The 72,089-nt window shown below is 42.4% G+C and overlaps 1 long non-coding RNA gene across 1 annotated transcript; it reads left to right on the forward strand.

The window, feature by feature from the left end:
• Positions 1-29,147: 29,147 nt before the first annotated feature.
• Positions 29,148-37,542, forward strand: LOC311584566. Its single transcript, XR_014774943.1, has 5 exons — positions 29,148-29,284; positions 31,777-31,837; positions 36,244-36,408; positions 36,771-36,936; positions 37,477-37,542. It is a non-coding gene; the product is annotated as an uncharacterized lncRNA (long non-coding RNA).
• The last annotated feature ends 34,547 nt before the right edge of the window (positions 37,543-72,089 follow it).

Consider the following 72,089-nt stretch of genomic DNA (forward strand, 5'->3'; position numbering starts at 1 on the left):
GGCAGTAAGTTGTTTTGGAATCACCGCAAACTCCCTTTGGTTAGAACTTAATCATGCTTTTGTCTGAATTACTCAAAGGGCTGGTTTTGTATTGCCAGATATACTTAATAGTGAAAACACACTGCAAACTATCCTCTGACAACAGGAAACTCCTGTGCCACTGAACTGAAGGCTAACAGTCCAACAATAGGTCCTGCAGAAGGAAGGAATTTCAGACCTTTAAAGGAAAGCGCCCTGGCAGGGACTGGAGCTACTTGCTGAAGTTCCCTGCTCTCTCCTAGCAACCATAATTTGCTTTGTATGTTCATAAAAGCAGCTCTCGGTGATCAGAGAATGTGCACCAATCCCAAGACTGAAACCCGACTCTTAGAGTGACAGGTCTGAAGTCACAGAGGGCACTGCTTTGAGAAAGACAACTTTGGTACCAACCCACAGATATCTTTGCTTCTCCCCCAAAGTGTTATTTCGATTTTCTATGGAAGTTGCGTGATGGTGTGGCTCACACCTATTAATCCCTGTGTTAAGGAAGCTGGGGCAAGAAGATTGACACTAGTTCAAGGCCCGCCTGGGCTAAACAAGGAGATCCAGGAGAGCCTGTCACAAACAAACAAACAGAAAGGGCATAAAGCAGAACTTCAAAATGATGTGAGACATACACAGGCCATCACTTGGCTCTGGGCTTTGTCACAGCTTTCACAGGCACTGTCTTTACAGGATGCCTCATGGCTAGAAACAACTTGCCCTTAGACATGTTTAATGACATCTCAGATACACAAATGTGAAAGAAAAAAAAAACAAAACACAGTTTTCCAAGAAACTGAAATCACTCCCACTAAACAATATTGTATTTGTGAAGTGTGTTTGAAATTACAATAAAATGCTTATTACAAATAAATTAGAATAAACAATTCGATGCTTTATTTATACATTTTTCCAGGTCTAGCTCTCATATATTTTCAAGAGAAAATATGAAGCTGGGTAATGGTAAAACTAGCTGGCATGTTCTGCACTTGGAGATTAAAGAGGTATATTAATTAATTAGGCCAGAGCTAGAAATAAACATTAAAGTTTCTGTGGGTTACATAATAGGTGTTCATTTCAGACTTAGGTGAGTTTTATGTGATGGGCCATGTGACATTCCTGGCACTAACAGTCACCATCAGTACAAGAAAGGACAGCATCTCTACAGCTTTAACCACAATATATCACTTGCACACAAAACCCATTAGTGACTCTCACATACATGCCTAGATATTCCTGCAAGGATTAGCTATAAACGCTTGATTCTAGAAGGGGAAGCAAGATTGCCCCCCAAGAGTAAGACAAGTAAATTGGCATTTACCTACAGTGTCAACCCCAGCTTTTAAATCTCTCTAAATAATAAGCTATTTTTTTTTCTAGCACGTCATTAATTCCTAGCAGAGTTAATCGAAATTAGATTTTAGCACAAATAGCTTAAAGCCACGAGACCATTTTAGTTAGGACTCATTTAGAGAGACACTCATTCAAACCACTCAATCAAAAGCATCACTGAACAGAGTCCTAGTACAGTATGGCAATGGGCAGAAACACGAGGGAGGGAGGGAAGCCATAGCAGAGAGGAGGGAGGGAAGCCATTGCAGTGAGCTGAGGGCCCTTCCTTTTCCAGGCACCTCATTTCTTTCTCTAGCTGAACTACTGTCTCCATGAAGTGATTGCTGCTTTTGTAACTTGCTTGGTCACAATTCTCCCATCCCATAACACAGGCTCCCTGTAGATTCAGCCTCCATAGGCTCCATGGTGTTAGGGCTCGTGTTATCATTTCAGATTCCTGAGAGAAAAGTAAAGATGCCAGCTCATCTAAATCCCAACCGTGGAAGGCACAGAGATAGCCAGCCTATCGATTTGTTTGGTCGTGGATCACTGTCTGCTTCAGGTCTAATCAACTGTAAACAGGTATTGATCGTGTATAATTTCCAGACAAGGAATTACAGTAATGATGAGTGGGCTCATTGGTTAAGGTATTTATCAGAGGATTTGAAAATAACATAAAGATAGATTTTAAAAAATAAACAAAACCTCAAAGACTTAACATTTGAAGCCACTTGGGGTTGCACAGGCTCCTAATCCCAGCCCTTAGGAGAGAGCAGAAAGTCAAGGCCTGCCTCGGTGACACAGTGAGTTCAAGAGCGGGCTGTGCCACAAGAGTTCTTGTCACTGGCTAGTGGAGTGGTAGCAGATTGTCATCCAAGGGCCCCAGTCTCAAAAAAAAAAAAAAACTGGAAAAAGAGGACAGATGTCCAATTGTATATTATTGCTCAGAACTGAGGCATCCCTCCCCAATGGACTTAAATTTTTCTACTTTAGTTGTCAAGGTCATAAGGGTAGTGAAACAAAAATCCCCAAACTTTCTCTTTAAGGGACTCAGACAAGGATTCCAAAGAAGCTCACACCGTTCTCCACCAAAATGTGGGGTTCCATATATTTATATATAAACATTATAAATGCCCTCTTGTTGGGTCAGATAGAGTCAAGTTTTATGGCTCATATTTTTTTTTAAGTCATTGGAAAATGTGGTGGGACTGTCCATCTTAATGTTTACACTCACCTTTTTTTTTTACATATACATTTATTTTATTTTTTATTAATTTATTCTTGTTACATTTCAATGGTTATCCCATCCCTTGTATCCTCCCATTCTTTCCTCCCTCCCATTTTCCCCTTACTCCCCCTCCCCTATGACTGTTCCTGAGGGGGATTACCTCCCCCTGTATATGTTCATAGGGTATCAAGTCTCTTCTTGGTAACCTGCTGTCCTTCCTCTGAGTGCCACCAGGTCTCCCCCTCCAGGGGACATGGTCAAATGTGAGGCACCAGAGTACGTGAGAAAGTCATATCCCACTCTCCACTCAACTGTGGAGACTCTCACCTGATTTAACTGGAATTCACTAAACAGTCACTTGTGTGCATGCGTGTTTGTGTTTGTGCAGATGAAAATGCACATATATGTATCCGAATATAGAGACCAGAAAGAAATGAACTTCCGATCTCATTCCTCAGTTGGCACCATCTTTCTGTTTGTTTATTTGTTGTTTGTTGAGACAAGATCTCTCACAGGTCTAGCACTTGCCACGTAGATTAGGCTGTCTGGCCAGCAAACTCCAGGGACCCATTTTTCTTTTCCTTCCCTGCACTGAAATGACAAGTGTACCCTATATCCAGCTTTTAACAGTGGGCTCTGGGGATTAAACTGAGTTCCCACACTTAGGAGACAAGCACTTTACTGCCTGCCCTACCCTTCTCATCTTCCCAGAATCATTTACTTATTACCTAAGTTCCTTGAAGGAAAATATTAATGCAACCCTAATATTACACTGCCAGGCTTTTTAGTCAACAGAAATCAGTGAGGGCTTACTTGAAACTGACAATTTTGTATATAGATTGGTACTGTGAACCCTTCTCACCTTTTTATCAGGAAGATAAGAGTGATTTTTTTTTCCTGGGCATTCATGTGATCCTGCTAGGCTTCCGTACCTGACTGGCATTGGCTAACATTGTTGAGCAATTTGAAGTCTAAGCACTAGACTTGGGCACTGCAGTTACAGCCACCACTGAGTTATCAATGGGAACTCAGGAGATGGTACTACATCGAGTCCACAATGAAGGACTGGTAATGGGTCACGTGTCATGAGCCTAAGCAGTGTAAGTTAGAGACCATGTGTTATCTTCTTTTCCTGGCATGGTTTCTGGGTCATGGCTCCCACACTAATCCAACTTTAAAACACAATTTGATGGTGAGGTGATTCTAGGAAACTAGAGTATGGCTAGGAAGATTCTGCTCCTCCTCAAATCAGAGAAATATCTGTTAAATCCCATCATCAGAGGATTCAAATCAGAGTAGTCTAAAGTATCTGATGGTATTCTCTAGAGAGGAAAGAAATCATTTGCCCAAAATATAAATGCTTTTATCTTAACAAAATAACAACTATTCCTTAGAAGTGCCCAATTTGAAAAAACAACTTTTGAACAGAATTTCAGGCACAAGAAACATCTCAGGAATATTTTACTTTAAATGCCAGTTATGAAACTTATTACTAAGCCTCAATGTTTTGAGAAATATTTGAAGCAATAACAGAAGTAACAGGGTTGACATGGATTTTCCTCTCCGTGCTGTTTTCATATTTGTCATTCTAAGATTATGATGTAATCTTCTTTTTAACTGTTTTAATATCAAACTGAGGCAATAAAAAAGTGAAGTAAATTTGAAGAGGTCAAGAAAGCTATCACGATAAGACTGTTACTGGGGGAGAATGTGTTTATGCAGCTAGCAAATAGCTACTGCTATTTTAACATTCACCACCATTGTACTTTAAGTTGTTCCTGAACTACTAGTTTGAGATACTGTACTTTGATAGCAATTCAATAAGGAAGAAACCGCAATAGAATGCAGCCAGTTTTAGCGTCTTTCTATCTTACTTTAGAATCATCAAGGTGAGTGCCGTGCAGGGTTAGAATGCTCACCAGCCTTCAGCGGAGGCTCAGCCGTGCACTTCTATGCCATGAATGCTGTCTAAGCCACCGCTTACTCATTCATCTCAATACTGTTTTTAAAATTACAAGTATTATCTGTAGGCCCGGCTAGCAATCAATCAAGACACAGACACTTGTTATATTTTGTTATATTTTAAGATAGCCTTTAATTAACCTGGGGCAGGGTAGATCTCAATCCTCTAAATTACCTCCCACAGTGGGGCAGGCATGGGATCCCTGTCTCAATCCCGTGACATCTGTTTCTAATAATTTCTATCAAGTTACCTCCCATTCATAATCCCAAATATTTGTTCATGTCCTTCATCTGGGCCAGATCCTCCTCCAGCTAATCCATGGCGGCCTTCCTCTCTTTACTTCAGATCTCCTCCTGGTGGCAGTCCTTTTTTCCCCCAGAATCCCTCTCTCCCTCTCTCTCTCCTAGCCCCACCTATCTCCTTTGCCCTGCCCAGGTGGGATGGCTGTTTATTAAGCAAAAGGTTGGTCACAAAGACTGTAAGCACTAATTAGCATCAAAATACATCAGGCCATCCCCCAACATCTCAAGGCCACATCAAAGCCCTAATCTGGGAGCCTTTTGGTCAGCGACATGTCCTGATCACCAGGAAACAGAGATATCACTCTGTCACCTACTCTTAATGAACAGAAACTAAAACAGTAACTTGCACTCATGAAAAACTATGACCTTATAGAAGTTCGCAAGTAATTTATGCATACATATATGTAAACCTCTGCATATAATGCAATAACAACTCATGACATACATCTCATGAGCTGCCCTGAGCTACATGCTGTCCTTCCTAGTTCTGTTGTCCAGCCAACACTCCACTGGCCTTCACCAAGCCTAGGATTGCCAAAAACTTACAGCTAGATCTCTTTCCCCAGCCCCATCCCTCTGCCAACCAAGCAACTTAGGACACACCCAGCTTCCCTGAGCGGCATGTTGTCCCCCAAGCTCCATTGTCATGCCAGCACTCTACCAGCCCTCACCAGGCCTGGTAAGCCAGGAGCATCCAGGTTAGATATTCCCCTAAGCAATCTCCCACTCCCCATGTCCCCTAGAGCAGGCCCAGCTTCCCTGAGCTATACAGTGTCCTCCCAGGCGCCATTGTTTGGCCACCACTCTGCCACCCTTTGCATGGCCCACAGCACCTGAAACATGCAGGTTGTACCTACTATCCTGATACCTGAAGCACAAGGAACATCCAGTGACAACCAGCTGGCTAAAGGCCAGCTTAAGAACACAATCAATAAGAGCCAAGGCAATATGACACCTCAGAGAACAGCTATCCTACTGTAGGAAGCCCTGGATATCCTAACACAACCGAAGCACAGGAAAATAACCTTAAGTCCAATCTCATACCGATGATAGACTTTAAAGAGGAAATGAACAAATTCCTTAAAGAAATATAGGAAACGACACTTAAACAGGTGAGGGAAATGAATAAAACTGTTCAAGACCGAAAATGAAAGTAGAAGCAATGGAGAAAATGCAAACTGAGAGAATCCTGGAAATGGAAATCCTAGGGAAGAGAACAGGAACAACAGACACAAGCATCGACAACAGAAACAAGGAGATGGAAGACAGAATCTCAGACATAGAAGATACAACTGAAGAAATTGACATATCAGTCAAAGAAAATATTAAACAATCTAAAAAATTCCTGACACAAAACATCTAGGAAATCAGGCACACAAGAAGAAGGCAAAGAGTCCCAGCTCCAAAGACCAGAAAATATTTTCAACAAATTCATAGAAGAAAACTTCCCCACTCCAAAGAGATGCCTCTAAACATATAAGAAGCTTACTAAGCACCAATTAGATTGGCCCATAAGAGAAAATCCTCCCACCACATAATAACTAAAACACTAAATCTACAAAACAAAGAAAGAATATTAAAAGCTGCAATGGAAAAAGGCCAAGTAGCTTACAAGGGCAGACCTATCAGAAGTACACCCAATTTCTCAACAGAGACTCTAAAAGCCAGAGGGCCTGGATAGATGTCATGCAGACACTTAAGAGACCACAGATGCCAACTCAGATTACTATTCCCAGCAAAACACACAATCGCCATAGATGGGAAACCAAGATATTCTAAGACAAAACCAAACTTAAACAGTATCGACAAATCCAGCCTTACAAAAAAAATACTAGAAAGAAAACTCCAACCTGATGAGGTTAACTACATTCAAGAAAACACAGGAAATAATGCCACTCCAGAAAAACTAAAATGAGGGTTTGGCGCGTGTGCGCGCGCACACACACACACACACCACCACCACCACCACCACCACCACCACCACCACCACCCCCCTCAACATAACAAGAATTAAAAATCACTATTCATTAATAGCCCTCAATATTAATGGACTCAATTCCCAAATAAAAAGACACAGGCTGACAGAATGGATGCATATATAGGATTCATCATTCTGCTACATACAAAAACCACACCTCAGCCTCAAGATAGACATTACCTCAGGGTAAAAGGCTGGAAAAGTTTTTCCAAGCAGACAGACATAAGAACCGAGCTGGAGTAGCCATTCTAATATCTAATAAAATAGACTTTCAAGCAAAAGTAATCAAAAGAGATGGACACTTCATAGTCGTCAAAAGAAAAATCCTCCAAGAGGACATCTCGATTCTGAACATCAGTGCCCCAAATACAAGGACACCCATATTTGTAAAAGAAACATTACTAAAGCTTAAATCACACATAGGCCCCACTCTCACCAATGGACAGGCCATCAAGACAGAAACTAAACAGAAATAATGAAACTGACATTATGAATCAAATGCACCTAACAGATATCTATAGAAAATTTCACCCAAAAACAAAAGGATCTACCTTCTTCTAAGAACCTCATGGAACCTCCAAAATTGGCCATATAGTCAGTCGTAACGCAAACTCAACCAATACAAGAAAATTGAAATAATACCTTGCATATTATCAGACCACCATAAATTAAAGCTGAATTTCAACAACAAATGTAACAAAAAGCCTACACATACATGGAAACTGAACAGTGTATTATTCACTACTTATACCACACCAAAAAGTAAATTCATCTGAAACTTGTATTCCCCCATGCCAAAATGGTGACTTTTGTATCTCTACATAACAGCCCATAATTTCACCTCTCTTTTGTATGTTTGATGTGGTGCAAATGGCATGATTTATATAGAATACTTAACTCTCCATCCCTATTTGAGCTGCTTTCATTTTCTTTTGCTTTTATATTTAAAACAATACAGGCAACATTTTAGGGGAAATATCTGGTGAAGGTGTGGGAATTTCTCCCCAGAAAGCATTGGCAGTGTGAGTACCATAATAAGATGCTCAATGCTTTAAACGTTTACATAAAAGCTGTCTATCACCCTAAGCCTCTATACGTACCCCAACAATACAGGATTACTGGTTCTCCAAATAACCCTGAATGCTTGCTACTTCAAGACCTTTAATCTGTGCTAGTCTAGTGAGTGAAAATGATGTCTCACTCGCTTAATTTTCCTTCTATGTATCAAATGCACATTACAAGTGTTCATTAACTGTATGAGCAATAGGCTCCTTTCTGACATGTTCATACTTGTATAATTTTGATTACACTCACCTCTCTGCTACCCTTTCTTTCACTAGTCCCATTTTCTTCTCCCACAGACCCTTCTCCTTCAGCCCTTAAAAAATGATTCAATGTTCCTTTTCCTAACTGCTTTTTATGAGTGTGTTTTCTTGTTCTTCTCACATTGTGATCCTGAATACTGGTTGCCAACTTGACAGAATCTGGAGTAATCTGGAGGAGACAGATGAACCTCTGAATGAGGGAATGTCTAGATTGGGTTAACTGAAGTGGAAAGCCCCACCCTAAGTGTGAGCAGCATCGCTCTGCGGGCTCTGGTCCCAAGTTGAATGGGTAAAGAAAGCAAAGCGAGCAGCAGAGCCACAGCATTCAGATTTTTGTGTCTTGGCTGGGGGTGTGATTATGTTCAGCTTGGCCACACTGCCACCACTCTGACGTCCCTACAAAGAGGTGCTGCACCCTCAGACTGTGAGCCAAGATAAGCTCTTCCTTCCTTATGTTGCTTTTGTCAGGTGTTTGTCAAAGCAATGAGAGGGAAAAAAATACATATAACTTTTAATATTTTGTATCCTTTACTCTTTAGTATTTGTTTTTTCCTGTGGTGTACATTATGATGTGTTCTACTAGCTTGCTACTTCTTCTGTAAAGCTATGACAACTTGACATGTAAATATTTTATTATTAATGAATGTATCAGTCATATTTCTGTATTTCTGTATTGTATATTTTAAAAGAATATCACTAATGTTCTAAGTTTCAGACAGTTTTGCTGTTTTCCTTATTATATGTGTGTATGCTATTTTAAAAAGATTAGATAGTTAGTTAGATGATAGATAGATAGATAGATAGATAGATAGATAGATAGATAGATAGGCAGGCTGACAGTCAGTCAGACAGACAGACAAGACAGTAAGACAGAGCTATGTCTTGTGTTAATGTGGAACACTTTTTGTGAATCTTCAATGGTGGAGACCCCATTGTTATTTTCCAAATATTTAGAAAACCATCCAATCCCTTATTTTCTAAGAAGTGAAATGTTGAAGGACCTGAAAAAAGCCTTTGGTGAATTTAGTATACAAAGCGTACCTACATTTCTGTTGTGATCCCTTAGACATACCAACTACTAACTTACTAAGCACTGCAAGTCTGTGTGGTATCTGGTAACACCTGTTGCTTTCTTCCCAGCTGCTTTTTCTACCTTCTGCACTTTCCTTTCCACACACATTTTAGAACTGGCTTTCAGGTTACACGCAAAAGTCAGACAGAAGGTCCATGACATTTGCATTGACATTAAAGATGAGTTTGTCAGTAAAAAGATTAGAATGTGGAGGTTTTACATCTGCTGGTGTATCCCTTCTCTTTTGAGTATAGCTATGACATTTCATGCTTCTGGCTGAAGGCTGTGCACTGTTGCTGGGAGACTTGTTCTTAGGACTCCTCACTTATCATGATGAACCTCTTTACCGTGAGTGGAAACACTTTCTTCTACATTGTCTAAGGGGTTGTTATCAATACAAATACAACAACAACCCTGGGCTTCAGTTTCTTCCTGAGACCTGTTGTAGCAACTAAAAATATATCAATTCCAATGGTTTATAGTGGTAACTGTAACTAAGACTTTTTTGTAAGTAAAGAAAAGCATCTTATTCTCCTAATTTTATTTACTATAAGTTTGACTAAAATTTCAGAAGAAAACTATGCTCCACATTTGCTGTATACAATAGCCTTAAACTAGGCATGGTCAGCTTTCTTTTTTTTTTTTTTTTTTTTTTTTTTTTTTTTTTTTTTTTTTGGTTTTTCGAGACAGGGTCTCTTCTCTGTGTAGCCTTGGCTGTCCTGGACTCACTTTGTAGACCAGGCTGGCCTCGAACTCACAGTGATCCACCTGCCTCTGCCTCCCGAGTGCTAGGATTAAAGGCGTGCGCCACCACACCCGGCTTATGGTCAGCTTTCAATCTCAATATTACATCGGTCTTTGAGAGCTTCCAACCAAGGGCAACTCTCACCGCCAACAGGTCTCCTTTTTGCTCAAAAAATGGAGAAATCACTTCTGCAGCTTTCAGTGACTATGTGCACTGAGCAGCAAGGTCTCTTCAAAGTGTGTGTGTGCTGCTGTATTTCGCATTGGAGGAAATTGAATCTGTTCTTGGAATGAGCAATATCTTGGCAGCGCACGTTGCTTTAATGGACGCCTCTTTCTGTTCAGTCTTTGCCATCTGCTTCGCCCTCTAATTACAAATGCGGGAAGAGCACAATTCACAGTTGTGACTATAAAGAAAAGTACAAGGGACTAAAATGCAGGTTGATATCGCTGCATCTGCTGAGGATTTTTAAGCCTGGGAGGAACAAAAGGGCACCTCTGCCTTCTCCATCCAATCAGTGGGAAAGAAGTCACAGCACTAAGGTACCAAGATTAGCTCAACTGGTGAAATACCCTATTACCCTTGACCTGTGCTTCTCTCTGTAACCCACTGAGGTTGTCTGGCTGCCAGGTTGGCTTCTAAGGTTCCAATGATGGTGCTGGTGCAGAAATTAGGAACTTTTAGAGAATAGGCAGAAAACTTAGAATTTAACTAAAACAATTCTGTGAGGTGTGGGGCCCATATGCAGGCCCTTGGTTAGATATAGGATTAAAAACAAAGATGGCCCTTTTCTTGTTTGCAATGTTCTGTTTGATAAAGCTCATGTGTTTGCACGTTATGGGAATATTAAATCTAGACCATCTGTCAAATGGCTGCAGAGGCTTCCTCAGCCAGGTGCCTTTGGTAGACTCACACGAACTAGGAAAGGGTGCTCGATAAAACTGAACCGGCTACACCTAGCCGAGACATGCCACCTTTTTGTAGATCCGTTTCATTATAGGTGTTGTAGCAATGGTGGCTATACTGTCTTTTCTTCCTAATTATGACAGCTATATTTCTTGATCTATCAATTAGTTCCTGAGATGCAGAAGCTGTTCAAAGCTGTGAAGCAGTGGGGTCATTTTAAAGATGGAATCTATTCCAAATATCCCAAGCTATGCAGAAATAATGACTTCTATTGGAGGAGGCCGAGATTGGCATCCGGTGTTTTCACAATCCGTCTTATGTTTTCAAACCTGGAGCTCACCCATTGGGTATACTGGCTTGCCAGCAAGGATCAGGAATCTCCCTGTCTTTACCTCCTCTCTTTTAACATTGGCATTGTATATGCTCACCATCTTGCCTGGATTCCACATGGGTGCTAGGGATCCACGTCTCATTCTCAGAGGCATCTCCCCAGTCCCTGTAGAAGCTACTTAAGTCACCTAAACACTACAGTCCCCCGGGCCACTTGGTTCTAGTGACAATCCAGCAAGACTATAGAACAGGCAACAGAGGAGCTATCTCTTCCTTGAAGAAATACATACTAGCCAGGGGCTCATGCCTAGAATCCTAGGACTCTAGGGGCTGAGGCTTAACTGCTTCAGGTTTGAGGGCATCTTTGGGTACACTGTGAGAGCTTGTCTGGAATGAAAGGGAAAGAAAGGAAAGCACAGAGCCTCTATAAAGTGTGGAGAGCCACAGATAGCAGCGCCCCCTGCTGCTTCCCCAGCACAATGCGCCCTTGAGTGAGCCCCTTATGCGCATGCCTGAAGGCATAGCGTGAGGTGGCATGATCCGAACAAGGCATAGCGTGAGGTGGCATGATCTGAACGCACCAACCAAGAGCGACAACGTGGCAGTCTCTAATAGGACCAGGCACACTATAAAGGTTCTGTGGGAGCTTTTCCCGGGGTCACTCCGGTAGTCCAGGTTCCTGAATAAACTGCTGCAAGAAGAGTTCCCGGTGTTGGTGTCTTTCCTGCTGGTCGGGGGCGGCATCGACAATAAAGCACTTACTAAACCACTGAGAAGGACAGCAACGGCAGTGCCATTGTCAACACTACACTGACATGAGAGCCCATGAAATCACCAAAGACTAGGGAAGCCATCAAAATTGAACAATTTATGATTATAGACATCTTCCATTCTACTCACGTCCTGACTGAAGAGAGTAGAAATAGAACACTTAAACGTCCATGTTTTATCTAAATGTTCATAATTATCATCTTGTCGATGCATACAGATTTATCTTTCAACTAAATCCCTCGTGCAGGAAGACGGAGTCACTCCATTCACGAGCCAATTGTGTGCGTTATTGTTGCATATTCTCCGGCTACCTTGTGGGCTCTAATGCTGTGAAGTGGATGTAGAAACAGCACATTGACCGTGTTAGAGTTAATAACCTAATGATTTACAACACGGGACGCCTCTGAAGTCAACTGCTCTCACTGTGTCATTGAGCAGTGCAGCCAAGGGTGGAACTATAACGTGCCCGTGCTCCGAACCTGAATCTACAGGAGCCCGGCAGCATCATGTTCACACCAAAGTCATGTGAAGATGCTTAACCGTTATAATTAAAGAAGGATAACAACCTTTCGTTTTGAAACTTGTAAAACGGGATGCAAAATCAACTACCAATTTAGTTTGTTTCACTTACGTTTAAGAGGTTAGCATTCAGTCTTTGTTATCCTCTTTTCGCCTTTATTTTTGCCAGCATCTATGGCTTCTTCCTATAAACCTAAGGACTACTTTAGCTGTAAGTGGACCTACGCACCACCTCAGTCCCCACTCTTGCTCCCTGAGCTACTGTCCCCACACACCAAGGTACCGCACAGCTGGGAAGTGTCTCTTGCTGGGGACTGTAAGACCGTAAATTCCGGCTTCATAATCTAACTATATGCAAACTTCTGTACTATTGTATGAAATTAAAACTTTCAAAGCTCAGATGAACGCTCACCTCTACTGTTTGTCCTTTTTAGCAAGTAAGTAGGTGAAAGCATTATGGGTAGTATCATTTGAGTTTCTTTTTTGCATTTTTTATTTATTCCGTATGCATCTTTTGCCTACATGTATGTAAGAACACTAGACAGCACTATACACATAGTTAAGATTTTACTTTTAATTATGTGTGATTCAGGGTGGTGGCACATGAGTGAAAGTGTCTGCTGAGGTTAGAAGAGGGCATCATCTTTCTTGGAAGTGGAAAGCAGGTAGTTTGGAGCTGCCTGCTATGGGTGCTGGGAACTGAACTCAGGCCATCTGTAACAGCAGTAAGTGCCCTTAGCCACTTGGACCACCTCTCCAGCCTAAGATGATGAATCTTAAATGATTCACCACAGCTGATCATGAGGCGTGATGCAAGGTCCCAGCGCTGGAAAAATCATCCCACAGTCTGCTAACCAGCTGGGCTAGCCACACTGACAAGCTCCAGGCTCAGGGAGAGACCCTGTTCTCCCCAAATTTAGGTGCAGGATGATGGAGAAAGAAATGTGGCATCATGCTCTGGCCACCACGCTCCCATCCACAGTGACCTTCACGCACGCACGCGTTAGACATGGCATAGAGTGAAGTGCACAGTGGTTCTGCATATTAGCACTTCCCACTTGAGGCGTTTGCAAGGATGGAAAGGCTCTCTTCATTCAGGTGGTGAGTACAGTCTCCATTTAGCACATGGCTGCGAAGCCCCTGATGCAGCTGGCAAAACTGAGTTGCGATGGGACTGTTCGCAAGGGGCTTAGAGAATAGTCTCTCACAATAACTCTGTTCTGTGGAGTATGTACGTGTAGCAAATAAAGAATCAGCCACCCAAACCACAAGGGCGGATCTGTGGTGTTTAAAAATCATTGATTACAGACAGTTGTGAGCTGCCATGTGGGTGCTGGGACTCCAAGATCTGACACCCCCACACCAATGTACACAAATTAAAATTAAATAAATATTTGTTTTAAATCATTGATTACATTTGATTCAGGGAAAAAAACACCTGCTTCTTCAGCTTTCCCTGTCTTTGCACAGACTGGGGTTTTAAAGGTAGTTAATATTTTAATAGACTGCATTTTTACATTAAAAAGTAGATTGGGCCTTAAGGGCCACTAGTCTCTTCACACAGTAACATGAGGAATGCTCAATTGTTCTACGTTAATAGGGGAAAGGTAAGTGGAATCTTACAAATAAAAGAGAACGAAGAGAAGATTGTTAGTTCTAAATATCTAGACGGAAACTGTAAAATAGTTTCCCATTCTGTACTTGTGGCTAATAGAAAGCATTAAGGAAATATATGCAGACATTATTTGTAAAAATGGAACATCTTTTTTTTCCCCCTAAACATGTCTTGAATTAGTAAAACCCATTTTTGCTAATGTGCCACCACATCTAATAGGAATACTCTTTCTTTCAAATTGAAAACTAAGTAAAATAATATAGTGGATGTACGGACAGATGGACCGGTGGATGGATGGCTGTTACAAATAAACTTTATCAACCAGAAAGCATTGCACATATTTCAGCTAACTGGTGAAGTGGGTATTGCATCTCCTAATCCAGCCCGCTAGCCCAGGACTGGAGGCTGAAGCTCCTTCTGTTGTCAGTAGTAATATAAGTCACAGAGATCCCAGGTGGGCGTTGTTTGATCTGACAGAAAATGGTTACAGGCCACAGGCCACCAAACAGCTGATAACAGGGGTGGCTTCTAGAGACAGGATGATGCCAGACCTCTGGAGAAGCCGTGAGAAAATAACAGCAATTCAAGTTTTTTTTTAAATCTCTTTTCATTTTCCATTTTTAATGTCATAGAGATTTGACAATAAGTACAAAGTGATAAAATGTAAAAAGAGATAAAACAGAGAAGAGTAAGTGCCTTTTGAAGGGTTTAAAGTACATTTGTGCATATCATCTCCTGCTGAGAAATGATATTTAATTTTCTGAAGCTTTAGAAAGTAAACTTAACAATATTTAAAGTACATGCACTTGCTCTTTTCTCCCTACCTAAAGGAAATCTGTGTTCTCCCTTTCTTGGTACTTTGTCTATCTTTAATAAAAACCTGTCTCTTGTGTCACAGTTTACCTTGTGTAGGAACAGGTTGTTTTTTTCAGGTTCTTCTTCTTCTTCTTCTTCTTCTTCTTCTTCTTCTTCTTCTTCTTCTTCTTCTTCTTCTTCTTCTTCTTCATCATCATCATCATCATCTTCAATGAGCTGGTTTTTTTCTTCCTCAATAGCAAAGATTTTAGAGTTGTTTAATTGTGCCAATTTCATTCTCAAGATGCTCTTTTTGGAAAAGGATATGGTAGGAATTGATAATTCACCTTTGTGGATAGACAGCCTACCAGGCTTTAATTCCTAACAGATTGATCCCATAAATCTGTCTCTTCATGTACTTAGTTCTTTATTATTGTTCACCAGACCTTGACAGTGAGTGCCCCAGGCTAGAGACATGTTTTATTCATCTTCACTCCACCTACAGGGCCAGCATAAGATTTACATGTTGTAGGTATTCATGCAACATTTATTTAATGATCTAGGAAAATTAATAAATTAATTAAATCAACTGTTCCTTTCCTTTGAGTTTACGATAGGTACACAAGCTAAAATCCATTTTCGTGATGTGAGGGGATTAATGGCTGGAACCACAGTAGCTAATATTCTTATTATTTCTAATAGTTTATTTAACCCCAAAGTTTTCCTGACAACAGTAAAACCCGTCTCTTAATTGTTTTTTATAGTCCAGGCTTAAAAATATCAAATGCAGAGAATAAGCATTAGCTCCATGTTTCACCACATTTCACGTGCCCTCATCCTGGAAAAGCTGGGGTGAACGGATCTATTTTATCACAAACACCCACAGCCATGTGCTGCAGGGCACACTATGTGGTCAGACACATGGTTGGTAATTCTTCCAAGCTCCCCAATTACACTGTAAACTAGAAGTTTGTATTAAAATTCTCTATAAACATAATGTTCCACATTTACAGCTTCTCCAAAATGTCCAAATAGAATACCTAAGCCCTGCTTATCCGGTGATGTCATCAGTGACGTCATCCAGTCATGTCATGCCTCCAAAAGCTACCGAACAAGCAAGAATGGCTTCTCTATTTTACTCCCCAAAACCACCTTTTGAGGAATCTTGCTTCCAGAAACCTTTTACTTTTGCCATCTTTATGGCATGACATCAGCCTCTAAGTGTAGAAAAGCAAAGTCCTAGATGCAACCCCATCAACACCACCACAAGCAGAAAAGAATCCATCTACCTGTAAGTCCACCAAATGAAGAGTTTTGTTCTTTTTAATTCATAAAAGAGTGATGCTGGTGAGGATGTGGAGAAAGAGGAACACTCCTCCACTGCTGGTGGGAGTGCAAACTTGTACAACCACTTTGGAAATCCATCTGGCACTTTCTCAGAAAATTGGGGATAGTGCTACCTCAAGACCCAGCTAGACATATACCCAAAAGATGCTCCACCATACAACAAGGACATTTGCTCAACTATGTTCATAGCAGCTTTATTTGCAATAGCCAGAATCTGGAAACAACCGAGATATACCTCAAATGAAAAATGGATAAAGAAGCTGCGGTACATTTATACAATGGGATACTACTCAGCTATTAAAAAACAAGGAAATCTTGAAATTTGCAGGCAAATGGATGGAACTAGAAAATCATTCTCATTGAGGTATCCAGACCCAGAAAGACCCACATGGTATATACTCACTTTTAAGTGGATATTAGGCCAATATAGATGTCCTCTGGGAGACTCCACCCAGTGAGAGATTGGCACAGATGCTGGGACTCACAGCCAGACTCTGGCCGAAGCACTCCAAGTTGTATGGAAGACTGGGAGAAAGGAGGGACCCAGAGGGGTCAGGAGTTTCACAGGGAGACCATCAAAGTCAGAGGATCTGGACCCAGGGGGATCTGCACAAACTGTTGCACCAACCAAGGACAGTGCATGCAGAGAACCTAGAGCCCCTGTTCAGTTTTGCCAATGGACAGCGCATTCTCCACCATTGTGGGAGGAGCGGGGACTAACTCTGATGTGAACTCTGGTGCCTGTGATTTGGTCCCTTCCCCTTGGTGGGGAGGCCCTGTAGGCACACGGAGGAAGGGGATGCAGGCTATCTAGATGAAACCTGATAGGCTGTGGTCAGGGGGGGGGGGCGGCGGCCGGAGGGAATCACCTCTCCAAGGTCTATGGGAGAGGAAGAAGGAGGAAGATCAAGGGAGGGTGGGAACAGGAAGGTACAAGTAAGGGGATAACAATCTGATGACTAAATTATAATGAATAAACGAACTAAAAAAGAGTGATGCTAATTAATTCAATATATTCTCCACTGTTGTAGTTTTAGCAGTCTCTAGTTCTAGTCTCAACTCTGCCATCTACACCTATATTTCTTCTAAAAAGCTTGTATATCATTTCCACACCACTTCTAGCCTTTCTGATTATCTGCTCACCTCTAGAGCACTGGACTTCTCCCTACTTCAGATTTATTATTAAAAAATCAAAAGCAACGGAACCTGAAGGGACTATCTGTGAAGCATGATAAAACGCAGCTGTGATGAGCTCATTTAGCTTCTGATGGCATTCAGATGATGTTGTCTCCGAGTATGTAAATAACTAGCTGTAGGCTCAATTTTCTTATCAATTATATTTTATTATGAACTTATTAAACGAGCCTGCCTCCCTAACAACCCCACTAACCCAAACAATCGGAAAAGGATATTAAAGAACACTATAATGAAACCTTAAGGATATCAGTTCCGAGGAATGGCGTAGTCAGCAGGATTTCAGCAGACCAGCCAATTCCACCAAAGTTACTGCTGGTACCAGGAGCAGCAGCTGGAACCTCAAGCCTCAGCTGGAGTCCAAAGCCTGAAGCTTTCCCTGCAACAGTTCTCTTTAGGAGCCTCTTGAAGTGCAGGGATGAACAGCCAAGAACCAAATCCCAACCAAAAAGCCTCCTCTCTCCTGTTCAAGTCTGTTTTTCACACCAAGCTCTCCCACGAAGTAGTTCGACTTCTATGTGGAAAAACATCCTGCTGTCTCACATCTAAGTGGTAAAATATCCTGCCCTCTTCTCCATCCCACACTTGGGATCAAAACAGAAACAGGCTTATCTCCCCTTCAACTAGTGTGGACTCCCCTCCAAATCTTTGGCTTCTCTTCCCAAGTCTTGAGATGTCGGCTCACCTTCATCCCTACTGTGGCCATTTTCTGTGGTAGTATCGATCTGTTAACATAAACAGCTTAAACGATGATAAAATTGTGAACATGGAAAATTCTGGACAAGTTTAATCATGTAAATTAAGGAAAAGACTATACTTTTAAAAGACAGATATGTTCTTATTGCATTAGCCAATTGTCTCAAAATGATAGATGATAGTAGATATATAGATAGATTATATATATATATGGATAGATAGACAATAGACAGATAATAGATTATAGATAGGTAGATAGATAATAGATGATTGATAGATGATGGATTGTAGGTAGATATACCCATATGTAAAGATATATCTAAATATATCTATATATATTTATAACTATAGAAAGATTTGTGTGCATATATCACCGATTGGGTATGAAAGGCTACATTGAAAAACTGGTATTAGGAAACTGTTTTGTTTTGCAACTTATTACCTGTAACTACAATGCCACAGCTGCTGGTTTTGAGCTTCTGTGTTGCTTCAGTAGCTCTGCAATGGTTGATGCAACTAAAGCCAATGCAGTTCTATGTGGCCAGAATAATAAAAATCACTTTTCTAAGTCACTCAAGTAACTGTTACAATGCGACTTTCGCTCGTGCTATAATTGGATGAATAGCAATAGAGAGAAATATTCTTGTGTCCTCTAAAGCATTTTTACTTGCAGAATGCTTACCTATTACCTATGGCTTTAAGTACATCCCAAGTCTCACACTTTTTCACGTCACTGTCACCATAAACATGAACTATAGCTTCACATAAACTGAATTTCATTAGTCTCAGCTTTAAAAAAAAATAGTCACTACCACATAATTAAGGACGACTTTGAGTTCTTCCTGGAACCTGTCATTTTTCAGTTGTGGAATCTCAATTGACTTACTTATTATATGTGAAGTTCAATTTCTTGTAAAAAAAAAAAAAAAAAAGAAGTGAGCATATGGACAACATTCAACTTTTTTACTCATATAAAAATACTGTTTATGAATTTCCTTCTACCAAATTTGTTTAATGTAGTATGTTTCTCTAAATCTTGACTAAAAGTGGGACTGTAAAATATGAAAATAATAGTACCTGCCTCATAGGATTACTTTAAAAGATATAAACATTGTCTTAATAAACTATAATTGAAAAGTTGTTGAATGTTACAGAATTTTTACAATGAAATATGATAGACTAGGATTCCTAGGAAGAAAACTAATGTGCAGAATAAAAACTGGATAGATGTGGTTTACTTCAATAGGGCTCTGATCTACAACATCACATTGATAAAAAGAGAGTCATTTTACTAAGTTAGTATCACCACTAAAGTTGACTGTCAAAGACTATAGCAAAGTGGTCCAACAGTATACCTGGAGTTCTGTGTCTCAGGCTAATTATGCCACAGATTAGTGGCTGATCCTCTGTGAAGCCAGATGACCTGGTGGAGAAGACAAACATTCTCTTTCATTCCCCTCATTTTGGAGAGAATATGAAAAAGTACTTATTATTTGGACTCAAAATTACTTCTGCAAGACAACCAACAATTTCAAGTATTTATATTTATCCTCTTTTCAAAGACATATATTTCAAAGTCAAAGGTTTTGAATGAGCTCATTTTTAAATGTGATAGTGATTAGATAGTTTGAACGCAGTAAAAACATCAACTGTGAAAATATGACTTCATTTTCTATAATTTGTAATTTTCGCAAGAATACCCCAGTGTGATTTTAAGGTGTAGCCCACTGAAAACTGAGCCTTAAATGTGGTTTGTATTTTGCAACTTGATTATAATTAGAGGCAGTAGATAGCAATTTAAAAAAAAAAAACAGTATAACCCAAATTGAGGCAAAAGCAGCCAACAAAATCCTAGGTGATTGTGGTCACACAGAATGCATGAGATTTGAACCCTGACTTTGAGAGTCAGCACTTGCACAGCGGTGTCTTTAAAGGAAGCCAGAACACAGGAACACATTTTATATGGTTTGGACAAGCTGAAGTTCTGGCAAAAGAGCTGCACTCTGGGCTCTCTTGTCAGCATCAAATCTAACAAATAGTTAATAATCTGTCCCCAGAAACTGACTGATCACTTTCCCATGCACAGTGGTATTCTATCCTATTTGTTTTCTATTCTTTAATCTATTTTGCCTTTTAAAAATGATTTCACTGTGACTTAGTAAATAATCTTCTAATCAACTGTTTAAATACCACAATAATAACTATTTTGTAAGCATCCCAATTAATTATTTAGAAAACAATTGAAGGACTTACTGTAATCTCCTATTGTTTTATTTGTAATTCAATTTGTTGATCCTGCTAAACCACCCATTAAATAACAAAAAAAAAAAAAAAAAGAATCTAAAATTGCATCCATCAGACTAATTAGCTTCTTATTTTTCTCTAACTCACTGCTTTTATTTGTAGAGCATTTTTTTCTCTCTACATAAGGAAATGGAAGATGTTGAGAACTGTTAACTTTAGGGTGTTTGGTTGGTGGGTTTTTAAAGGATTTTGTAGAAAACAGTGGTAGGAAATGTATTTGTCTTCCCATATTGTCTAAATGAACTGAAAAAAAAAATTTTTTTAACGTCTTTAAGTTTTCGAAAATAAGATCCATGGTGTTAAGAGGCAGGGTTTAAATAATTTAAGCTTTCCTGCCCCTCCCGTTACTCCACTACTACACAAGGCAGCACAGTTTTTAATGAGCACAAATCTAGGACAAGGAAAGTGAGCTAACACACAGCACAGAACACAGATGTCAGCATTTTTTTTTCACCTCATCAACAGAAAATGGATGGCTTGTTAGAAGGACAGAGAAAACATAGAGAAGTTAGACCAACGCAGTTGAGCCAGGGAGTGCTCTAGTGACCCAGGTTACTTCTTACTTCTCGAAGTTTTCTCAGAAAATAAGTGTTAGAGTATCAGTGTACTTCAATCTTAAAACCTGAGGGGACTGAGAGATGAGGTGCCCAGTACTTAGTCCACAACTCGAGTAGCTAATGCAATGTGTTAAGGCAATGACACTCAGCTACACTAATAAGGGAAGTCCAGTTATGTTGTGATCAGGCAGGAGGTAAGGGAAGTCCCTGCTCAAAATGCAACTGCTGAGATTTTGTTATTCATTTCAGTTATGCAGTGTGTGCTGATTAACGTGTTCAATGTGTTGACAGGTGAAATATGTTGACAGGATGGATAAATGCAGCATGCAAATTCGCATCGGTGAAGTTAAATTATTTCAGATATTGTTGCTTAGAAAGACTCTCTACTTGCACCAGTCAGCTTTAAGAAACACTGACTCAGTCACTGTCCTATTGACTCCATGATCAAGACAACTTATAAAGAAAGCCATGTACTTGGGAGCTTGTTTACAGTGTCAGAGGGTTAGTTCATGACTGTCATGGGCAGGAGCATAGTGGCAGGCAAGCAGTGTGAGAGCTCACATCTGAGTCACAGGTTGCAAGAAGAAAAAGAGAGAGAGAGAGAGAGAGAGAGAGAGACAGAGACAGACAGAGACAGAGAGAGAGAGAGACAGAGAGAGAGAGACAGAGAGAGAGAGACAGAGAGACTGAGACTGGGTCTGGCATGGGCTTTTGAAGCCTCAAAACCCACCCCAAGTGACACATGTCCTCCAACAGGGCCACACCTTTTCTTTTTTTTAAGATTTATTTATTATGTATACAGTATGCATCAGATCACATTATAGATGGTTGTGAGCCACCATGTGGTTGCTGGGAATTGAACTCACGACCTCTGGAAGAGCAGTCAGTGCTCTTAACCGCTGAGCCATCTCTCCAGCCCAAGGCCACACCTCTTAATCCTTTCCAAACAGTTCTACAAACTGGGGACCAAGCACTCAAACATACAGGCATATGGGGACCATTCTCATCCGAAGCACCCCACCAACTAAGCCTTTTACGCTTACGTTGAAGAATGCAATTGACTATCCTACTGTAAACCTCAGAAATTTTTTCTCCTTAAATTTCAAATACTGGTTAATGGAAGCTCATCCTGAAATCTGTGTCAATCCATATCTACTGCTCAAGAAAAGTAATAAGGAAATATTAAGAGCTAATTTCTTAGGTCATCAAAAAGAGTTAGTTTTCTTCTGTTTGTAGATGAGACAAATTTTGTTTGGGATTACTTTTTGGAATCTGTTATGAGAAATGTCTAAAATACATAATAGCATTTGTCTCAAAACTTCAATGAACTTCTATCATCTGCTGAAAAGAACCTAAGCTACATGTGTAATCAGACTGTAATAGGTCGGTTCACAGCAGTAGCTGCTAAGAGTCAACAGAAACACAAACAGGAATCCACAGGACCCAGATTCCCTTTCCCATCTCTGCCGATGAAGCAATCTGTCCCAGAATGTGGCTGCCATGTTCGCCAGGAAATGAGAGGGGAAGGAAGGAGGAAGAAAAAGAGAGAAAAAGGAAGTAAGAAAACATCTTCCATGCCTTCCTTCATCACCATTGTAAAAGAGGATGTTGTTCTTGGGAGAGCCGGGAGGTCTCAGGGATTCCATGGAATGGAGAGTGGCACGTTGTATAAGCTTTGTTTAAACAAGCAAAAGAATGCATGAAGAGATGGCCAGCATTTCTCCAGGACACAAGGCATTTAGATACCCAGAGTCCACCTTAAGGAAGCTTGAGCCTTCTACATAGTGCAAAGTTTGAGACCTTTTGGATGTATTGCTTGCCCTGAGAGGAAAGAAAGACCCCCTACACATTTATATTTCAAATTTAATAAATGGTTACTGTCTTAGTGACCACCACAGAAAGCCCAAAAGGGGTCCATAGGCCCTATAGAGTTAGAGTTAACCTTTTTTTTTTCTCCTTATTTCTTGTTCATGGAAATTGCTGTGGCTCCAACAATTGTGGAGTTGTCTCAGTGGGCAAATGATTCCCCCACATACATAAAAACATATGTTCAGATCCGCAGCACTCATGTAAAATCTGGGCATGGTGGCACATGCCTGTAATCTCAGTAATGGAGAAGGGAAAAGAGCAAGATCCCAGAGTGGACTCCAGATTCCATGAAAGACCCTGTATCTAATAATGAAGTGGAGAGCAGTTGAGGGAGAAACCTGACATCGGCCCCTTGCCTCCACACACCTTTGCACACACGTGCGTGTGACAGACACAGGTCCATACAGAGAAATGAGGAGAGCGACAGACAGAGACAGACATGTTGGTCACTGGACAATCACAGATCTACAGGTAAGTTAATAAGCATGATGCAGTAAATGATCAAAGCAACAGACACGGGTAAGAAATAATTCATAAGTGATGGGGAAAATGAAGAGCAAATTTTATAGGAAATGAGATGGAACGCTTCTTTAACAAAAGAATGTAGAATTATAAGAGTCGGAAAACTTACCACTATTTTTAAATTGTGCTATGTTTTAAATAATCAAAAATGTCAAAAAGATCATTCAGAAAGTGCAACAATGGAAAATAAATGTTTAAACATTTTGAAAAGTTGTTGGAGAGTCCCGGATCAAACAATTAGCTAATAAAAGTTCTTGGACAAAGAGCTATGGGGCACCTAAGGGATGCTGAAGTAAGAGAAATGGTCTTTCCCAAGGAAGAACGTACCAACTGTTTATCCACAATACGGTCAGTCCTGAAACATACACACGCAAATAATATTATACAGGCTGGGCAGACTGTACTTATGTATTTAGGGAAATACATGTATATACATATACGCATGTAATTAAAACGTATGAGAATATAGGCTATGAATTTGAAAGAGAGCAAGGAGGGGTGAGTAGGTTTGTAAAGAGAAAGTGGGAAATGAAGTAACTATATTACAGACTCAAAAAATAAAAGAACTACCTTTTCTAAAGTTCTTGCCAAAAAGAAAGAGGGGGGAAATAAAAGAGGGAGACACAGAGGAGTAAAGAGAAGTTATAAATAATGTATTAAAAGTAACAATAATGTGAAGTTCCTCAGAACTTGAGATCTGGGGAAAGCAACATAAAAGAAACATAAAGGAAATAATGCAAAGTACGGGGAGCTTCAAGAGTAAGCAGATAAAGAAACGCAAACCTACTTGTAGAAAGTTAAAAAGAAGTAAGTGCTCAGGGCGTAATTTATGCAATGTATGTGTCACAGTGGAAGAATGTTGGATGTTTGGTCTTTAGAGTCACGTGATGCTGTTTAGAATCATCTAGGAGCCAGGCCTCCTCCAGGTATGCTTGTGAGGCTGAAGGGGGTGGGGCTGAGGGCCTGCCTGCAAAGGAGGAAGCACATGGCACCCACCAGGCAGCCCAGGGATCAAAGGAAAAAGAAGTGAGGTTGTGCCTGCCTTACCCTTCCTCCCCTTCCAAGATCTTTGGATTTCGCAACAGCAGCAACTTCCGGGGAGGTTCTAGGCTTTCGGCATCTGCATGTACCCACTTAGACACCAGCTTCTTAGACAGAGCAGCTACAGGGTTCTCTGTCTCTCTGGGGTTCAAAGGGCAGAGGGGCATTGTGGGACTCGCATGCTCTTAGCATGGGAGACAACCTAAGAAATCACACCATACACACACACACACACACACACACACACACACACACACACACACACACACGAGTCTGTTCCCACAGAGGACCCTGTCCTTGAGTAGTTAGGAGACGGCGCATAACTGGAGCATAAGTCTGAAGTCTCAGCACCTTGGAAGGCTGGTGGTGCAGCTCAGTAGAGCTGAGCCTACCTGCTGGGATGAATCTGAAAGAACAGGCTGGAGGCTCTATGGTGTGTTGCCATTACACTGCGCCCTCTACCGGCCTATCACAGCATGGCTGTCTATTCCTTACCAAAACTAAACCGTAAATTTACCGGGCCTGTCACTGAGATGTCCGGCCCAGTTTCTCTTCTCTCCGAAGGCCTTTTGTCCTCCTGTCGCCCTACCCCCACCCCCAACCCCCCTCTCTCCCCAGGTCTGGTCTCCACCCTTACTTCTCTCTCTCTGCTCCCTCTCTTACCTTGTTCTCTCTCTTCACCCCACTACCACTCTCTGTTCTATTTCCCCTTCTGCGTGAGATAAAAGCACCCTCCCTTGGGTCCTCCTTGTTACTTAGAAACCTACGTCAGAATAGGCTTCTGGGAGGATATGAGGGGGACCCTAATTAAGACTCCTTGTAGCAGGGGCCATGGAGAATGAAGAGGACACCCTCAAGCTAGACAAGACTCTAGTGAAGTGGGGAGAGCACCAGCCCAGCCACAGAAACTTCCCGCCTGGAAGACGTGCAGGGATAAAGACAGAGCAGATAGAGCAGAGATTGAGGGAATGACCAACCAACGCCTGGCCCAACCCTACAACCCAACCCCACGGAAGAGAGCCAACCCCTGACTCTATTAACTGTACTCTGCTACGCTTTCAGACAGGAGCCTAACAGAGTTGTTCTTTGAGAGGCTCCAACCGGCAGCGGTTCCAAATAGATGCTGAGAATCCCTCACAGCCCAACACCGGGGGATGCTTAGGGAGTCTTGTGGAAAAGTCGGGGGAAGGATAAAAGGACCCGGAGGTGACAGGAGCTCCACAAAAATACCAACAGTGCCAACTAACCAGGGCCCAGAGGGGCCTGTGGAGACGGAAGCACCAACCAAGGACCGTGCATGGCCGGGACAAAGGCCCCCTACACAGATAATAGCCCATGAGCGGCTCAGTGTTCATGTGGGTCCTATAGTGAAGAGAGCGGAGAGCTGTCTCTGATGTGGACTCTGGTGCCTGCTTTTTAATCACTTCTCCCTGACAGGACTGCCTTGCTGGGCCACAGGGGAAGAGGATGCACTCAGTCCTTTGTGACTTGATAAGTTGGGGTGGGGGTGGGGCTCCCTTTTCTGAGGAACAGGGGAAGGGGATGGATGAAGAGGGATGGTGGGTGGAACTGGGAGGAGAGGAGGGAGGGGGCGCCGGCTGGGATGTAAAGTGAATAAAATAAATAAATTAATAATAATTTAAAAAGGGAAAAAACATTAAAATGAGTTTTCCTGGGCTACTTATTCCCTAAATACTTTAGAAGTTGGTCATTACATTTTAAATATAATAAATGCAGCTCTTCTGTACATATGAGTTTATATATTATATATAGGTTATATTTTAAATACAGTAACTTAAAATTACTTTTATGTATTTTTAAAGTTTAAAAACAATTACACACTAACTTCATTGGCTCGATTTCAAGGGGTTTGTTGTGGAAAAAAAAAATGGAGTAAAATGAACAGGATGGTTGTTGTTGTTGTTGTTTTCCAAGACAGGGTTTCTCTGTGTAGCCTTGGCTGTTCTGGAACTAGCTCTGTAGACCAGGCTGGCCTCAGAATGCACCTGCCTCTGCCTCCCAAGTACTGGGATTAAAGGTGTGTGCCACCACTACCTGTCTTCAAAGCTTATTTTAATATTATTTCATTTCATACATAATTTTTAATTTTTACTTTAAATAATGGATAGTTAGCATATTCAAAATCTATATATGTTAATGGTCAAAAAGGGTTCTTTTTTTTTTTTTTTAACTGTCTCTGAATCCAGTGACATTTCTTGGCAGTGTTTTTCGTTTTCAACCTTATAAGCCACAAACGGGTAGTTTGCTGTGATGCGTTTCAGTGTTTCTGCAGCCTCTTCCAGCGTTAGGAGAGTGTGAGGACAACGTTGCTTCTTTTTATTGAGATGAACTGAGTTCCTCTTCCTGAAGCATCCAGCGGTCAAGCAAATGCTGTTTCAGAATCCCAAATACTCTTAATGACGCTCATGGGATCACACAGCTTGGAGTCAGGAAGATCCACCTGGCCCTCCCGTTGGCCCTGGAGAGACTCAGTGGCCTTTCATTAGGGGGAGAATCGTAGAATGAGGACATAGGCCACAATTTCTCTCCCTGATTAGAGAAAACTAAAATGGCCTTTGATCCCTGCTTTAGCCTGGGGTGAAAAGGAAAAGATTCTAATTCACTGTGGTTAGGAGTATAAATTTATCTTAGGAGAGAGGCAGGGCCAACTATAAATTATTATATATAACTATTACATATCTATTTCACATACAATATGTGTGCGCAATATGTAAGACTACGTAGCGAACACTACACAGATCTTTCACTCCATCTGAATTACTAAGGAAGCTCATAATGAAAAGAGCCCCTTGTCCCTCCCCCTTCTGACAAAAAAGAAGCACGTAAATCCCATCACTAAAGTTCTCTTTGGTAAGAGATTCATTGTTTTGTCTTAATAATGGACCCTTGTATGTATGGGCAAGGCCCTGGACAGTTTCATAATGACTGTAGATTTAGTTCTTAAAAATCTAAATCTTACTCAGTATGGTCATAGTACCTGGTCCTGTGATGACTCTAAAGTGTTTCATTTGGTAAGCAATCAAAAGGAAAATAAGTCTTAGTTGCCCTCAGATATTTAGAATACTACAATCAGGAAGTAAGCTTTCTCGGGCTATGTTACAGCCAATAGCATTTGGTCTTTTGTTAGATGTCTATAAACTAAGGATGTTAAAAGCTGGTGAACCCTCTCCCCAGAGATAACGTTCCTATGCACAAATAAAAACCAGTTTACATCAAATTTCAAGTGTCCATAGAATCACTTCGCTGTGCATAATTTTAATTTTAATGTATTGGATAAACAGGGAATGTGAAAATAATTTACTTCTAACACAGCATGCTTTTTGAGAAGCGCTGATTTCTCCCCTCCGTGAATGGCTCTCAGTGAAGATGGCCAAGCACACTTTGGAACCAGACTGGCAGACACGTGACAAGGTGACCTCAGACTTTAATATCCTATTATTAAATCTCAATAAAGATAATGAGTTTAATTCAATAATAGGAGAAATTGAAATATGTGTTGTGGAGCAGCCCTGTGCCACTGTCTACTCTGGGTGTCCTTTCTCTTGGTTAGGACTTCTGCTTCAGGATAGTGGAGGGTCGCCCACACGGGTCCCCTTCCATCCCTAAACAGACTCACCCAGTAGTAAAAGCATTGGAAGATAAGAAGTCCACCACAGTGAAGAAAATGGCGAGAAAGCGACCGTGAAACTTGTACATTCTAGCAGAAGATAAAAGTTAGAGGGGGGGAGGGGGAGGGGGAGAGGGAGGAAGAAGAACTAGAGCTCACAATGAATAGCGGAATAAGGGAGGAAAAAAGCTCCCTGAGACAAGGTCGAAGAGAGAGTCTCCCGTGAGACTCGAGCGGCTTTGATGCAGGGGCTGGAAAATGTGCAGAGAGTTGCTCCCTGCCACCTGGGCTAAGTGAGCCTCCTACTAGGCACTTAGCCACAGATGAAAATCACAGAAGCTTCTCCTTTCAAACCTGTCATCTCTGGACAATCGGCGCAACCTGAGGACAAACGCCTGCCAAGTGGCGTTCCCCATGCCGCCATTTAGGGGCTTTCCCGTTTTAACGGCCACTTACCCTGACGTGACTCTCCTGAACTTCACCGCGCCGTTTTCTTCCTCAGTGTGATCCGGAAACCAAGAGTCAGCTTGGGCTGGCAGCAACTTGGAGAGGAAGGGGCAACAGAAATATTGTTCGTGTAACATAATAATAAAATCAAATTTCATCAGAGAGATGAAAGAAGATACGATGCCCACAAAATCAGAGTATATATACATATAATATAATATTAATAATTCAAGAGGTCATGAATTTGAGAAGGGAAATGGCGGTGTTAGAGTGGAGAGAGGAAGGGGAAATGGAATACTACAGTGTTTGTATATAAAATTCTCAAAAAAAATAAATCAAATTAAATTAAGAAAAATAATGGGGTGCTATGGAGAAGAAATGATAACTTCATACTAAGAATAACATTTGAAGATTAATTAATAGGATGATGTTAATATAGAAGACGTCATAGAATGCATGAAATAGATACATTTCAGTAAGGATTTGTCAGAAACTATAAAAGTAATGAAGTTTTTTTTTTAATGCACAGCAAGCTTAGCACGTACTTTGACACTAAAATAAGAAGGGAAGACTGTAAGATATAAAAGGAGGAGGAGGAGGAGGAGGAGGAGGAGGAGGAGGAGAAGAAGAAGAAGAAGAAGAAGAAGAAGAAGAAGAAGAAGAGAAGACTGTCAAGTCTCCTCCATGACTGAAGTCTCCCAGGCTGCTAGGTGGCTGGAATTCACAGCATGCCTGAAACCTCAGCGTGGAGAAAGGAAAGCTGTCCCCTGCCCTACCGTAAGTTCTGTATGTAATAAGCACTGTCTCACGAGGGCTCAACTAACCTCTGCCACAAACCTTCACACCCTGTACTAGTGAGTACCACCCCTGCAGGCGGCAGGAAAGGATGCAGTTTCTTTCCATTGTTTGCCTTTTTTTTTTTTTTCAAGACAGGGCATCTCTGTATACCGCTGGCTGTCCTGGACCAAACTCTATAGACCAGGCTGGCCTCGAACTCAGAGATCCACCTGCCTCTGCCTTCTCAGTACTAGGATTAAAGGCGTGCACTGCCACCACCAGCTGGCCAAAGGGTACATTCTTTAGCTCAGTTGGGAAGTTCAGGTGATTCCTGTCCAAGCTGCAATTTTCGAAGCAACAAATGTAGCCATGAAATAATAATAATAATAACAACAACAACAACAATAACAATATAAATAAAACACAAGTAAGGTATCTCCGCTGTTACAAAGAAACTGAGCCTTCCAAGTGAGACAGGAGGGAAGGAAGAAAAAAAGGGAATACACCATACTTGCATAATTGCATGGTGATTTTTTCATTGGTTTAGAAACAACTGCCCTTTTTTCCTACAGAATCTATCCATTATCCATGTCTGTGTCTAGAAGTTTGGGGTGGTAGGCTAGAGAAACCTTTAATTATAAATTCAAGGAAGGCTGAGCAGCTTTGTACTTCCAGGCCAAGAAATGACTGATTTGATTTTAAGGCAACGGATAGTCGGTTCACAGGTTCTCTGGACACTGGATACGGAAGGGAGCAAGAGCAGCCGTCTGGGATGGGAGGGACTCCAGGCTTCTGCCCAGCTATATAGCACTTGGCACCGCACCTGCACCTCCTCAGCAGCAAAATAAACCTGGCCCTTCTGATGTGGGCGGGGTGGCTCTGCCCCTTGCCAGCTGTGACACTGGGTAAGCTAGCGGGGACAGTGGTGGAGAGCTCGCCCTGGTGGTGTGGCTGCGGAAAGCTGGAGGGTTGACCAGCTCAGCTGCCACCCGGGCCCAGATCCAGGGCTTTGAGTTGGCCCAGCCCAATATCTACCTCATCTATGAACTGCTGGAAGGGGTCGTCCTCCTGATCCAAAACGACAGGATCTCCATGACACAGGGCAACGACAGGGTGGGCATCCGAGAAGAGAGCCAAGGTTCCAGTGCTGGTCGTGTAGCGGAAGCCAGAGCCCTGGTACCAGGCCAATGATCCTATTGACCTATCCATAAGTGAACATTGAGATACAATCCTAGGGAGCTGCATCTTAAATTAGAGTTTTGCTTGGAGTGTTTGTGTTTGACAAACAGTAAAGAAATAACGGCCTGATTCTTCAGTGTTTCCAGTGGGTTTTTTGCACTGACCACTAGAGGGCAAGACGATCTAGCAAATAAGAGTAAGTCCGATTTTACCCAACAGAGGGCAGAAACAGCCACTTTAGGCAAAGACGCCACTGCGTTCCACCACGTCCCAGCCATTCGCAACTGCCTTTTCCTTTGGGGCTGATAGAAAGAGAGGAGGGGAGGAGAGAACAATCCTCTCAGTCAACAATTGGCTGCTGCCTTTTCTGAAAACTATTAGGGAAGTAAGATTAGTTAAACAATTTTATTTTTGTAGATTTAAGTAGTTTAAGGCTGAAGTGGGAAAAGGGAAAGCTTCAAGTTAGAAGATAAATCTTCATAAAAGGGAAAACATGTGAAAAGTATTTCCAATCAAAGGGACCCAGTGTTCCGGCTTGCTTGCTTGCTATGTAAACACGAAGCATGGGTTTATCCTAGAAGTCTAAGTCTTGAATCTGCTACATAAATAACTTCCAGGGAGACAAAGGAAGGCTAGCAGGGAAGGAGTTAGCAGAGGAAAAGCGCAGGGTCAGGAACCTCAGACCCACCACCGTCTGTGACAAGGGGCAGCTTCCCTGAGGCTCGCCCTCAGTGAGCTCGGAGGAACCTTTACTGACCAGAGAGAGGTGGTTTTCAAGTGTGAACGTGCCTGCCTTTCTCTACACTGACTTACCCGGGCCTCTCCAGATGCAAAGCTCGGCAGTGTCCCCTCTGTTCCAAGAACAGGAAGTACTTCTTCCCATAGTGTAGAGGCGGAGAGGAGTTGTGCGCATGCGCACAAGTGCATAGGCGCAGTCCTATGCAATTCTCACTAACAAGCTTACCAGAATAAAAATGAGGCATGGTGGTGGTTTACGCCTTTAATCCCAGCACTCGGGAGGCAGAGGCAGGTGGATCTCTGTGACTTCGAGGCCAGCCTGGTCTACAAAGCGAGTCTAGGACAGCCAGGGCTACACAGATAAACCCTGTCTTGAAAAAACAAAAACAAAATAAAACAAATAAACAAAAAAAGAGCTCAGTGAGAGATGATAGTTCATTTTCACTTTAAAAGTCTGTACATTTTTGGTTACTTGCATAAATCATTACAACTGTTATCTGAATATATATTTTGACCCTTTCCTCAAAACAAACAAATGAACAAAAAGACCCTTCTGTTAAATTTTTCTTTTTAAGAAAGAAAACCAGAGCTTGACTGGCGGGAGCATGACGCGCTGCTCGGCGGCACCGTGGCACAGTGAGTAAATTAAGAATTTGAGACTAGACACTCAGAAACGTCTCTGACCCTCCCCTCGCTAGCCGCTGGGGGATGTCCAGTCAGTATCCGGAGAGGCAGGCCAGCCTTGGGAGTTCTCCCAGCCTTGTAAGCTGCTTTGGTTTTTCTTGCACGTTCGGCCTAGCAAGCATTTCCCTGATTCTTCACTCTTCATCAAGTCTGCTATCAAACCATCAGGCTTAGCTCTTCCTTGGGGGTCACCTAAAAATAATAGGAAGTAACTTTGTGTATGATCTCTGGTTGATCTGTCTTCTCACGGCAGTCCGAGCTTCCGAACCTAATATCGATAAAAGGAAAAGATAATTTTCCTCTCCTGCAAACTCAAAAGGGACCAATTTGGAGATACTTTACAGGGTTCTTTGACACTTTTTTTAAAGGCTTTTCCTCAAAATTCATTCTCTCTCTCTCTCTCTCTCTCTCTCTCTCTCTCTCTCTCTCTCTCTCTCTCTTTCTGAATTACTTAACTGATTGATTGATTGATTGATTGATTGGCTTTACATCCCGGTCATAGCCCCTTCCCTCCTCTCCTCCCGGCTCCACCCTCCCACCCTCTTCCTCTATTCTCCTTTCCCTTCTCTTCAAAAAAAGGTGAACCCCCACCCCCACCCCCACCCCAGCACATCAAGTCACATCAGGACTGAGTGAGTCCTCTTCCTGTGGCCTGGCAAGGCAGCCCAGCCAGGGCAAAGCGATCAAAACAACAGGCAACAGAGTCCATGTCAAAGACAGCCTCTGCTACCTTTTCTAGAGGACCAATATGAAGGCCAAGCTGCCCATCAGCTACATCTGTGTAGGGGGCCAGGGGCCAGTCCATTCACGGTCCCTGGTTGGTGCTTCAGTCTCCACAAGCCCTTCTGGGCCCTGGTTAGTTGGCTCTCTTGGTCTTCTTGTGGAGCTCATGGCACTTCTGGGTCCTTCTATCCATCCCCCCCCCTCCCCACTTTTCTACACCTCGGCCTATGCTTTGCCCCATGTTTGCCTGTGAGTCTCAGCATCTGTGTGGATCCACTGCTGGGTGTAGCCTCTCAGAGGACAGCTATGCTAGGCTCCTGTTGGAAAGCATAGCAGAGGATTATTAACAGTGGGGGGGTGGGGGGTTGTCTCTCTCCCATGGGGCGAGTCTCAGGTTGGGCCAGGCATTGGTTTGGACACTCCCTCAACCTCTGCTCTATCCGGCTGTATCTCTGCAACCATCCCCTCCCCCTCTCCCCATCCCCCCCACCCTCCGCTTATGTTTTCCACCTCTTGTTGTGGTTAATTTAAATGCTATGGCCTAATAAATGTTTATTATTAGGCTATAATTACTACAGCGGTATTTTCTAACCCACTATCAATCAATAAAAACACAGATACCTGTTATATTTCATTAGAACAAGCCTTTACCTGGGGCATGGCAGATATTAACCTTCTAAACTAGCTTTACCTCCCAGCCCCATCTCAGGCTACCTCCCATCCAAGATCCCAAAATACTTAATGTTCTCCATCTCTCCATCCACGCGGACCCAGCCACGTGCTCCTTTCCCGTGCTAACCTATGCTCCAGTCCGTTTTCTTCTCCACCGATCCTCTCTTGCTTCCTCTTCCTTTTCCTCTTCCCTCCTGGCCCTCTGCTTTTTCTGTTTCCCAAGATCCCCTGCTCCGCGAGCCCCTCCCCCCCCCCCCCGCCCTTTTCTGCACCTACCTTCTTCCAGCCCTGTCCTGGTTAGTGAGGCAACGTTACGCAGCAATATTTGGGATAGACCAGAGTGTGCAGCAAGCAGACCTTGGGAGCCAGTAATTAGTGTCAAAATACATCAGACCAACCTCCGAGGACTTCCCAGGAGAGCGAGGTGGCTCAGTGATGAGAGTGTTGGCTGCTCTTGCAGAGGGGCCCAAGTTCAGTTCCCAGCACCCACATGGTGGCTCACAACCATCTGTAACTCCAGTTCCAGGGGTTCTGAGCTCCCTCTTCTGACTTCCTCAGGCTACTGCATGCACGCAGTGTTCATACAGACAAGCAGGCACACAGAATCAGAAATGAAAGTAAAATTAAATTGTTAAATGACCTTTTCATTTTGGGCTGGAACTTTGACACATCTTTCTATTTCAAGATAGGTTGCAGTCATTCTCCTGTAATGGCATCAAACTATAATCACAAAAAAAATGAAGGGAAACCATCAATATTTGAACAGCCATCAGGCATTGTTTTATAGCAGCCCTCCACCAGCTGTTTGAGTTCATTCTAAATATATGCTGGTTTTCACTGGGAGAGCAAGTTGCATTTTATTATAATTCCATTCACTTTTCTGAAATCATTTTTTAAGTACATGTGTTGATCTGCAGTGACACATTTTAGAATTAGAACATACGGTGAAAAAACAAATGAAAAAGTTTCTGGGTGCTTCCAAATGCCTTGCATTGGTTACTCTTGAGACTCGGCAAAAATCAAGAAGCATGCCCAGGGAGTCTCAGACTTTTCAAAATGATGATATTTTAAATGTCCTACCGGGGATCTTAACACTCTTATTTAAATAGCCAAAATAAAGAAAATACACCAAGTCCAGCAGTTCTTACAAAGAACCACAGCGTACAGTCAATAAAAATGCAGTTAAAAATGCAAGTCTCCCAGTAAGCCGACAGCCCCTCCTGGAATCATTGCGGGTGGACACCTGGAATCATCGTGGGTGGACACCTGGAATCGCGGGTGGACACCTGGAATCATCGCGGGTGGACACCTGGAATCATCGCGGGTGGACACCTGGAATCATCGCGGGTGGACACCTGGAATCATCGTGGGTGGACACCTGGAATCGCGGGTGGGCACCTGGAATCGCGGGTGGACACCTGGAATCATCGCGGGTGGACACCTGGAATTGCGGGTGGACACTGGGAATCGCGGGTGGACACTTGGAATCATCGCGGGTGGACACCTGGAATTGCGGGTGGACACTGGGAATCGCGGGTGGACACTGCCCATTTTAGCTCTTATTTTGCATTGAAAAAAAAATGTTACACCTTGAGCGATCGTTCTGGACTTACAGAAAGTATACTGTATAAGTTCCCCAGGATGCGCTTTGTCTCCTTTAAATTTCCCTTTTTTGTTCTCCTCTCTAAATGCACTGTGCCCATCGGTTTACTTTTATAGATGTTTACATTATAAGTTAGCCTGCTTTTACAAGGGAGAACATAAAACACGGGTTTTTTTTTCTTCTTTCAGAGACTATGTGACCTCATTCACTTAATGTTATGTATGCATTCTAAGTGCTTCCATATTCCTGCTAATTTTGTGATTTTTCTCTTTAGAGCTGAATAATATTCCATATTTATATATACCATATCTTTACTATCCACTCATTCATTGATGGACAACTAAGCTGGTTTTTATGTGACAGTAGGTACCTAGGAATATAAAATATCTATAAAAAAATTTACTGATATTTGTAAATAAATTTATTTTAAAACACACATTTAATATGTATATTATTTTACCATTTATTTAAAAGGAAAGCAGATGTGCTTACTAAGATAGTGTGGTTCCTTATATATTTGTTTAAAAAATTAAAGTTTGGTCAGGTATTTAATACTGTAGGACATAGAGTATCTTCAATACTTTCAAAGTTGGTTGATATCTTGATTTCATAATAATGGATGCTGAAAATGTTGCTTTGCAAAAATATATAAATAAAGATTGGGAGAAATGTTGGAAAAGTTGAAAATCCTGCTCTAATGCCAAGACAAAATTAATGCTTTTTTGGTTGTAGTAGTCAAGCCAGTAATTGAAACGGCAATGCTTTTTTATGTTTAAATTCTAGCGCAGTATGAGCTAGGACGGAGCAATTCAAGTCTTACGTTCTGAGGAACGGCGGTAGAAAGATTTTAAAGTCTTTGTTTTCATAATTAAGCAATTATGTTTCCCTAAGAGCAGAAAAGATAGGGGGCGGGGGGTGCAGAAAGACAAGCGAAATTCATAACATGCCAGCGACTTGAGTCCGCGCCAGTGTTTCTGGAGGCTTCCTCGGTATTGTGTGACCTGACTGTGCACAGTGCACAGTGCGCATGTGCAGGGCATAGAGCAAAGGCTGGAGTGAAGCCGTGTGCCTAACATGAGTGAGCACTGCCAGCGACACCTCCGATTCATGGCATGTCTGAGTTTGAATTAATTTTCAGTCACTGGTGCACTCAGAGTCTTTCCTGCTGCTGTTTCACCACCATCAGTCCTGCTGCCCCGTACGGAGGCAGAGCTCGCGGCTTAAGAAGCTATAATCTACCTCATGATTGCACTCTGATTCACTCCTCCACGGGGCCCTATTCTGAATCTTGATTCTGAACAGGAACATCAATGCTCCATCTCCTGAAATTGACATTCTCTCTTACTTCCCATCTTTCTAGTATTTCCTCCTGTTCCTAAATACTTGATGTGAAGAAGCCCAGGAGCCCCAGGAAGACAGAGAGACCGCCAGCAAAGCCAAGGCTACCGAGGAGAAGTGGAGCAGCAGTGTGCTGCCACCTCCTCCTGAAAAACATGTTTCTGTCAGGGTGACAGGAGGCACCGAAGTACATAAAATTTCCCATCTATGCACCACACACTGTCTAGAAAAGCCATCATCAATATCCAAATGTGTGACTTATAAATGGCATCTCTTATGGTTTTTAAGATTTATTTTTATTTTTATGTGTATGGCTGTTTTGCCTGCGTGTATGTATGTGTGTACACCATGTGCATGACTTGTGCCCTGGAGGCCAAAAGAAGGTGTCAGATCCTCTGGAATTGAAGTTTCAGATGGTTGTCAGTGCTGGGTCCTCTAGTCCTGTACCCTTGACCCCCGAGCCATCTCTCTAGCCCCTATTTAGTGTTTTAAATAATAGAAATCCAAGCGCCAGGGTCCTGATATCACTTCTTTTTACCTTTTCTTCAGGACTATATAGTAGAGCAATCTTTTAGAAAAATCTGGAAATGGGGAAGCATGAAGACAAGTTCGTTCCCTGGAGAGCCCATATAAAGCAGGCGCAAGTACCTGGAGGCATGCTGCTGGGGAGGCAGCAACAGTGTCCCGAGCTCGCCAGCTAGCCGTTCCAGCCAAGGTAGGGAGCGCTGGGTGAAAAGAGGATGTCTCAGAACAGGTGGATGAGGCCAGTCAGAGGCCTCAGCAGGGAGACATGGGCCCTTGCTATAGAACCCTGGCTACCTGGTTTGACCCCTGCAACCCACATGAAGTTAGAATAAGACCCAACCTCACAAAGTTGTCCTCTGCCTTCCACAGAATGTGCTGTCTCATGTGGAGCCCACGCATACGGTGCGCGCATGCGCAGTAATAGCACGCTATAAAATGTATTATTTAAAGGGTGGGAATAGGCCTCCACACAGATGCACAGGCACCCATACATACCCAAACACATAAACACACACAAGTAAATCTGTCTTAGAAAGGTCCTCCAGGGAGTTTAGATCACTTATTTTATTAACTACTGACCTATTACTGCATGGACGAGACATGTATCTTTTGAGATATTCGAACACAGAGTTGACGCTCCTGAGCTCTGAAATCAAACTGTCTGGGTTGTAGCCAAGCATTCTCACGTGCTTACAACACTGAGCCAGGAATTTGCTTTGCTTTCCTACAGTATGGGACCAAAGAAATTGTACCACAAGGCCCCCAGGCTGCCCTTATCGTTTGAATGCAAGGTGAGCCCCCCCCCCCCCCCCGACCCAGGCTCATATGCTTGAAAACTTGCTCTTCATTTGATGCTGCTGTTCTGGGAGGTTTGGGGATCGCTAGGAGGTGGGTGGGGTTTACCAAGAGCAGGAGTAAGCAGGACTTGAGGGGGACAGCCACCTTCAGCCTAAGCTCCCTGCTTGTGGACCCGCTGAGATATAAGCAGGCGGAGTCACGCCCCCCCTCGCCCCCCTGCCCCCTCCCCCTCGCGGCCCCCCCCCCCCCCCCCGCTTCCACATCCGCAGGTTGCAAAGTGTGCTGGCCCACCAAGATGGACTGTGCCCAGTGAAACCATGGGCCAAGATAAATAATTATCCTCTTAAGCTGATTTGCTCAGGTAGTTTAGCACTGCGGTCAAATAATAGAACGACTACTGAGGTACTAAAACGTGGTACCAAGTATTTACTAAATGCCCTAAACACTGTCACTTGCGTAAGCTTTATTTGTTCCTGTCTCTAATTCTTGCAATCAAAAGCCCAGAGGCGGTCTCAGTATCTGACTCACCCCATATTAAACTGGTGATCAGTTGAGAGCTGAGCTGACCTGAAGCAATGGAATGCGCATCCAACAGAGGTGGCCCTCTGGTGGAGGACGGGATAATCATCTCATTAATTAAGAGCTATGTGACCTTAAGCAAACCACTTAAAGGCCTGAGGCTCAGCCTTCTCACATGGAGAGAGGAGTGTATGCCTGTCACATACTTGTCATGGGAGTTAAGAGAGATCATTATAAGAAATTATTAAAAGCTATGAGCACTGAACTGGGAAAGGTAAATTTTTCTTCACTTGGAACACAATGAGAAAGTTTAAAAAAAACAAAAACAAAACAAAAAAAAACCTATTTGAATCTTGACGTGTTCGGCCTGAACTCTCCTCATCTCTCTAAGCATCCATGGCCCCTGGGGGTCATGATTTATTGCTCCGCTTTGTTTCCCTGTAGCAGGTTTCTCACCCGTCCTCATGCTTTAATACGGTTCCGTGTGTTTGGTGATCCTGCCGCAGCCACGAAATTCTTTTTTGTTGCTACTTCATAACTGTAGTTTTGCTACTGCTGTGAATCATAATGCAAGTGTCTGTGTTTTCCAAGGGTCTAAAACCATCCCTGTGAAAGGGACCCTTTGAACCCTCAGAGAGGTCGTGACCCACAGGTTGAGAACCACTGCCCTAGAGTAATCCCCTTTACCTGCCTGGAAACCAATTGCTCACAGGTCTTACTTTCTCATGCTCAGCACCCATCTTAGAGACAAACACTGAATCATTCATGCTCAGCAACTAATCTTCTAATTATACAACTGGTTTTGAACCTGACTTGGATTTTACACACATATACACAAGTATCTCATGTGTATGCACCATCTTGATGCATTATTAAAATTAATATAAGACTATTTTGTAAAATAAAATAATAAGAAGCAACAGAAACAGCAGTTTATGTCTTTAAAGTATGTGTGTTTATTCTTTATATTTTTTTTCTATTCAAAAATATAGGGCTCTGGATCATGTGAAAATAAATGATTGGATATTTGAGGGAAGAAATAAGTTCACTTAGCACTAATGATAGAAAATATCAGTTCTTGGAATGAGCAGTCAAAGAAAAATATCTTCCAACACCAATAATTTCTAAATACATTGCCTTCAACATGGTTGTCTCCATTTACACAAGTGTTAGGTGGTCACAATTGAAAATGCCACGGCAACCTTCCAGAGACAAGCAGACATCTTTTTTTTTTTTTTTTTTTTTACTGGGTAGATAAGAACTCCATACTGCTGGTTTAGTTGGAGCTGCACATCATCAATCCACCAGGAAGACTGGGGAATGTGGGGAAGCCAGGGAGGGCCCTTTCCTCAGGAGTGTGGAGCTCGAGGAACACACTGGAAAGAAACTAGCTTCAGGTCAGACTGTGTTCTTCTTTGGCCCATCTTTCTGGAGGAGTTTATTGGTTATGTTGGCTACAACAAGAGACAGAGAAGAGAGTTTTACTGGGCAAGCAGAAGGGAGGATAGAATGCCATTTAAAGTAAACTTCCAGACTCATTCTCAAGTGAAAACTCAGCCACTCTTGTGTGGACCCACACCAAGAGTATTGAGGCTTCTCAACACGTGTCAGACTGCAGACCCCACACCCTATGGTCCTCCGCCTGTCAGACTGCAGACCCCACACCCTATGGTCCTCCGCCTGTCTGTGGTCTCACGTGAGGCACAGACGCTTGTAGTGCCACGACACCGTTAGCAGAAACTCAGTCCTTACATCCAAGCAGAACATCCAATTTCTGTGGGAAATCCTGCTTCGTACATAAACAACATCAAACAAGCATTTAGAGACGCTTGCTTACAGGTTCAAATCTTCATGGATAATTGCTAAACAGATAATAGTCAATAAAATATAGGGTCTTATGATTTCAGTAACCACGTGTTAAACTTCTCAAAAGCAATCCAGCTTCATGGCTAGACAAAAACTGTCAATATTTTCGTCAGCTACGCTGAAAGAAAATCCAAGCTGAAAATAACCTCAGTGTTGTTGGTATGTAGATTAAATGCATTATACACATCTTTTCAAATATTACCTGTCTGAATTTTTTTTTTTAAGTTGGGACAAGGGTAGCAAGACAGCCAGTGGCTAAGAATGAATACTTCTCTTCCAAAAGAGCTGAGTTCAATTCTCGGGATTTCTATTGCTATGAAGAGACCACATGACCATGGCAGCTCTCATAAAAGAAATCATTTACTGGGGGGGGCTGGATTATAGGTTCTGAGGCTTTAATGTATTATTATCATAGCAGGGAGCCTGGCAGCGTGTAGGCAGACACATGGTACTGGGGAAGGAGCTGAGAGTTGTACATCCAGATTGTTAAGCAGCAGGAAGAGAGAGTTGACAGGAGGCCTGGCATGAGCTCCTCAAACCCACTTCCAGTGACACACTTCCTCCAACAAGGCCACACCTATGCCAACAAGACCACATCTCCTATAAGTGTCACTTCCTGTGGGCCTACGGTGGCCATTTTCATTCAAGCCACCACCCCAGCCCACATCGGGTGGCTCTCAGTTGTGCAGAAATCCAGCTGTGGAACATCCCACATCTCTGGCCTCCATGGGTGCCAACACTCATGTGCACCAACCACACACAGTCACACACACACACACATGACATCTGTTCAATACAGACCTCATTAATGCTTAGTAAAATCTGAAAAGTAGCTATCAAGAGTGTAAAGACACTGGTCTCACTAAAATGCAGGTCTCCTCAGCTCAACGTACCTTTATAAAAGCCCAGGCAGAACTGGAGAGATGGCTCAGTGGTTAAAAGCATGGGCTGCTCTTTCCAGGGACCCGGGTTCGATTCCCAGCACCCACAGGGTGGCTCACAACCTTCTGCAACTCCAGTTCCAGAATGAATGCCCTCTTGTGGTTTTCTCCTGAATCAGGCACACGTGTGATGTACAGATACGCATGTAGACAAAACAGATGGAATAAGATAATAAAACACAAAATAATAAAAAGTAGAAACATTATTGAGCACTGCAAATGTTGAGTGCATTTATGCTCTTTAATATTTTCCCTTTAAACACCTACCACTGGTTAAAATTTGTCTTTGCAGTAAACCTGTCTTAAGTGAACAGAAGAGAGGTTAAAATGGTGGAAAGACTACAAAAAAAAACAAAAAAAAAACACTAGTGGCTGTGGGGTATGTAGAGAAAGTCAGCTTGGCCATGAAGGAAGGGAGGCTCCCGACACTCATGAAAGGAAAAGAGCAAGTAGTAGAACTCAGTTTTATCACAAAAATCAACCTATCCATTTATAAGGAATTTCCCAAGGGAGTTGTTTAAAATCACAATCAATGAAAAGATCTTTAAGGAAGAAAAAGGAAATGAATCACTTTAATTCGGCCCGATAAGGGCTTCTCTTTATTCTCTGAGTAATAGATTCTCCAGACCCTCCAAGGCCAGGTCTCCATAGTCAGCAAAAAGTGAAGTTGAGCAATTATTTGTTGAATTTTAATTTGAACAGCTGTAGATCAGAATAATTTAGGTCAATTATGATCAAGGATTCATGTCAGTGTGATGGCCTCAAGTATCCGAGTTAATGATCCCTCTCTCAGTGTAGTCCTGAAAAGAAAACTCAATGAGAGGTCAGAAGAACTCACTGACCCTTTTTCCTAGCCACCGTCTGACTAGTAATTATTAATCTCTCTGAGTTATGGTCCATACTCTGAACTCCACAGAAAATATATACAATGTAGCTGTTTGCTAAGCAATGAGGAATTATGCCATAAGCAAGTTTGTAAATATGAGATGCTAAGTGGCCAATAAATTTGTTGACATAGGTCAATAAATAAACTCTTGCCACTAAGCGTTAGGACCTAAGTTCAGTCCCTGGGACCCAAATGGTAGGAGGAAAGAACTGACTCCCACAAGTTGTCCTTTGACCTCTGTGGCTCATGTGGGTTCACACAGAGAGATGGGGGGGGGGGGAGGGAGAGAGAGAGAGAGATAACTAATAAATAAAAACTCTAAATGTGAAGTTGTGAAGTATCTTAAGACTGTGAACCCTCACACACCATTTTCACCCATCACCCTGTATTTAGGTTACATGAACCTTTCTTTAATATGACAGTGAAGTACATATGGCCACAAAGGCAAGTCATACAACGTTAAAACACGAAAGCAGGCCTGGGAAGTGGGTTTACCGGTTAAGAGCACTTACTTTTCTTCCAGAGAGGAGTAGGCTTCAACCACAAGCACTCACATGGTGCCTCAGAGCAGTCCTTAACTCTGGTTCTATCCCAGGAGATCCAATGCCCTCTTTTGTCTCATTGGCAACAGGCATGTCCATGGTGCACAGACATGCATTCAGAAAAACGATGTTTAAAAATACAAAACTAGATGCATTCGAGGAGGAAAACGTGATACAGAGGCACTTATTAGAGCATTTTTGAAAATGTGCATTTTGGAAAAAAATGATTTAGAATATTTTATAACACACAGTATAATAATATTAATGATAATGTATAATAGTTTTATTTATACATCATGACTGGGCTTTCCCCCTGGTCAATGGAATAAAAACGAAGGGCTTTTTTTCCCCCCTTCAATTTATACATGCCAAAATATAATCTAACTAGCCTGGGAACGCAGTATGATCAGACTCATCTGCCGCAAAAGTGGTTCTTTCACAAGTTGAAAATGACCTTGAGCTTGACTGGGGCTTAAACTGTGTGCGTCTGGCCTGTGCTGCCTAATCAGGAACAATAATAACAGTATATTCTAAGAGTGGCCACTGGAAGCAAGGCTACCCGATCTTCTTAGGGAACTTCGAGTTTACTTGACCGCTAAGCTACGCTAAATAGAACTGAAGCAGGGTGACTCCACATGAGCCAACTCTCCAGACCCTGTGGATTTCCGCCCCCCGCCCCCAACAGTTGATGTTTGCAGCGCGCAGGCACGTGACCTTAAAACAAAAGCATTGTCACGAACGCCAGGAGGTAAGAGCAGCCCACAGTCCTTCAGTGAGAGTGGTCTCCTCTGGCCTCTGCTGCTGCTTGCTGCTGCTTTTCTGTGTTTGCTTTTGGATTTACTTGTTGGATGCAGGGAAGGAATGAGGCTCGTGAGGACAAGTTTAGAACTGTCCCGAGATGACGAGGACATCGTTATGCAACTAAAGTGCAGGAGGGCTTTTACACCCGCTCAGCACCACTTCTTAGACAGGGATGAAGGGATAGTGCCATTTTATTTAAACATTAAGACTTCCATTTTTCCCGCCCTCTTGGAAGAGCACAGGCAGATAAAATAATGGTTGTTCATGTAAACACATTGTTAAGATCTACCTTGAGAGCAGGGTCTGCCTGAAAACAAACAAACAAACAAACAAAAAGCTATATTCTAGTTTTAATGCTGATAATGTTTCATTGCCTGTGGGGTATATGTGGCTTGTGTGTGTGTGTGTGTGTGTGTGTGTGTGTGTGTGTAGTATATGTATGTGTGCATATGTGTGCAGGGGGGAACACCTATATGTATACAATGTAGGCCAGAAGCTGGCATCAGGTTACTTCCTTTATCACTCTGCACCTTATATTTATAACAAGAGTCTCTCGTTGAACCTAGAGCTAGCCATTTCAGCTAGGCTGGCTGGACAGCAGGTCCCAGGATTTCTCTGGGCCCCCAGTACAGAAATCACAAGCATGCACCTCCATTCCCAGATTTTCATATGAACACCAGGGATTCAAACTCAGCCCCTCTCCTTACATAGAAAGCCTTTTACTGACTTGGCCATCTCCCTAGTTCTCCCTAGCAATTCTGTCTAGACATTTCAGTTATTAGGAAAACACAATTTTTTTCTATTAAAAATATTGACTTTTCTATCTCAAACAACCTAGTATTACAGAGCTCTACTGAAAAGAAAAGGAAACTGGGGCCAGAGAGATGGCTCAGCAGATAAAAACCCTAGCTTGGCTAAGCTGATGCCCAGAGTGCAAACCTGTGACGTCACAGTGAGAAAAAAGCACAGATTTCTGAAAGTTGACTCCTAACTTTCACAAGGACCACAACCCCCCACATACACTAACAACAACAATAGTAATGATTATAAGTATTTGTAAAAAGAAAAAGAAAAAAACTAAATGTACAAAATGATTTGAACAGCTTGAGATTCTCCCTCTGACTCGAGAGGAAAATGCATATTTACACTTTCTTCTTAAAGACCAGTATAACAATTATATGTGTTGTCACTTCTCTTCCTGGAATGGAAAGGTGGACACCTGGTATCTCTAAGAATCTGGCTCCTGTATACCCATGTACATGTTGCTTCATAAAGTAAAACAATGGCTGAAGGACAGTGCTCTTCTGTGTTGGTTAAAATGCACTTCTCAGTCTTGAGAGTAAAACAGGAGAAAGATTTAGGAATGTCGAGCCAAGCTGCAAACACGGAGTGCTAAAATCCAGGCTATGCCCACTCTAAAAACCAAGAAAACACAAAGACTAGAAGTCAGCAGATGAGCAGGGAGAGAAAAGGAGCTGAGATGCAGAGCCCCACAGAAGCCACAAACAGCTGAGGGTCGTGGCTCAGACCCCACCTCGTTTTTTCTGTTTCCTCCTTTCACAAACCGAGGCAGCACTCAGCTGAGACAAGCCAACCCAGCAAAACCTCATAGTGTCCTCACCATGGTCGTTGGGAATCAGATGTACCAACGTTTTACCCATTTCTTTTTTTGCCTTGGCGTGCCTGTTTTATAGAAATCTTTGCCCACAGGGCTGAGTGTGTCTACTTGGATCAGTTGATAAAGTGAACTGGCTCAGCTCGTAAAGACACAAATGCTAATCTGGTAAAGTCAAATTCCTCATCAGAGGTTTACACTGACACTTCCAGGGACACATAAACAGCACACACACACTGCCTTGGACTCCTCACAGCACCAGCTGTCAAAATAAGACATATTTATATCTTCTACTTTTAGAAGCAAAATGAGCTGGCTTTCAATTTAAAAAAAAAAAAAAAGCTTATTATGTTGTTCCCTGGCTGTAAAATTTTATATATGCTTCTCTTAACAAAAGTTCAGCAATTGCAAAACAAAACAAAAAATCCCAACAGATTTCTTAACTCTCTTCCTTCAGCACGTATGTGAAACCATCGTGACAAATCACCTTCAGACTCTGTCCTTCTTCATCCAGAAATTCCATAGAAGAGACTGTGCTGAATGTGAGAGTCTAGTGGGGTTGTCATACTTGCAGGAATCTTTACTTGTTGATTGGTTGGTTGTTGGGTTTTTTTGTTTGTTTGGTTGGTTGGGTTTTTTTTTGAGCCAGGGTCTCTCATAGCCTACCTGGCTTGGGACTCACTAGAAAGCAAAAGATAACCTTGGTGCCTATCCTCCTGTCTCCACCTTTAGGGTGCTGGGATTCCAGATGTTACCACCACACTTAGTTTTTCACATTATTTTAGTGGGTATGATCTCTGCTTTTATATATATATATATATATATATATATATATATATATATATATATATATATATATATATATATATTCCCATGTTTTCTTTAACCATGATGCTTATTGTGAAAAACCTCTGGTTATTCCAAGTCCATCCCTGTGATAAGCAATACTGGGAGGAATCCCTGCATGCCCGTATTAGCCATACCTTTTCCATCATTCGGGAGTCACCGCTTTAAGAGGATACATTCGGCGCGATCCCCATGTCTAACGTCAGGCACATCCTAACGTGAGCTTCATCACGGCAACAGGTAGCTCTTGCTTTTAGAACATTCGATTTGCAAAAATGTCTAAGACTGACAATAACATGAAAAAAAATTGATCTTTAGTACTAGGTAATCTAAATCAACATTTAGATAATATGAATTTATGTGTATGGCAAAGATTTCCAAATGATCGATGAATGAAGTTATAAAATGCAGCCTAATAAATGATCCATGTGAAATGCGAGGGAGGCTGAGAGTTTTAGACAAATGTTTTCGATTGCTCATTGTACACACGACTGCAGAATCCGCTCTGTGCCAATTTTTAGACTAACAGCAATGAAGATCATCCAAGTTTATACAAAGAGATTGTAAGGACATTCTTCCTCCTCTAGCCACAGATATTAAGTGGGCTAAATATTTTTATGAACATTTCAACCAAAACAAGAGACTGAAGCAGATGTAAGGCTAAAGTAGACATAAGGACCCAGCCATGGCCCACCAGGCTGACATTTTAGAAATTTACAAAATTATGAAACAGTGCCACTTTGTTTAAATATTTAATTTTGAAAATTTATATTTGAAAATATAAAAACTTCCCAGGAGGTTCAGAGATGGCTAGGCAGTGACGAACATAGCACTCTACCAGAGGACTGGAGTGCCACTCTCAGGATTGTGGTTTACAACCACCTGTTCCTTTGTGCCAGGAGATTTGATGCTTCTGGTCTCTACCTGCCTCTGTGCTCATGTGTACATATACATACATGCAGACACAACGATACACATAATTTAAAAGTAGAAGTAAATCTTTTTTTTTTTTTTTATAAAACAAGCATCAATGCTTAAAGGCACTAGACTTAATACTGTAATTTAAAATAAAATTGAAACCATATTATAAGTTTTTAGTTCTCATAAGGCAAATATCTATATGTAACATCTACATAAGCAAAGACCTCTGAGGTCTGGAAATAAGAATTCACACAGTGCTGAGTAGAAAGGTGCAGGACACCTAACTTAACACAATTCCCCACCCCCTACTTCCCCCATCCCCGACTCCCCCACCCCAACCCCCCCAACCCCTACTCCTCCAGCACCCCCTCTGCTCAAAGAAGCGCAGCCTTGAAGAGTCTGGCACTCCCGGAAGTCTCACAGACAATCCACAGCATTCCGGGTGAGTGATGGATGGCCAGGAATGCTTTTCTTCCATTTCCAAGTCTTGGACATTGTACAAATTTATCTTGACAGTATTTTTTAATTCAGTACTTGAGAGAAATTTTCAAATGTTCATTGAAGCTGAGTCCTTAAAGAACAATAAATAGGATCACATCTGCTTTAAACTATAGTTTATAGTTAGACTCTGTAAGCCGGACGACGATTGATTCTGAGATGCGTTTTTATAACAATAAACCGCAGAGTCACAAAGGGGAACCAGACCCTCTCAATGTCGTTCCTCAAAACACTGACATCTTGAATTTAAAAAGAGCAGGTCATCAATGATGGCATACTTATAGCAAGACATAAAAAGGACAATAAGGAAAGCGAGAGAGAGAGAGAGAGAGAGAGAGAGAGAGAGAGAGAGAGAGAGAGAGAGAGAGAGAGAGAGAACACACAGTTTCCCCCTTCCCCTGATGGATGCAGGACATCTGGCCACTTTAAGGAAACATATGGAGCCTAAGCATTGGCTGAGCACTCCTCCTGCTGTCTTATAGAAACTCTAGAACTCAAAGGCTACAGTTTCTTATTTTAAAGCAAACAGGGAAACGAGGATTTTTTAAAACTATAAATTTCACGGTAGATTGAAACCACAGACCTGACTCTGAGGGCATGTCTACTATATTTATATGCCCAGCGTTTACACTTCGTGACAGGCAGGAATGCCAGGTTATTAAGATATGGGTCCTAATAGCGGTAAATCTCCCGGAGCCTGAAAACAAAGGAGGTTAATGTATGTTCTCTAAGATTAGCTAGTATTCAGTGGAGTGAATAGTAAGCAGCAAAGAATGCAGTTGTGAGAGCTCAGGGGCCAATTGTTTAAATCTTAAGTTAAGCCTAAATTTAAGCAATCAATCTTTGTTACAATTTAAAGTCATGGGGAAAAAATCACTTGACAGGAAGCCCAGGTACACCTGTAGAGGTTACGGGATGACTAAGGCACACCCTTCCTTCCTCTACATACAACCAACACATCCTGAAAGGACACATCTGGAGACTCAGGGCAGGCCCTGGGGACATTTAGGGTTCTGCTAGTCGCTCATCAGTCTTCACCAGGCACTTCTGAGGAAGGGATTCATGACAGAGAAATGCCAATCAAGAAAGGCGCTTTTGTCCTAGCACCTTTGCTAAGCACCCCCATCTTCACACCAAACAAAACAACATAGCTGACTTATCCTGCTGGCACAGGCAACATCAGGCCTGCCTGAAGACAGCAGCACCAAGAAACGCAGGTTTACAGGGCAGGAACAGGATTTCAGCTCAACTGACTTACCTCTTTGGGGATCTCTCTCTCTCTCTCTCTCTCTCTCTCTCTCTCTCTCTCTCTCTCTCTCTCTCCCTCTTCTACCCCTTCTTTCTCCCTCCTCACCCTCTCTCTCCTCTCTCTCTCACTTCTCTTCCTAACCCTCTTTTTTCTCATTTTCTTTCTTTCTCTTTTCTTGTTTTTTTCTCTCCTTGCCCCCCTCCTCCATGTACCTCCCTCTTACTCTCGTTTTCTCTCTCTTCTCTTATTGCATCAATCTCTCTTTCTCTCTGTCACTTTCTCTCTCTAGTCCCCCCTCTTCCCTTCCCTTCCTCTTTTCTTTCTTCCTCTTTCTCTTTGCATCTTTCACTCAGCTTGTGTAAGTTACTGAAGAAGATGGGAAAACATAAAGAGCGGTCAAGGGAGAACCAGTTCCCACTGAGCCTCGAGAAAAGAATCTGCTGTCCAAAGCTATGGCAGAGCCTGCCAGGCTTGCGTACGTGGGCGATTTTGAACTTTGCCCACAAGAAAATAACTCCTGCTTCTGGGAAGCAGGCCAATCTGAGGAAAAGATCTGAGATTCATAGACACCAATATGCATAAATATAAAAGCATATACACATGTGTGCGTACACACACATACACACACACACACACACACACACACACACACACGTAACCATACACGCATGGGTGGGGACACACTCATACACATAGTCAACTGAACGCTCAGTAGGAAAAAGATCCTTATCGAAGAAAACAGCCGTTGGAGGAGAAGCACTTTTTTTCAAGTGTGTGTGTGTATGGATGGATGGATGTGATACCTGCACAACAAGCCCCAAGCTTAGCTTAAAGGGGACATTTACAGGTATCACTTATGTCTGAGGGGAACAGTTGAGTTTGCCCCTAATAACCCACCTGTGCACGCCAGCTTCACGGTATCCAGCATTGCTGGTAGCACTGTTATTCCAAATCTTAGGAATTTTCATAGCTCAGCAGGCAGGAGAGAGCCACATGGCACACTATATGTCATCTCAGCTTGGTTTCTCTTGCTGTGATAAAGACATCAACTTTTGGAAGAAAAAAAGCTTATTTCATCTTATCCTTTTACATAATAGCCCCTCACTGAGGGAAATCAAGGCAGGAGCATAGAGTCAGGAACTAAAGCACAGTCCAGGAGAAGTGCTGCTCATTGGTTTGCTCAGTCTGCTCTCGTATACCAACCAGCACCACCTTTCCAAGTGTGGCACGACCAACAACGAGCTGGGTCCTCCCACCTCAATCATTAATCAAAAAAAAATGCCCTATAAAAATTGCTTATAGGCAATCTGATTCAGGAAGTTTCTCAATTACGGTTCCTCTTCCAGTTAACTCTAGCTCGTTTCAAGTTGAAAAATGAACCAGAACAAATGACTCCTTACCAGTTGACATACAAACATGTCAGTATTGAACTATAACCTTTCCTGTTTATGCATCTGCAAGATCTCAACATTAATGCCACAAGAGGTGTTTTTTTTTTTAATGACCAAGTCTCTTAACTGTGAGCTAATATAAAATGAAATATAAATTAGATGCTTTGCTGCCCCAAGAGGGAAGAACCATGGCAAATTCACAACTAAATCAAAGCAAAACATTACTCCAAAGGTCCAAATAGCTTGATGTCTGAGGCTCACCACCTTCCGCTCTCCGAAGGTCCTGGGCAGCTCCAGGCTCTGCCACTCATGGCTCACTGAGTTTGGTTGGAAGGCTCAAGTTGGTTCTATACCTGCAGTAGTCTTTGGTGGTCATCCATGGTACTGGTTGTTAAGTCGCAAACCCTGGGTCTAATGACTGAGGTGCCCATTTAACATATCAAGACAGACATAGCCATCAGGTTCACTCAGCATCCTTTAGACCAGGGTCTACCTGACTTGTGTACCCCGCACCCTACCCCACACTCCCAGCTTCCCCTCCCCCAGAGGCTCTTTACTATATAATCCAGATAGGTTGGTCCCCTCTCTCTCTCTCTCTCTCTCTCTCTCTCTCTCTCTCTCTCTGCATTTCTTCTCTCCTCTCTGTAAGTTCAGGCTTTCTCTCTCTGCACCACTTGCACCACCCTACCACACCCCCCATGCTCCAGCCCCCCCTCCATCCCTCACTTTTCTGTCTCCCTCCTCATGGCGACTTCACTGACCCCCTTCCCGTGAGTTTGGTGAACCCACCCCACAGCTGCCCACAATAAGCCTGCCTATATACTATAGTTTGGACTGAATTGGCTCATTTCCTCAGCCAGAGAATACCTATCAAATACCCCACATACCAATGTCTTAGGCAGGTTTCTATTACTGTGATAAAAGACCACAGCCAAAATCAGACCGCAGCCAAAATCAACGAGGCAGTATTTCATCTTAAGTTTTTGGGTAATAGACTCTCTCGCTAAGGAAAATCTAGGCAGAAACTGATATCTGGACAGCAAACTGGAAGCAGGAACTGAAGCTAATGACGTGGAGGAGGATATCACACTGGCTTACACATCCCAGGACCACCTGCCCAGAGGAGACACCAACCACAGACGGCTAAGATTTCCTACGTCAGTCATTAATCATGAAAACGTCCTACAGATGTCCCCGCAGGCAATTTGATGGCATCCTTATCCCCTTTCCTGGATAACTAGCTAGCCTCACGCTGACAAAAATACCACGACACTTGGCTAAAGTAAAGTCCCAAACTACTGTGGATGGAGATGTTGAAGAAAGAAAAGTAACGCTATTACTAGTGTCAAGCTTTGTAGTGATAGTGTGTGGGTAGTGGCTGTAACAGCGTCTAAGCCACGGCTACTTACATACGAACAATATGTACCCAAATTTTTCTTTAATGCAAAATGTAAAGTGCTTGGGTAATTGCAATTTAGAGGTAGGCAGGTTAACAAGACAGAAGGATTGCCACTAGCTACATGGTAGGTTCCACCAGGCATTTAAAAGTTTTATTTCCATAACTGTAAATTTAAACTTAAAACTTCTCACTTCATCATTTGTGTAGAGTTTGTTGGGGTTCAATTACTTAAATATATAAAAAGGCTTTAATCAAGTGAGGCAAAAAAGCTGTCACGTAAAATACAAGAAGGATCTTGATTGACCATAGAGACCACATTGGTGCACATATCTGTAAAGTTGGTAGAGGTTTTGTAGCATTACGTTGATGCTCTACTTGATGTATGTTTATGGAATCATATATCTAAATAGGGTTATTAATGTTCAACCCCTTGAGTTTCAAGATGCATTTCAATATGGAAAGTAGATGTCTGTTTTCTTTATAGTCTTTCGTCCTAGGAAATAAAAACTACAATGCTTAACATCCATAATTCATCTTATGTAAATTAACACTTTGTTAGCTAAGACCAAAGCACTGTATTTACTCTATTTATTAGATCACAGTAGAAACCAACATATTATATACAAAAGCATGTTGTTTGCAACACGAATGCATTGCCCTGTACGCTCAATTTTCTTAACCAATATATTTTATTACAACTTATTAACCAAGCGTACGTTACTTATAACCCTACTAACCAAACCAACGGGGAAAAGAGGATTAAGGACTACAATAACAAAACCATAAAGATATCAGTTCTGAGGAACAATTCTCCTGGTATAATCAGCAGGATTTCTTCTGCTGGAACCTGGAGTAACCAGAACCTAGAACCTCAGCAGGAGCCGGAGCCCCGAAGCCTTCCCTCAAGCAGTTCTCTCTAGGAGCGTCTCAAAGTACAGCGATGAACAGCCAAAACTATCTGAAGTCTCCCAAAAATCCCACCTTCAGTTTTCGGCTCATTTCTATATCTCCTCCCAGAGTCTGTTCACGGGATCTTTTCAGCTGACAGCAATCAAGCTCCAGCACAAGGTGGTTGGTCTTCTAGTGGATTAACCTCACCTGTTCTCTCATAAAACTGTTCAGATCCCACACTTGGGATCCTAAAAAAACATGTTTATCTCTCCTTCATTGCCCATATCCTTAGGGCACCCAAAATAATTGAAAAGAGTTCATTTATTAAAAGATGATTTTAAAATGTTGGTGTTCTACCACCCCTACATCAGGCCAGGCTCAGGGAGAAAGTGAGTTGGGCAGAGAAAGTTTGAAACAACCGGAAGTAAGAAAGGGCTCCTGTAAAACAATACCTTCTGGACACAGCAGGGCCAAGGCACCCAGAAATCTACAGTAGCAATGGTGTTTACAGAAGACCTGAGCAAGCTTAAGCCAGTCAACATTCCAGCATAGGTCAGAGAGGGGCCCATGAGACCTTACCGCTGGCTGAGGAGCTATGGCAGTTGGTGGCTACTCCAGGAAGGGGATTAAATGTTTTTGCGGGAACACAGGCTGTTCCTGAAGCAACCATTCTGTCTGCCTGAATCAGATCAGGCTTCTGTGGCCACCTGTCTCAGTTTCAGAGCCCTAAGCTCTGCTGACAACTGAAAGAGCAGTTAACACTTAGCTGTGGAGACGTCTTTTTCTCCTGCGTCACCAACCAGACCGGAAATCCTGTGCACTCTGCTCAGTTCCTTGCTGCTTGTCTCCCAATAAATCTCTTGTGTGAGGTTTGTTGTGCAGTGTGACTTGGCGGTATTCCTCGGCTCCGGATTGCCAGAACATCTCTCTGAGCAGAACACTTTTTTGCTGGGGAAACACGGCCCTGCCTGAGCAGAACCGTTCCACTTGCACTGAGGGAAACCTTCCCCTGCGGCAGCCAGAGAAGAGAGGTAACTCTTCTGTAAGGGAACCCTTTACTTACAGGAAGTGTTCTGCATTATGGTTATCCACAATAGCTTCGTTCATTCCTAAATTCAACTTTGGGATTGCTTCCGTTTTTCAAATGAAGATGCTGTGGGCATCCATATGTAAGTATCCACAGCAGAGTGTCTCATTATTGTGCAGCAGATCCTTGATGGGCGTGCGTGGTGTGTGTGTGTGTGTGTGTGTGTGTGTGTGTGTGTGTGTGTGTGCGCGCGCGCGCGCGCTAGTGTACATGGACAATATACACATGCACACAGACGTGTTGATTCTCAGGAGCTGTTCACCGTGTTTTGAGACAAGGTCTCTCACTGGGACCTGGGAAACTCTATCCTACTGCCAGACCTTGGGGGATTTCTTGACTCCATCTCCCCACGTTTTGGCAGATTCCTCAGAGTGAAATGGCTGCATCATATAGCTTATGAATGTTTAATGATGCTAAGTGAGGAATCTATCACACTTTTCCAAAGCAGTTTGCCATCTAACACTTTTGCCAGAAGTATATTAAAGATGTAATTCTTCCCAAATACTTGCACGGTCAACTATTTTATTAGTTTTAGCCAAGCTGGCTTAGCAGCAGCTGAACTGTCTGTTTAATGTGTTCAGTGGTCTAGCTGTTGCTTTCAATGGTGTGTCTATGCAGTTCTGGGTGATGTGCAGGGTGACATGTGTGGTCTTCACCCTGGGATTCCTTCTTCTCCTGGTCTCGATCCTGCCCCTCAGTCGCCAGCTGACTCCGGAAGGCTGAAAGCCTGTGTGATGCTGGGATCGAACAACTCTCGCTTTCTCCTAGAATTCTGTGCACACCATATTAACAGACTAACAGACTAAGTCATAAGCCAATGGTTCTTAATGTTCCTAATGCTGTGACCCTCATGTTTTGCTGACCCCAAGCATAAACTGTTTTGTTGCTACCTCATAACTGTAATTTTGCTACTGTTATGAACCATAAGGCAAATATCTGATATGCAGGATATCTGATCTATGATCCTCAGAAGGGGTTTCAACCCACGGCTTGAGAACCCTTGTAAACACAGATGATCATGGGCCAGACCTCCACTCCAAGGGTGGGATCCTCATAAGATTTCATTTGCTTTTGGTTTTTGTCATTTACTTTCTAATAAGTAATCATGATAACAATTACTTTTATTCAATTATGAAAGCCCCCCCCCAAGCTGTTAGCCATTAATAGTTAGCGTCCTGCCTCCCCCACCCCTCTCTCTCAAGTTCATTGAATTAAATTTTTCCTAGAGTGGGTTTACTTTTCTTGCCAACCATTACATATTTAATCTACTATTTAATGGCTTAATTTTGTACTGCTGTATTAAAATTACTCATCTGGAAGTCAGTAATGGTGATTCCTCAGTAAGTTGAAAAGCACTGTGAGATGCTTCTAGAATTCCATGCTGCTCGGCCACTTCCTAAGTCTATCAACCCCTGACTTCCAGCTTCAGTATCCAAGTTTAATCCTTTATTTTTTTTTTTTACTTATAAATAAAAAATATTTAGGTAATATTTTTTTTAAAAGATGGAGCTGCTAATCATATAAGGTTTGAAGTTTTGGATTGGGACATTTGTATTTAGTGGGTGTTGGTAAGGGATAGGCATCTCTCTGTCTATTGAAATAATTCTTATAAAGCTTTCCAATGTACACAGATAGCTAAACTGCAAAGATGAAACTCGAGGTTTCTATGTATTTCCTCAAATACCTCTCAGTTGTCTTCTCATCAGTTTCCTGATGTAGTTTTTAAAATTCTTTTAAGGAGAGAGAAGGGAATAGATAGACAGTGGATACATAGACAGACAGACAGACAGACAGACAGACAGACAGATACAGAGACATAGACAGACACAGATGGAGCTCATACAAGGGGAAGTCTATCCAAGAGAATATAACAGGGCATTTTTCAGGATCTGGCTTTCCCTTTTGGAAAAGAAACACTTGCACCAATTAGATCTTGGAATTTACAGTGGTTTTTAAAAATTAATTAATTAGTTAATTAATTTTTTGTATGGCAGAGTGGTCAAGTTGGCTCAAAGGGAAACTGTAGCCAAATTTATAGTGAATGTGTCACCAAAGGGTTTCAGGTCTATCAAAAGCCAGGGCTGAAGTTGAGCCACAAGTGGCTTAAGACAGCCGTTGCCTTCTGACCCCGAAACATTCCAGAAACTGGTAGTACGGGCACACTCCTGTGGCTTCCCATACGATCTTTAGTGACTCTCTGATAATTTATCAATATGCAGTTGAATGCAGGCATGTTGGTGTGAGCCTGTAATCTCAGCACTTTGAAGGCTGAAGGCAGAACGATGGCAGGTTGGAGGCTAGCCCAGGTTATGTCATAAGGTCCAGGCCAGCCTGGACTAGGCAGACAGACCCTGTGTAAAATGAAAGAGCTCCGCAGGTAAAGGTGTTCGCTGCTAGCCTGAGAGTCTGGGTCTGAAGGGGAGACCCGCCAGGCTGCCCTCTGACCTCTTTGCCTGGGCCTTGGCTAGCGTTAGAATGTTCACAATAAATAAGGTTCAATAAGTTAGAAAGGGGGAGGGAAGGAAGACTAAGGAAAAGCAAACAGACTGCAGAGTGACAGTCTTGACCTGGTTTAATCTCCAATAAAAATTCCTAAAGTGCTCCCGACTTAGCATGTGCTTATCACTTACTGACTAACCGGACAGGATGTGTACTGTGGGATGTTCAAGGCTCAGAATTAGACATGCAAAAATGTTCAGGGAACATGGAGTTACAGAGGAAAATCCTACATACGGGGACCGAAAAGAAGGGGAGAATGGGCTTGCTTGGAGCCACCACAGAGGAAAGAGAGTTGGAAGGAGGGGTGGGAGTTTGTCCACGCAGAGGCAGAGAGCATACCGACTACATTCGTAGGAGGCTACGGTGGCCTCAAGAGCGGGACAGCAGAGAAAGTTCTGGGGCCCCAGCCTCTGGGACCACCTACAGTAGAGTAAGGAAAGCAGAGTCATGTTGCAACCTTAGATTCATTGCTCCTGCCATTTTTGAGATGGATGATCCTAGAATTAGGAAAAGTTTTCTAAAAGGTATAAAACCCCAATCAAGAACAGGAAGGAAATGGGAGGGAGGGAAGAATGGGAGGATACAAGGGATGGGATAACCATTGAGATGTAACAAGAGTAAATTAATAAAAAAAAAAAAAAAGAAAGAAAGAAAAAAGAAAAGAAAATAAAATTTGGGAAAAAAAAAAAAAGAACCGGAAGGAAATTCTCTGGAAATGTTACTGGATGGAACAATTAGGCAAGAATTATTAAAGGGAGGAAATGATGTAATTATATCATTTATATATGATGTATATATATATATATATCACTATATAAATAAAAATAATATATATGTAATTATATCTAATCTCAAAAACTAAAAGAAAATTATATTTTAAACAAATTTAAAGAAAATGAAAGTGTTGGGACAGAAGCAGATGGGAAAGCTTGGGCCTAAAACACCAGTACTTTATCCAGTTTTGTGAAATAGTGTGTTAAAGACACCAGGTCAGATCGACTGCTGCCTTCCAAGGGAACACACGGTTGATGTAAAGCATGAGCAAGAAGCCTAACGGTAAAGGCCAGCCTCCCAAATCTTAATGTCTTAGCTGACTTAGTTAAACGAGTGATTTTAACCTCAGGAAAAGTGTGGTCTGGTTGGAATGTCACTGGCAGCATCACTGTGCAGTTTCCAAAGCTGCAGGAGTTAGCTCAGCCTTCCTGGTACTTAATTGCCCCTCTGTGTCTCCTCGGTGCTGGTGTTGCAGGTGGCCACCAAGTCTGCCCAGCTTGCATGTGGGGTTCTAAGGGCCTGAGCTCTGGCCTTCATGCTCCTTGCAAGTATTTTATCATGGTGCTGTCTTCCCAGACCCTTGGTTCTATGGTTTTTATATAGCATTCAGCGCTGCTATTTCCTTCTACCTTCATGATCTTGGCTCAATTAACAGCTAACATTTTCTGATAAGCTCAGTATTCACATGTAATTTTCCTTTGATTCATAATGTTGAGACTTCACTATTTTATCTGTTGGCAATTATGGATATGTAAGCTCATTAAATATTAAAGCAACATCTTAATATGTACTGCAAATTTAGTCCAAATATATTGCCTTTATTATATTTTATTTATATACATTTTTATTTTAATTCTATTTTAAAATATAAACACATCTTCTCTACTCATTTTATTATGTGTGTTATTTAAAAATTATTTATGTGATATAGATATTTTGTGCCGAATAGAAAATTCAGGATGTGTATCCAAGAAAACAGAGCAATCAAAAATCAATAAATGATCCAAACGCAAAAAAGACACACACCACATGTTTTCCCTTGTACATGTGTGTGTATTTATATATTGGGAGGGGAACCAATGAGAGCAAACCATAGTTATATATATTCATGAAGGCATCATGATGAAATCTGTTAATTTGTACGCTAAACTAAATGATGATCAAAGAAACACTTAAAAATACAAGCGCTGGTAACATTAACTAAGAATTAAGAAGGCAGAAATCACGACCATTGCACTATGAACACGCTTCAGCCCATAAATTGCACTATGCACACAAGATAACTCATTTTATAATGTTTCATAATCTCTGCATATGTTTGTATTGCCGTGCCCTTTAGGGGTCATCGAGAATTTCAGTAGTGGTACTGAGGAAAGTGGCGGCTGGGTGGCTTGGAGCTCCTGCCTCTCTTCGAAAGAACCTGCAACCTGGGTCCCAGTCCACTGCTGAGGTGGAACCTCTCACTGCTGCTTGTCACGAGAGCTCCTGAGGATCCACTGCCGTCTTTTTCCCTCCTTCAACACATACATGCAGCATACAAACAGTAGCACACACATGCAGAATACACATGTGCAGCACACACATGCTGAATACACACACATGTAACATACACATGTGCAGCACACATGCAACACACATACACACACATGCTGCATACACACATGTAACATACACACACACAAACACACACCTTTTAAAACCGTCTCAGCCTGCTTACTTGGAAGGCTCAGATAAAACTCTTACTAAAAACCCTTCCACCCTGAAGCCTGCTGGCATCTCCTCATCCACTTTGTCATGTCCAGCGGTGCTGTCCTTGCTTAGCTCATGTTTGGGCAGTCATGTTGGAAAGGCTCTGTGGGTGTAGTTTCTGATATTCCCAAGACACACACCCTCGCAGTGAACTCCCTGATCCTCTGGCTCCTACAGTCTTTCTGCCCTGTCTTACACAGGTTCCCTGAACCTTAGGTGTGGGACTGTTTAGTAGGTGTTATCTCTTGGGGGCTGGACTCCACAACTCTGCATTCTGATTGGTCGAGGCTTTCTGTAGTGGTCTCCACCTGCTGGGAGGAGTGAAGGCGACACTTACCTGTTGGTTTAAGGACAAATGTTTAGAGAGTGCTGTTAGGGATCCTGTCCGACATGAAAAACTACAAGCAACTGAAGAAAGCTGGGAGAAGACTGATCTTCACCGAGGAAGGTTGCCCAGTGCCAACCTGAAACATACATACAGTAACATTACACAGACTTAGAAGGCTACATACAGGAACATATACATATATGTACATACATATGTACACGCAATAACAATTAATGAAAAAAGAGGTCATGAATTTGAAGGATATTTGGGAAGGGTAAATGGGAGCGGGGTTAGAGAGGGGAAATGGAGGTGGAAATTTTATAATTATTTAATAATCTAAAAAATAATTTTAAAAATTATTAATAAGTAAATTATTTAGAGCAGGTCTGGAGAGACAACTCAGGGACTGCGAGCTGATTAAGACGGATCTTCCAGAGGTCCGTGTTTCATTCCCACCTCCCACGTGGTATGGCTCACGCAGCCTGTATTTCCAGTCCCAGGGGATCTCGCTCTCCCTTGAGGCCTGTCTACACATCCTCTCCCTGAGGAATGCCAAGCCACTACCTTTCTCTGGTTCAGCACACACCTGGGATTCCCGGAAGGCCTCTCTATGTAAATGAGGCTTCTCAACATCAGCCTTCCAGCCAATCACCTTTTCCCACTCTGGAAATCCCTCCCCTTCCCCAAGGTTCTGTAGAACTGCCTAGATGAAGCTGCTCCCAGAAGTCTGTCATATTTCTGTACTTGCTCACAGGCCCTCCGAATCCCCTGTTTGTTGCTTCTACTCCCTTTGCCCTCACAGACTAACAATCCTCAGGTGGGAAGGGAGGGTCACAGTGAAAGAGCAGTAGCATCAGGAGGACCTGAAGGTGGAAAATTTCACACATTCCCTGGTTTGACATGTTGCAGCCAAAAAAAAAAAAAAAAAAGAGGCACACTAAAAAAAACAAAAAACAAACACACACACACACACACACACACACACACACACACACACACACACACTCACACACACAAGAAAAAAAGAAAACCACAAAAAACCTAAAAGCTATGTTTATGTGGTGTACACAAAAATTAAACAAATTTGGTGTCTAGGCTGTGCTCTGTGTCACCAGTATGTCTCATTATGTAACATATGCAAGTGTTTCGGAACTCTCCCAAATCCAGATCGTAAGTACTTCATAGAAGACATGCTGAGTCATGAGTCCTATACTTAGGGGTCTCAGAGGGAGACTGACAGAGAAAAGGAAGAAAATACAAAGATGGCCTCCTCTCCCTTTGCCCCTTCAGTCTTTCCAGCAATAACTATTTTCCTGGGCAGTCACAGCTGATTCTTATGGCTAAAGATACCTTTTCTTCCCTTTCTCCATGTGATGGTTTTCATGGTTTGGTCCCTTGTTAGTGGAAATGTTTAGGAAGGGTTAGCAGGTGTGGCCTTTGTAGAAGAGTTTTAATCCAGCAACATGGCTGCACTGTCAAGAGGTCACATCCAAAGACCCAGGCCAGTGTGATCCAGCTGGAATACAGACACACACTTAGTACACACTTCTAATCCCAAACAGTGATGTCTAATTGAGGGGCAGACAAAGTGACAAATCAGAGAGAGATTTGACAGATATGCCCAACTTTCACAGGAAAGAGATGCTACTAAAGTGGCAGTCAGAGAGAGAACAAGGGATTTTGTGGAGACAGTACAGTAAAGTCTGGGAGTACAATACAGTTCAGTGTTGTTGAGTTCATGCAGTTCAGTTCATGGAGCTCAGAGGCAGTTTTTCCAAGCAGAGGAATTCAGTGAGAAGTCAGAAAGAGAAGCCAGATTGAATCAGTCATCTTGGAGAGGATGTTTGGGGCCAAAACAGATGAGTTGAACCAGCCAGTCAGAGTTCAGAAACAGCTAGAAAGAGGGAGCTTAATCAGTAGTAAGTCTCAGAGGCTGAAAACTTTCTAAGCTTTGGTTAGCAGACAGAGGCTGGCAGCTAAAGCCTTCAAGGTCCACATTTGCAGATTAGATTGTATGGAGGCTAGAAGCTGAAAGGCCTAGCGATATTTAGACAGAAGTTCTCTGAGATCAGCCTAAGCCATGTATCAGCAAAACTCTCATCTCTTCCACCCATTAGAGGAAAGAAAAAAAACCAACATTTTTTTACAGGACTTGTGGTAAGTCTGGCCTTGTCTCTAGAGTGGGCTTTGAAATTTCAAAACTCATGACAGACCCAGTCTGTCTGTCTGTCTGTCTGTCTGTCTGTCTGTCTGTCTGTCTGTCTGTCTCTCTCTCTCTCTCTCTCTCTCTCTCTCTCTCTGTGTGTGTGTGTGTGTGTGTGTGTCTGTCTGTCTGTCTCTGCCTCTGTCTCTGTCTCTCTCTGTCTCTGTCTCTCTGTCTCTCTCTGTCTCTCTGTCTCTCTCTCTCTCTCTCTCTCTCTCATCTCTCATCTCTACATCTCTATCTTGCAGATAAGATGATAAGATATAAACTCTCAGCTACTGTTTCAGTGCCATGTCTGCCTGCCCCGACATTCTCAGCCATGGAGGTCTTGAACTAACCCACTGAAACTGTAAACAAGTCCCCAATCAAATGCTTTCTTCTATCATTTGCTTCAGCCCTGGTGTCATTTCACAGCAACAGACAGTAACTAAGACACTCAGGGAAGGTTGCCTGCTCACGTAGTGTCAGCAACACCAGTGGAGAATGTCTTCTTAAGGGCCTAGACCACGTTCTGTAGGGGCATCATGGACTCCAAGGTTAGGAGGGCACCAAACTCTTCCACTTAGTTCCTGCTGCTTGGGGAGTAGCTTCGAATGTGGTGACCGTTTCCAAGACCTGAGGACTCTTTAGTGGATTGATGCATTCGTCCTCAGCACTGGGTCAAACACCAAGGTAAGGCAGTGGTTCCCCAACTTGACTCCATATTACAGTCTCCAGAAGAGCTTTCCAAATCTCCATAGCTTAACCACACCCTAGACACGGTGGCTTCCAGTCTCGGGGGCAGGCACAGCATCACCCTGCTTTGTTTTAAGATAGATTTCCAATGTTCAAGCAAGCTTCAGATGGGAACTGCTAACCTAGGGGTTGAGTTCAACAAAATACAATAATTAATTGACATAATGTATTTTCCCATGAGATTGCACTAAGTTCCTGATGGTGACAAAAGAAACTTGTTTTCTTTTCTTGGTGTTGAGTGACCTATGTTTCAGACATTGTATGAGGCCTAGAAAGAAAATGCATTCCTTGAATTCATTTGGTGCATTTAAGAAAACTTCATCCTTCGGGAAGGCGAAAAGTGTTAAGAGGCACTTTGGGTTCCCGTAGGCCAGTTGGGTTGTTTAGAATACCTTGTGGGTAGCTTCCAAGGTGCTCAAACAACTGCAATGCTCAAAAAAATGTGAAACTCTTTTCTGCTTTTCTAAACAGTAGAGAAAATATCCCCTTGGCATCCAAAGCTTTCCACCCTGCGCTGAGGATCAGGCAGAGGGACAAGGACTCGGCGCTCACCAAGCAAACCATTCTGTGTGCAGACACAGAGATGCAGCAAACACACGATGCTCACCCTGAAAAGAGGATGAAACAAGATATAAATTCATTTGGATCACTTGGGAAAGGCTAAATTCTGTCAAAAAAAAAAAAGGTTCGAATGTTTGGGAAACAAGAAATCAGAATTTGAAGTGCTTTGATTGCGTTCTTGCACATTCTGGTTTCCCAAATCAGAGGAAACTAAAAGCAGAGGATGAAAGCGAAGGGCAGTCGGCACACTTCCTCTGCGTGATGAGGTATTCTCCTTAGCGAGCACTGCTCCTGCAAGTAATTAGCTGAGTGTGATCTCAGAATGAAGGAACAATGCTAAGGAAAATAAGGACTGACCTGGGTCCACAGCTGCTCACTGAGGAAACACAGCCTGTGCCCCTGTAAGCCTGGGTCCCTCCCATGCAAACAGCTCTGGGCTATGCCCAGCTAATGCAAACAGAAAGCGCAGTGCCTAGCACAATTATCAGAATGTTTCGGGAGAAAATTATTCTTTGTTGTGTTTTCCACCTCATTTGCATACACAGCTTAAGATAATGCATTCACAGACACATCTCTTTTTTTTTTTTGTATTTTTCTTATAATTTTCATATGACCTGAGCAAATATTTGAGGGGGAAAAATGCCCCTTGCTTAATCGCCATCTTATTACTTCATGTTCTTCCCATTGAAAGGAAAATACTGTATGGTGTGTTTTCTTTTTTTTTTCTTAGAATCATGTACATACTGATCAATGCATTTGTTTAGTGAATAAATTTATATTATAGACTAGACATCTGGATTACATTCAAGTGCAACAAATGAAAACGATGGGGATGTGGCAAGATGATTTGTCTATATAATTAATTTATGATTAATCTCCCTAGGTGTTTCCTCTTTCCCCCATAATAGGCAGCAGGCAGACGCACAGAATTTCCTTGTTCTTGGAGATTTTGAAGGTTGGAAATGGAACATTCGATGCTTCCTTTGCAAATTGAAATGGTACTGGTTCTTTATGTTGTACTGTAATTAGATAGAGCACGTGGCAAGGTCCAATTCAGAGACAGAAATGATTAGAATTTGAACTAATACATTTCGCAGTAAAAATTACTCTGTTACTTGTAGCAGTGGTGCGACTTTGTGACTTTGTGACTTTGTGACAGAGAGAGGAAAACTCTAAAATAGAGGTCAGTGAACTTTATTCTGTGAAAGACCACAGGATGGCAATAGTAGAGGTTTCCTGGAGCATTCAGGCCCTGTTACAAAGCATCAGAGACCACAAAAAATGAGTGTGACTGTGTTCCAATGTCTTTACAGAAATTGTTACTGGACCATAGTCAAGAACCTCCCTCCACTCTTTTTTTTTTTTTTTTTTTAAAGCGAGACCCCGTAGCTCAGAGAACATAGAAAGGGACTGGAAGAACAATCTGGGACAGGGACCTCAGGCCCGCTGAAGAAAAGGTGCTGCTGGTACCCAGGCCAGAGGAGGTTCAGCGTCGCTGAGCAAGCCAACACACCTTCTCAAGGAGGCAAGATGGGCATGGTGGGGTGCGCGGAGGGAACGAGGCTAGGAGGCACTGCACTGTGAGGCTGTGGTGGGTTGACACCGCACAGTCTCGGGGTGTGGCTGGACAGAGCCTCTCGCAGGACTGACTTGCTGCGAATGAAGCAGGAAGTGATACCCCGGTAGCAAGCAGGAAGCAGAAAAAGAGACGCCTTCCAATCTGAAATGGCCCTCTAGCGCCCCCTGCTGACAAGGTTAGTGCTACGCTTGGTACACTGGAAGCGCCTCTATTACAAGGGTAGATATGCAAATGAGAGACAATAAATGAAAGATCGCCACGCTCCATAAAAACTCTAAACGTTACCAGACGAATCTTTGCCCCATAATCTCAGGTGGATTTTTCTACAGCTGCACAATTTTGTTCAGATCATTCTTCCCCACACTGCTAGGCGTCGTTTGTTTAGTGAAACAACCACTTCCAGCTGTGAGGAGCTCCCAGGAGTCTGACCTTGTACTGAGCACTCCGGAGAGAAAAAGCCCAGTGCTCCTCTGTTTTCTGGCCACAGAGGTCTCCACCACTTCTGTCCAACCCTGCTCTCCACAGGCTTTGCCACTGTCTATGAGAGACCCTCTCATGAGGGTTCAGGATTAGTATCAAGTTTTGGCTTGGCTAGCGGCGCTTATGTTTACATTTTCTAAGGATCCAAACCTCGTCAGTGATCAAAATAAGTTTCCGCCTTCAGGGGAGCTATCTCAGGTGTTTGCAATGGTGACTAACACAGAGACTGATGGAGGTGGTTTGTGCAGGCTCTAGTGGCAGTGGCTGGGGCATAGAAAGCTGCGCATGCGCTGTTTGCTCCTATTCCCTTGCACACACCGAATGCAGCTTTCATTCTGAAGGTCTGGTTTATTCCTAGAGGGAGCTCAGTAATACACTACATGTTTATAATATGGCATTATAAACATATGTAATATAGCTATATAGTATTATAAACATATATAGTATAAACAGATAATATAGAATGCTCCAATAAGTCTTTATTTACAAAAATTGTCACTGGATCATAGGCAAGGACCCCTTTTTTTTAAAGCAAGACCCTACAGCTCAGAGAAATGATAGCTGTTTCAGAAGACTGTAAGACCGGGGGAGAAACAGCAAGGTTAAGCCCACTCTGGAACAATTAGGACGAGGAGAGATCTGGTCCCGATTCCAAAGCATGCCCTCAGCCTGCCTTGCCTAGGTCACTGTTCTAAGGCCATCCAGGAACCCATGGCTGAGGCTTAGCAGTGCTAAACAGCTGAGGCACCCTGGAAGTCTCCCTCTGCTTAACCCATGGCATGCTACTGATTGCACAGATTTAGGTCCTTAGTCATTTGGGTCTCTTGTTTTGGGACCTGCAAGAAGTCAGCACAGTCTTGCAAAAAAAAAAAAAAAAGTCACATGACTGAGGAGACCGCTCATCTCAGAGGTGATAAGAGAGACAAGAGAGTGACGTGAAGAGCATGTCCCCACTAACCCCCATCGCTTACAGATCAAACCACCTCCCAATAGTGCCTGAAAACCAAGCCTTTAGAACACAGACCTTGGCAGGATGGAGCTTAAGACCCAAACCATAGCATCTTCGTGGCAACCGAGTCACAGCTATTAGGAGACTTCCCCAAAGTAAGCAGCAGTGATAAATGCAATGGAGGCACCGAAGCTTTAGCATCTTCACTAACGGCTCCAACAAGCAAATGGGATTGGAACCTGTATCTATTGTGAGCTGTGGACATTTGAGTTGTACGTTTAATTTTGGCTCAGTGACTATATAGTCAATTCTGCTAATATTGTAATTAATTCTCTTTAGTCTTGCAAATTTATAAGGAAGAAGAAAACGTCCACTTGGGATTTTACAACACCTTTGCCTCTGTCAGATCTTTTCTTCTAAGTGATGGTTTGACTCTTACGTATGGGTCCTGGGAGGTCATCAGCTGGGGCCGTGAATGCACTGGTTTGCGGGGAGCAGAGTGTCTCAAAGGGATGAGGAATGAAGTTGCTGTGGGCATTCTCGATAGCAACCAAAAATGGTATCTCAGAGTCTAGGATTCCCTATCAATGATACAGGATAGACACATAGATAGAGGATAGATAGATAGATAGATAATAGATAAATAGATAGATAAGAGATAATAGACAAAGATAAAAAAGAAATAGATGATAGAAATGTGTGATAGGAGGTAGATAGATAGGTGATAGATAGATAGATAGATAGATAGATAGATAGATAGATAGATAGGCAAATGAAAAAGACAGAGACGATAGAAATGTGCTAGGTGATAGGTATATAGATAGATGATAGAGAAAATAGATGATAAACAGATATAAGATAGGAAGATAGATAACGTGTAGATAAATAGGTAGCTAGATGATTGACTGCTTGACTGACAATGGGTAGATAGATATGTAAGAGGTTATCTAATAAAGCAACATAGTTTTTTAACCAGCTAACTCCCCCAGTGACTGACACAGAAAGACGGTGATTTATCATTAAGCTGTAAGCACTATGCTGGCAGATTTTGAGCCACTCCAATCCTAGTACCTTTAAACCCACATAAAAGCCAATCACTTGCCATTCTGGGTGGCTTCTGCTCCATCAGTCTATCAGTCTGTCCTTATGGCCATGTGCTCATCCCCATCCTGCCTCACAGAGACTCTCTCTCTCTCTCTCTCTCTCTCTCTCTCTCTCTCTCTCTCTCTCTCTCTCTCTCTCCCTCCCTCCCTCCCTCCCTCCCCCCTCCCTCTCTCTCTCTCTGGCTTCCTCTCCCTTGCTACCTCTTCTGATTTCCCCCTATTCTCTCCCATCTTGAACCCAAAACCAGGAACCTAAAAGTCCACCTCCGTCTCTTCTACTCAGTCACGGGCTTCAGCCTCTCCCAAGTGCTGGATTGCAGGTGTGTACCACCACGTCCACTACCCCACTGTCCTCTTAGAGGCTACAATTATGATATAGTCCCCAAAGAGGACAAATACAGAATTATAATGAAAAGTAACATTAACATCAAACTACCTAATTTGAAGTTTTCAAAATGACAACTGAGGAAGCTGACCTTTCCTGCTGGAAGATCACACTGAGTCTCCTAGAACTATTTGACAGATTACCAGCAGAAACGCCATGGTGGATTGTGCTACTATGCAGAAGAAAGCATGGAAATCATATGCCAAGTGTGAATAAATGGAACCCACGAAGGGCCAGATGGCTGAGGCTTAAATATTTTTTTTGTGGGGAAGAGGAGTATGGCAGCTGTGGGAAGTTTTAGAGGGGTTGCACATGTAGACAGGTCTGCACTGTTAGCAAGAGTTTTCAAGAATCTGACCTACAGAAAGAAGTAATAAGTGATGATGGAAGTTCCCTGAGTGGACTGAGAACAGCTTACACACTGGCAGTGGGAGTAGCACTGAGGCATCATGGGAGCAACACTGAGGAATCATGGGAGCAGCACTGGGGGCATCATGGGAGTACCACTGAGGCATCTTGGGAGCAGCACTAGGACATCATGGGAGCAGCACTGAGGCATTATGGGAGCAGCACTTGAGGTATCATGGGAACAGCACTGAGGCATCATGGGAACAGCACTGGGGGCATCATGGGAGCAGCATTGGAGGCACCGGTGGAAACAGGCCTGGAAGCATCAATGGTGGCAGCATCGTGGGCATCAGTGGAGGAAGCATTGGAAGTGTTGATGGGAGCAGCCCTTGGAGTTTGGCCTACTGGAAATGTTAAGTCCACTGAGTAAACAATGTTAAAACGCTCTTGGGCTATATACAAATTAAAGAGCTTTATATCTGACTGGGCTTGTGCCTCTCCATCACAGACCCAAGACCACCCTGTCTATAGTAATCTCTGCTTGGGTGCACACAGAAGCCTCGTATGCGATCTTCTAAAAACCTTCAGCATCTTATAATCTAAGTCATAGAAAGATCGAAAGCCTCCAGCCAGTCTCCGATGGGGAAGCTGAGATGAGCCCATCTGATCCCTCTTTCCCCATCACTCCCATCAGAGCTTCTGAGACCCAGAGGCACCACGAACATTTCACGATTCCATTGACTTCTCTCCTCCGCTTCTGATGGCGGCAACTCTAGTCACATGAAGACATGCAGAGAGGGTCACAGTCATTGGATACCACAGATTGTGAGATTTAAAACGAGGAGGATAGGCTGGACCTGCTGTTATGGGGTCCTGAGAGACGGAGCTATGACTGACTTTGGAAAGCTTAAAGAAAACAAAAATGCCCTTACCATTGAGACCCAACTCTCCATGACATGAGCTGCCTTCAGCAAAGAGTGTTCTATACAGACACACACCTGCTGCAAAGTTAGTCAAGGAGTTGTAGATAGAAGGAATCTCTCAGGACATGTAGTGTTCAGTCTCTATGGAAAATAAAGACTTCTCTTCACCGTTATCTTTCCAAATTTTTTGTTTCCTTTCTAATATCCCAAGAGCCTCAGCAAAGATGACAAAGACCACTCAAACTGATGCTTTTAGTCCTCGTGCCCTTTGCTTGCACCTCACGACTTGGTCCACGAAGATGCTAACAGGCATAATGTCCTCCTAAGAAAGAAAAAATAATATATTCGTGTTAATCATTAATTAAAATGCTTCAATCAATTGGCATATGCTTCTCATATAGCTGGCATGAGCACCTATATTGTATTCCAAAATATTAACACAAAGGCATGAGGCCCACAAAGTTGTTACTATTAGTGATTAAAAAATAAAAATTACAGCATGTTACTGGGAGAAATTAGTTTTCAAACAGTTTGGCTTTCCTATGGCATTTGACATATCAGGTTTTCTAGCTATTTTGAGTTCACTTCTCACTAATGTTGGGCTGGTATGGCTTTGATTTCCAGCACCCAAGGAAACTACTTAAGATGCAGTATCTGTTGCAATAATAAATAGTCCAGAAGTTAAATCTGCATCCCAGATATACGTGCAACTCTTCAAATGGTCCAGCATAGGCCCTTTGCTTTGTTCACAGGCCGCTTGAAGCATTGTAACATGACATGACCATGAAAATGCTTCAAGTTGTGTTTTTGAAATGGAATCACATAGGTGAGAAATTGGACACCAGAAGCATCGTTAACCATGGACAAGTGGTTTATTGTGCGTGACTTCAAGGGGAGCCTCTAAGTGATACTTAGAAGAAGCAGGCATTCCCAGCCCCCATCGCACAGTGAGAGCGGCTGTGAATGGTCGGGTGGAAGGTGGTGAAGGGAAGTTTAACTTTTACACCTGAAAATATGCTGTCAGATTTTCAGATTTCAGACTCCATAAACCAGGAAATGCTAAGACTGAATGTTTGTGAAAATGTAAGATAGGATGAGCTAAAGGGAAATTACTGGATTGGAAAGAAAGCTCCTTCAGCTGGTCCTGTTTCCCTGCTAATCAGCAGTGATCCTACAGAGAGCTTGGGCTTGACCTCTGAAAAGATGGAGAGAAAAGAAATAGGGTTACACGGGGCTGGAGAGTTCTTCCTAAGTTTTACGACTGAAAAAAAAAAAAAAAAAGACCCAGCATTAATCACACACAACCATCACTGGGGCTTTTATATTCCTCTTCCTTCTTGCTTCCTTTGTTATTATATTAATTTTCACATCAATTATAAAAATGAAATATTGCACAAATGTCAGTGTTTAGTGGTCGGTCAACTACAAATGGATAATTACTAATACATCAGGTTCATGCTGTCCATTTTCACATTGTGAAAATGGGATTAGTGTTCCCTCAGCTGCATTTGAATGTCTCATGTTTTACCCACCCCTCAACTTATTCACAACATATTATTTGTTGAATAATTGACTTATGTTTTAGGAAACAGTACAAGAAAGTCATATGTGCTCATGACCATAAGCACAGCTCATATTCATGAGTGATAGAAAATGAACTCCGGGGTTCAGAGGAAACAGAAGCCATGCAAAGCCAAAGAGAACTGTCAGCATTTACAAGTAGAAGCTGGAGATTTCCCTTCACACCGATGTGGCTTAGATGTCATTCCTTCCTCCATGTTAGGTCAGGAATAGCTGCCGCAGGCCCATGGCTTCAGGAAGCTTATAGATTTCAAAGCGGACCTGTAACCGGGTGCCTGCGGCCTTGAGAGCACGACCTTTCTCCAGGCTCTTCCAGGCTCTTCTGTGTGACACTTAAGGTCTTCCTTGACTACCAATACCCTTTTGCTACGCTTTAAGCTACCCGACTGGACCTAAGGCAGTGTAGCCTAGACAAGGGCTTCTCCATCTTCTTCACTCATGACACCTCTTTATGCAAGAGATTTTTATGTGACTGCGTGCATAGGCATATGAAATAAGCACGTAAGAGGTATGTAAGTCAAATAATTATTTATAGTAAATCATGAAGAAATTTATTTCAAAATAACTCTTTGGTATAGTTTATTAAAGACAGAATCAAATCTACATGCAAGTGGATATGCTGCCTTATTTTTTACATAAAAAGCTAAATCTTGGCTGGATATTTGATTCTGAGGGATACAGAGCCTCTTCAAACTTTTAAAAAGTTTAGCAATATTTTTAACTTTAAAATTGCCAGTGCTGTGAGTGCCACTTTACATAAATGCTGAGTACAAGGTGGCAGAGGTATGTTTAGCACCATTTCCTAAGTCGTTGGAGATTCTACCCTAATCCTATGTAGAGGTCATGAGCCGCTTCCCTTTTTCCACCGTGTGATCTCCAGGGATGGAACCCGGGTTCTCAGAGTTGGCAGAAAGCACCTTCACCCCCTAAGTCATCCCACTGTCTCACTTAATGATTTTTTGTGTGTGTGAAACACAATTCAGAAACTCAACCAGTGGTTTTTTTTTAAAACAAACATTCTAACACAATAGAATTCAAAGATATACTCATTTGATGGTTAAATTCTAAAAAAAAAAAACATGGTAGGAAAATCTTAAAACATTTTGTCTTTTGTAACTAAACCATTATATTCCTATAAGAGCAGAAAACATATATATGTAGTGTACATACATATAGTGTCTTGAATTGAGCTGAGGTATGTCAGTGTTTATCAATGCCGTGTGGTCTGATGCCGTGCACAGTGTAAAACACACATACTGTGCTCAGAATCAAAGCTGCGGTGAAGTTACACAATACAACACAGGTGAATACCACCAGAAACGCCTCAGAGTCATCACATCTTTCACATTGACTCAATCTGTAGTCACGGAGAATTAAAAACCTTTATCTCCTGCTCACATATTGGTACCCAACCCCTTTGTGCAGTGGCAACCTATAGTGGATGAAGCTGAGTTCCAGAGAAGAGCTACTTAGCTCGTTCTGTGGGGTCCCAACTGGATATAAAAAGATGGAGGATTTGGGGATTTCTTTTGTTTTTAAATACATTTTATTCATTTATTCATATTACATCTCAATTGTTATCCCATCCCTTGTATCCTCCCATTCCTCCCTCCCTCCCATTTTCCCCTTACTCCCTTCCTCTATGACTGTGACTGAGGGGGACTTCCTCCCCTGTATATGTTCATAGGGTATCAAGTCTCTTCTTGGTAGCCTGCTATCCTTCCTCTGAGTGCCACCAGGCCTCCCCATCCAGGGCATGTGGTCAAATATGGGGCACCAGAGTTCGTGTGAAAGTCAGACCCCACTCTCCACTTAACTGTGGAGAACGTCCTGTCGTTGGCTAGATCTGGGTATTTCATTGTTCGTCTTCATCTCCTCAGGACTCTCTTTCCTGATCCTTAGAGTGACTGTTAAACCTGCTTTATGGCTTACTACAAAGAGCAGATAAAGTGAGTACAGATACACTCTCATGCTGGTGGTGCCATGGAATAGTTTATCCCTTCTTTGTTTTCCGGTGGGGTTTTTGTTTTGTTTTGTTGTTTTTTGTTTTTCCCTGTCAAATCTCAATAGCATTACTTTTCTTTTCTGCCTCCCTCCCTTCCCTTCCCATTCCTCCTTTCCCCCTTTTCCCTTCTTTTATTTTTTTCTAATTCTTTTCTTCCTTCCTTTTTTCTCCCCATCTCCCTTCTTTTCTCCTCTACACTCTCCTTTCTTTTATTTCTTTCTCTTATAAGACACTTAAAAAAACAAAAAAACAAAAAAACAAAAAACACTGTCTACTGTTTGATTGCTGTGAAGAGACACCATGACTCGGCAGTTTGCTTGGGGGTGTCCCAGAGCAAATCATTAAAGCCTGGTATTGCCTTTGCCTCCTCTTTTGTAAATAAGAGGTAAGAGTGTTCATCCACGGGGAGGTTCTGCCCGGTGCCTGGTACCTGTGCGGTGCCCGAGTCACGAAGAGGAAACAGCAGCAACAACGAAGAGCAGACAGCCGCAGAATGAGGGGGAAGTTATAAACTCTGTTTAAGAGTCCAGCTAGTTTTCACAAATGCTTCCAGGATAGCTTTTGATAGAAAGAGGAGCAGCAGCAGCTGCAAAGAAAGGACATTTGTTCTTGAGCCAATGTCAGAGGTTTTTTTGTTCAGTCATTCCTATAGGCAGAGCAGATATTAAAATGTATATGACTGTGTTAAATATATATATAATGTTATGGGAGTGGTCGTGATACCACAGTAATGCGGTAAAGGGATGTATTGGGGTAGGTGTGTTCCTCTTTTGTTAAGTCACACTAAAAGACACTAGGTAATAAGCGCTGCATGTACTTTATTATAATCCAGATGTGAGAGCATCAAGGTTTTTTGTGATTTTTGTATAGAAGAAACAAGATGGGTCATAA

This window comes from Acomys minous (genome assembly GCF_964271855.1).
Source record: "Acomys minous genome assembly, chromosome: 15".
Lineage (NCBI taxonomy): Eukaryota > Metazoa > Chordata > Mammalia > Rodentia > Muridae > Acomys > Acomys minous.